Genomic DNA, 69,335 nt, shown 5'->3' on the forward strand with positions numbered 1-69,335 from the left:
TTCTGCGGATCGAGCGAGAGAAAATGTGTAACTCTCTGCCTCGCATAAAAAGGGTCTCGCTAGATCGGTAAACATCTGCGGATCGAACGAGACAAAATTTCCATCCTACTGTCTTCATAAAATAAGTGCTCGCTCGATCCGCAGAATCTTGCAGATCGAGCGAGAGAGTCTTTCCTGAATTTGGCTTGAATTTCCCTTGCTTCAAATCTCCCTTCCTCCGAGGTTCCATCTTAGTCCGCAAAATAAGAGACCTAACCACAAAAACAAGAATCCCATCATGCAAACACAGAAAATGCAATACGAACAAAATGCTAAAATAAAACATGCAACTAATGCAAAACAACAACAAAAATGATACTAACAAATGCAACAAAAACACAACTATCATTAATGTCTATTTACTTATTAAGCTTAACTCAAATAATATACAACTCGAGCTCTTAAGAAATTCACAAGTCCTCAAAATGCTTAGCAACTAACACTAAACCTTTCTAAATAAGATAGCTAAGGTACTAAACAATTCTACCTTGTTAGATCTCGAAATAAGATGTGAATCTGACCCATACTTCCTCAACATCGTTACATGAAACCCATCATGCATCACTTACAACTCTGCGTCAGCTCGAAAGATAAACAATTTACCTATCTCCTCAACAATCGCATAAGGACCAACAAATCGAGTTAATTTCCTTATATACCCAAGTCGATAATACTACGGAACAATGATACCTTCAAGAACAATCTAACATCCAAATTTGAAATTCTAAAGGTCTACACCACCTATTAGCAATGATTTGTTTAATGCTCTTGGACTATGCTTAATCCCTTATCAGTTACTATAACTCGCAACGCTTCTAAGGACTCTTAAAATTATCTTGAGCGAAGACTCTAGTTCGGTTAATCTTCAAGCGGGCAACTGACTCTCATCAACTTAGGATTGATCGACCTATTTCTATAAATAAATCTAATCCAATCCTTGAAGCCAAAACATACCGCGAGTTATTATCCATTTATTGGATTAGATCGCCTCTAAGTACCAAACAATTCTTACATTACGCCTGAATACATATCTCAAATCTCTAGCTCAACTCGACAACAAGTCTTAAGATCCAAAAATTCCCAAACTATTATGTGTTTGAACTGAGTTCATATTTCAAGAGCTTAGTATGCAATTGGGCGCCTCGAAGATTTTGTAACCTGGACGAAAAGGCCTTCTAATTGATCCTCCAGTACTTTAGTATTTTCCAATAACCAAATCTACAGCTTATCCAGAAAACTACCTGAACATCCTATTCATCATTCTATTCCCATAGTTGGTGCAATAGCCTTACCGGTTGACATTCACAAAATCTGAGAATTCAAATGTAAAGTACCCAAAAGTCTCTAGCGACAACTTTATTTCCTAACTCGCAATTGTTCACCCATTCAGCTTTATCAAAATCATGTGTTTACTCTAACGATCCTATTTAGAATTGAATCAACCTATTCATTTAATTTTCTAGCTAGTAGTCTACTCGCTAGAACTAGTTATAACTAGTAGTCGACATTCCTCGGATCACAACAATAACTTAGGATTTTATCTAGTACTAATACTAAATTCCAATAGTCTAAAAATTTACCAAGCGGTTACGAGTCGATTCTCTACACCAGAATAGAAATGATAATTTGAAACTATGATCCACCCAAATAATTCAACATGATGGACCAGGAAATAAAAACAGTCATACAAGTAATGCTGCTTAATATGAAATGAAATATTGCAAGCATTACAAACAAACGAGCTGAATATAAAAATCTAGATAAGTGAAAACAACTCACTCATAAAACTCTAGGGGTGAATGAATAATAATGTCGTCTACGTGAATAATAAATATGAGCCAACAAGATACAAACCTCGTGATCATTCATAATGGTAATGAAATCATGCTCAAACAATCCAAGCACAATTAAGAGCAATCGGTGTGACTTCAGTCGAGAGAAGTCCACACACGTCAATAATCAGGGAAAACAGCAGTCTCAAAGTAAAATCAGATGTCAGTCACACTACATAAGTAGATTACCAAAAAGAAAGGCAAGGTGAATCTTACTCACATCAACATGCGACTCTAGAACCAAAGAAAAATTTCAAGAAGTAATAAACATGAACAAGAGTTTATTAAGAAGTTCAACTAATGCCAAGGTGACAGAATTCAACGCTGATTGATGTCATATGAATCCATAAATGCTCGAAGTAAGTGCAAAGAAATTTTGAATACTCAAAAGTATATGCTGCGACGGATTTGACCACAAAAGAAGGAAAAAGGAAATAACGATCGGAATAGTAGTTCACGAAATTGAAAGACTCATAATAACCAACTCACTAATCCTCGAAATCATATTTGCCCAAATAACAAAAGAAGGACTCAAACTATCCATAATAATATAAAACCAAGTTCGTATCCCAAGTCTTCGCACGAGATCGATTCATAAACTTAACTAACAAAGAAAGCACCTATGTAATTCTAAGCAAACTATTCACTTAGTTACATCCGATTAAAATCCAGTATAAATAAACAACTTACAATAATAGTACACAATTGAAATCCCCTAATATGCAAGTTCAATATTTTCCATCAAGTTCCTATAATCTCATAAAATTATTACCACTACCTAATAACCCAAATAACTTCCACGTACTGTCCAAAAATGGAAGGAATATTGGCACACCAACTCCATTTAACTTGGGACCACATGCTATAAAAATAAATATTTGAATGGTACACTTTAAACTACTAAAACAAATTTTTAAACGAAAATAAACACTAAACTATGCACTTAAAAAAATTAAACATCTAGTTTTAAAAATATTCTAAAAATGGATGACATCAAAATATTTAAAGTATTCATTCAAGTATGACTAACATATTAAATTCTTTAAAAACTTACAGACCTTGAGGCGAGACTTCTCGAGTTTCTTGCAACCGGCAGTAGGCACAACCCAAACCAGAGCCATGCTCTGATACCAACTGAAACGACCCTTACTCATTTTTAACTAATAATTAAATAAAATGCGGATTTAAGAAAATTTTATTAAAAATTTCGGTATGACCTCTTTGTTTATATTACAACCAACCTGTCTCAGACAACAACCAAAATAAAATGAAAGAAATAGACGACTGACGACACCAGAAACTAGGCCGAGACAAGAACGAGACCCAAGAGAGTGGTTCGACATATCAAATATTTACAAGATTAGAAATCTAATATTTTCATGCTCGTAAACAAAGCTATCGAAACAATACATATGCATTTGGCAATTGAGCAAAATAAATGATCCATGACATAGAAATTTGCAATAACTATGCGGAAGGTGAGCATAGGTCGGAGGGATGTGTCGTGCCCGCATCGTAGTCCACTCGATAGTCTTGCCCCTCGATCTCAAGGAAAAGCACCTCACCTGAAAGTAGGAAGAAGTGGGGTGAGTCTAAAAGACCCAACAAGATCATGGGAGGGATAACGAGTACTAAATAACTACAAGCAGACACAGAATTCAAAATAGTGCGTAATAAAATAACTGTTAGTGCCCGTGAACTTAAAAATAATGAACATGTAAAAGATGCGAGTACATGAATATGACAAGTGCAAGACTAAGTCAAATAACTCAATAAATTGCATAACATGGTTCTGAAAATAATCATATAAATAGTGAACTTAGATCCTTGAGTTGTGATCCTGTGGTTTCGATCATGATCATGGCTACAGTGCACTATGCCGCAAGGAAGTCAGGATAACACCCAACCCGATCTTGCCCTATATTTGGTAAGGTAGGTCAAGATGCCTCTCAACCCCACTCATACACGTCATTTCTATATTTGGTAAGGTAGGTCAAGATGCCTCTCATCCCCACACATACACGTCATTTCTATATTTGGTAAGATAGGTCAAGATGCCTCTCAACCCCACACATACACGTCATTTCTATAGTCACAATCAGTTCACCTCGTTCGAAAAGTAATTTTCTATCTTTATTGGATATAGGACTTAGCATGCACAAGTGAAAGAAACGAACTCAAAGAAAATATGTTTACTCAATTTACATGCAAGAGACTCGATGGTGAATGACTGGAATGGTGATTTAGGAACTATACCCAAGGATGAAAGATTTAACCCATAAATTGCACTTACGACAAAATTGAGCGGTTTGCCCACAAAATCTATAACTTGTTCGATTCTTAACCAAAAAGGATTCCGCTTGAAACTACGACTCCATGACTCTTAGAACTAAGTAGGGAAGTCATCCTTGAAATTTGTTTCCTAAGCGAGCATTTTCAAAAGAAATGAGTTCCGGGCAGCAGCCCCTTAGCTTTAACAAAGTTCTGAACCTTAAAGTTTAAAAAATCTAAAACTCTATTCAATCTTAACCGGATTGATTTCCGTTTGGACCAACATATTCTCAACATCCTAGACTAATTCCCAAACCCAAACCCTTGGCCAAAACACGAGTATAGCACTGTTTTACTTGACCTTAACTGGACAGCCCCTTCACCCATAGTAAATTTCTCATTTGAACTTCTCCTACCTCCAAGACACACCTAGAACTTGGCATCTCATGGTCCGACCTATGAACTAGGACCTAGGCCGCCCCTTAGACTCGCACGACACTTGAGACCGACCCTTCACTTCCAAAGTAAATCCTCCAACTCGTAACAGCCCTGTACCAAGCCCAATTCATAGCCCTAAGTAGCCCTGTCCCAAGGCCATTGCTCCAGCTAGTGAAAACCCCTGCCACAGCCCCAAGAACTCGATTCCTACAGCCTCTAACCAACAGCCTTTTTGCCTCGATTAAAAACAGCCAATACGCACAACCCGGGTGCTACCACGTGAACTACATATCACCCGTGGTAGCCCCTAAATCACCACACCATCCAACACCATCCACCACACAGAAATATCGAAACATGACAGCCAAGGAATAAAAATCTAAAATTTTGAAAAGGTGCTAGCATAATCACCAATGCATTCCAAGGCTTTAAAATCACACATACTTCACATTTGAACCAAATCAAATCATCTGATAATCAAAATTCCCATAAAACACTTTTAGCCGAGAGGAAACAAAGGAGCAGGGCACGCATATGCTTTGAAATTCTGAAAATAGGGAGGGTAGCAGCAATAAACAAATTCAACACATAATAATCGTAAAAAGAAATGCAAGAACGATTCCACAATCTTGCCTAGGCAAAACAAGAACAAAAATCGAAAATCCCAAAGAAGAGACGAAGCCGCGGCCGAGAACTAGGCTGAGAATCGAACGGGAAAGAAATGGAGAAACCGAGCTCAATCTTGCATTCTAGCTCACCGTGGATTGATTTTCTGGAGGGAAATCGAAGATTGAAGAGCTCCTGGAGAAATCAAAGAAGCCGAGCTCCAAGAACAGGGAAGGAGTCGGGTTGCTCTGTGTGTGTGTGTGGGAATGGTGTGCGTGCATTTTAGAGAGTTAGTGGGTGTGTGTGTTTTAAAAGCTAGGGTTAGATTTAATTCCAAGTGCAAAAGTGCCACTCAAAATTAATTAAAAGTGCTACTCTCAAAATTGAAACTTAAGGCCATGAATTAAATTGCACTAAAATAAAACACAAGCTAAAAATTCAGAAATTAAAACACAACACTTTAAATATTCTGATGTCATGCCAATGAGTAAAATATTTAAATAACAAGCAGAGCGATTAAAATAATTTAAACATACTAAACTAAAGTTTAAAAACAATTTAAATAAATACACAAGAGAAAATAAAAACCTTTAAAATAATGTGGGCAATTAAAAAGGATTTAAATAAATAAGCTAGACATTTAAAATATTAAAATAATTAACCGCTAAACTTAAGCTATTTAAAATAAATAAGTTGAACACTCGAAAATATTTAAACAAATAAGCTAACCAGTTAAAATCATTTAAAAGAATAAACTAAACAATTAAAAAAATCATTTAAAAGAATAAACTAAATTATTAAAAATTAAAACTAAAATAATTTAAGTATGCAAGCTTAAACCTTTAAAATATTTAGAACAATTTAAATTGCACGATAAAATATAAAATTAAACAATTAAAACATTAATTAAATCATTAGTAAAATAAAATCATTTGAACAAATAATAAAATATTTTAATAGCACATAATCCAGATAAAGAATTTAAATCAACTAAACTTAAAAAATAAAAATCCTGATATTTATTAAATTAATGCACGCGATTTAGTGGATTGGATTTTAGGCGTCACAAAAATACCCTTCGAACGTCAAAAAATGATTTTTAAAAAGGAAAAAAAAGTCTAGGCGCCTAGGCGCCAAAGGCCAATATATGAAAAACTTGAGATAAATTTATGAAATCGGTTTGTGATTTACTATTATAGAAACTGATTATATAATGTAGTCTAATAAATATTATGCGATTAATGATTGATTACGTTGAAAGGTAGATAAAATTTTTTACCTTACCACTAAATTGATATTTTAATTTTATAAGTAATATTTTATTATTGGGCATTATCTTGTGTTTTTAGATTTCTTGTAGTGTTCAGTTCCACTTTGAGATTTTTAATTTGTGATAGAATTTTTATTTCCTTCTAGCAAATTATACTATGAGGAAACAATGATATTTTAGCATAAGAGTAAACTATATCATTTTCAATTGAATGAGCAAGTCTGAATAAATTAGCTTTCGATGTCTAAGTACCGTCATTTTGAGATTTTGGATTTCCAACACGATAGAAGATAATTATAATAGAACGTATTAAGAATGTCATATTTTAGGAGTTGGACTAGGACCCATTCAGTTATTGGAATATAGAATATTTTAAAATATTATTGTAGCGGGCTTGTAAGACTAAAAAAAATAAATAGAAAACTTAGCGTAAAAAAAACGTAAAAAAAACGCAAAAACAGAAAATGAAATAAAATAAAATCAACAATGCCCTTATCATTTCATAAAATTTCATTACTTTCATAAAAAATAGCTTTTGTGAAAAAATAATAACATATATATGTAATAGATATCTAAATCGATTCACGTGAGTCGTTACTTCCGTTCTTGATGTCAAAATTGAAAATATTTTCATAAAATATTTTAAAAATATTAAAAATACCTTAAAAGATCATAAAAATACTCTTCGAACGTGGGAAAATGATTTTTAAAAAGAAAAAAAAAAAGTAAAGGCGCCTAGGCTCTAGGGAGTCCAGGCGCCTAGGCTCTAAACGGGCTTGACGCCTAGGCGCCGAATTAGGCGCCTAGGCGCTAAACGGACTTGGTGCCTAGGCGCTATTGATATGCAAAGCCTAGGCACCAAAATTGACGCCTAGGCGCCATTTTATACGGGGCGCCTAGGCACCAAAATTGGCGCCTATGCGCCAAAATATACCTGGCGTCTAGGCGCTAGTTATGCTTGGCGCCTAGGCGCCGATGCTAGCGCTTAGGCGCTTGTCCTTTTTTAAAAAAAAAAAAAAAAGAAAAACCACTTTTTTGATGTTCAAATTGTTCTTTTATGACGTATTATGGTGTTTTTAATATTTTAATGATATATTATCAAAATATTTTCAATTTTGTTGTCAAAAACCGTTTTTTTTTTTTTTGCCTTTTGACAAGAATTTTCTCTAAAACCATTGTCTTTTGTCATATTTCAATGGAAAATTACAAAGATTTTTAAAAACGATGTCTTTATATGTGTCAAATACAATGGTTTTCAAACTAAGACATCAGTTTTATTTAACCATTGGCTATTTGCGTGTTTTTGGGGTGTTTAAAACCATTTTCGTATTTGCATGTATTTTAGTTCTACGACAACGTTTTTTTCTAACTGATATCTTTTCACCTTATTTTTTTTCCCACGCATAAATACAGTTGATAGAAAACAAAAAATATGATCAATTTCTAAGCCTCAACCTGTCACCTTCTCGCCTACCCACTATACAACTGTTGTTTTTGACTCGTATCTCCTTCATCCAGCGTCAAAAGATCTTGGGTTTAATGTGTAGGAGGTATCAAATTTGAAGAAGAGAAGCCGAATTTTGGCAAAGTTTCATGCGTTCGATCCCATGTACTCATAGGATCGAGCGCAACTTCTGAAGATTCAAGGCAGCAGGCAAGCTATTTTTCATGCGCTCGATCGGACAAACTCACGCAATCGAGTGCGGACGAGGAAATTGAAAACAACATATTCGTGATTTTTATGCGCTCGATCGGACGTACTCATGCGATCGAGCGTACTCATGCGATCGAGCGCGCTAGTATGTTCGGGAAATATTTTGTAATTTTGGAAACTTTGTTATTTTGGACTCTAGTTTTTATTAGGCTTTTAATTCCGTTTTTAGAGAAGATTATCAGACTTGGACACTCTCGAAGGCGGCTAGGTTTTGCTCTTACAATTTTCTCTCAAGTTTTCTTCTTTTCTTTTTAATTTTTCTTGAGTTTTTTATGAATCGTTGTAGCTAAACTTTTATTCTTGGTTGAGGGAGACGAAACCTTGATATAATTTATTCATGAGATTTGATTTTTAGTGGTTAATCTTTATTAAGTATCAATAGTTGATCTGTTTTATTTTATGCTTGTGTGCGAGATTTTAGGACTGGCCATCTTAGGATTTTGTTATACAAACTATAGCTAAATTAGAATTCAAATCCGTAATTGTTTGAATCAACTAATTTGCGAAGCAACTACGTTGATATTTTCTGCTGTTGAATTTATTAAATCGTAGGGTCAACTTTTGACTAGGCTAAATACAACCGCTGGTGTTTGTGTTGTCTAGATTCGTCAGTTTTACTCGTTTGAATGCTACTTTAGATTATATCTAGATCACTGGAATCCGGATTAATTTATTGGTAAGAGTTAATTTAGAATGTTGGTTTATAATTAACTAAAATTAAGGTGAAACAGAAATTTGATTTTCAATGATGAATATTTGATAGGATTAATTATTTTTATGGAATCGATGATTGAATGAATAAATATCAAGGGTGTAGTCGACCGATACCAAGGCTTGTCTATTATTGATTTCTCCAGTTAAAATTTTCATTTTTGCATGCTAGTGATAATATTTCTCTTTAATTGTTTAAAAAATTTAGTAGTTAATTTCCAAACTCAAAAATCATCTTTTAGTTTGTTTAGAACACATTAAATTTACCTTTCCTCGTGGGAACGATCCCTACTCACACTACTACATTTTTGTGGTTATCTGATTGAGTTGGGTAATTTGGGCGTGACGCGACTTAGCGCTACCAAATTTTGGCGCCGTTGCCGGGGAACGGTATTTGATTTATTGTGTTCTATTTCTTTTTGTTTTGCTTTGTTTAATCTCACTCTCTTATCTTTTCTTTGTTTCTAGTTCTCTCTTGTTCATGCTTTCAGGTGATTTTGCTGAAGATGACTTTCTCTATGACCTGGAGATTGAAAGAACTTTGCCAGGCGAAGGAGAGAACTTCTGAGGCAACAACAAGAGGCAGCTGCTCGAGCTGCTTTTCCAGAAGAAGAGATGGCTGCTAATGAGAACCTGAGTTTTAGACAATTGGGCACTCCAGCAAACCACAAGTTGGATTCGGTGTTCAAGGAGTCATAATGGGCGGCAAGAGTTTTAGCCAGTCCAAAATCTCCCAAATGCGCCTCCATGCTGGCATCTAATAAAACGTTGCTGGATTTAACATCCCTGTGAAGTATCTTAGGCACACAATCATGATGTAAATACTCCAATCCCTGTGACAATCCCAAGGCTATTTTTAATCTTACATCCCACTCTAGGATCTTTTTCTTCTTTCCATTCACTGGTTTCTTATGCAACCAGTCCCACACGCTTCCGTTCTCCATGTACTCATAGATCAACAGATTGGCTCCTTCCCCTACATTACTACAATACCCTAACATTCTCACTAGATGCCTATGCTTTATTCTTCCCAGAGTTTTGATTTCTCTCATGAAGCTCTTATCAAACAAAGGATCATCTTTACTTGGAATTCTCTTGATTGCTACTGTTTCTCCTGAAAATAATTCGGCCTTGTAGATGGTTCCAGGCCCACCGGTCCCAACTATGAACTCCTCGCTCAGATTATTTGTGGCCTTCATGAGCTCCACCCATCTGAAATCACGTTTACCAGCAGCATTATCAAATAAGGGTCTCCTTTGTACTTGAGAAGAGCTGGTAGAGTAAGTGAAGTCCAAATCACTGGCTCTTCCCATGACTTCTCGCCTGTGTTTGGAATAAAGTGCTACTCCAAGTAACACAAGAATAACCACAGATATAGTAGAAATTGTTGAAATTATAACCACATATGGCTTGCGTAGGCCAGACTCTCCTTTGCCAGATTTTACGTCTTTGCAATTTGGAAGAGGACCTCCGCATAGATTCAAATTCCCAATGAATGAAGTTGCAGGCCAGTGTGCATATCGCTTATCCAGCCTTCCTTGTAGGTGATTGAAATAAAGGTTCAGTCTTCCTAAGCTGCTCATCTCACTAACTGGAGTAGGGACCTCTCCGTCTAGTTTGTTATGTGATAAATCAAGTGCTTCAAGTTTAAGGAGTGTGCCAATAGAAGACGGGATGGGGCCGCTGAGGTTGTTGTAGCTGAAATCCAGGATGCTTTGCAAATCTTGGAGCTGTCCAATCTCTCCTGGTATCTCTCCACTGAATCTGTTTCGTGAAAGCCGAAGTTCATAAAGCTTCCTCAGTGAACCAATGGAGGGGGGAACTGGACCTGAAAATTGATTGTTGTCAAGATCAAGAACGTTGAGGGACGACAATTTACCAACTTCAGGAGGAAGGGTGCCATGAAGGGAATTTCCATCTAGTGATAGGACCAAAAGGCTAGAACAATTGAACAATTCTTGACGAAGAGATCCCGAAAAATGATTGGCTGAGAGCTTAAGCACACCTAATTGTTGAAGACCACCGATCCAAAATGGGATAGATCCAGAAAGAAAGTTGTGACCAAAATCAAGATAAGTCAATCTCTTGCACAGGGAAACTTGAACGGGTATCTGTCCAGTAAGTAGATTTCCGGAGAGATCTAAGAGTGACAGTTCTCGAATCAAACCCAGGGTCCATGGGATCTTTCCTGTAAATTGGTTTTTCCCTAGCCTTAATCTTTCAAGAAAAGGTGAATTACCAATTTGTTGTGGAATTTCATGATCGAATGCGTTGTTGGTAACGTCAAAAGAAAGAAACGAACGTGATGTACAGAGTGGTGCAATGCTTTCGTAAAACTGACGGTTATTGATTTCTCCAGTTAAAATTTTCATTTTTGCATGCTAGTGATAATATTTCTCTTTAATTGTTTAAAATTTTTAGTAGTTAATTTCCAAACTCAAAAATCATCTTTTAGTTTGTTTAGAACACATTAAATTTACCTTTCCTCGTGGGAACGATCCCTACTCACACTACTACATTTCCGTGGTTATCTGATTGAGTTGGATAATTTGGGCGTGACGCGACTTAGCGCTACCAAATTTTGGCGCCGTTGCCGGGGAATTGTGTTTGATTTATTGTGTTCTATTTCTTTTTGTTTTGCTTTGTTTAATCTCACTCTCTTTTCTTTTCTTTGTTTCTAGTTCTCTCTTGTTCATGCTTTCAGGTGATTTTGCTGAAGAAGACTTTCTCTACGACCCGGAGATTGAAAGAACTTTGCACAGGCGAAGGAGAGAACTTCTGAGGCAACAACAAGAGGCAGCTGCTCGAGCTGCTTTTCCAGAAGAAGAGATGGCTGCTAATGCGAACCTGAGTCTTAGACAATTGGGCACTCCTGATCCCAATCAACAACCTTTATGCATTACTTTTCCTACATTAGAAAATAATACTACTTTTGAGCTTAAATCTGGATTGATTCACTTATTACCTGCTTTTCATGGTCTTGCAGGTGAGGACCCGAATAAACACTTAATGGAATTCCACGTGGTCTGCACAAGTATGAAACCCCATGGAGTGACAGAGGAGCAGATTCAGCTGAGGGTCTTTCCTTTCTCTTTGAAGAGTGCTGTCAAGGATTGGCTATATTAGTTGCTCTCTGGTTCTATCACAACGTGGACGGAGATGAAAAGAATTTTTTTGAAAAAATATTTCCCGGCCTCTAGAGATGCGAACATCCAGAAGGAAATCTATGGAATCAAGCAATACTCAAGAGAATCACGGCATGAATATTGAGAGCGGTTCAAGAAGCTTTGTGCTAGCTGTCTGCAACACCAGATAAATGAAAATCAGTTAATTCAATTATGCTATGAAGGTTTGTTACCTCATGACAGGAGTATGCTAGATGCGGCAAGTGAGGGTGTTTTCAAGGATAAAACACCGGTACAAGCAAAGAACTTAATTGAGAATATGACTGTCAATTCTCAACAATTTGGCACCATCAGGAATGAGCATATACTGAAGAAGAATAACGAGGTAAATGTCTCTTCCCTTGAACAACAATTAATTGAATTGACATCTCTTATGCGTCAGATGGCTGTAGAGAATTGACAAACTGCAAAAGCGTGATAATTTCTTCTTGAATTTTCTGGATTGGTATCTTTATACAACTAAGTCTTGAAAACATTTTATATATGGAAATTTTCATGTAAATTATGAATTAACCTAAGATTTCGACTTAAGATGAAAATTGGTTTGATGAGTGACGAATTATTTCTAGTTTTGGACAAGACCAATATATGGAAAGCTTGAGATAAGTTTATGAAATCGGTTTTTGATTTACAATTATAGAAATTGAATATAGAATGTAGCCAAATAAATATTTTGCGATTAATGATTGATTACGTTGAAAGGTTAATAAAAGTTTTTACCTCACCACTAAATTGATATTTTGTTTTTATAAGTAATATTTTATTTTTGGGCATTATCTTGTGTTTTATGATTTCATGTAGTATTCAGTTCCACTTTGAGATTTTCAAGTAGAGATAGAATTTTGATTTCCTTCTAGAAAACTGTAGTATGAGAAAATAATGATATCTTAGCATAAGTGTAAACTCTACCATTTTAATTGAATGAGCAAGTTTAAATAAATTAGCTTTCGTTGCCAAAGTACCGTCATTTTGATATTTTGGATTTTCAACTACGATAAAAGATAATTATAATAGAACTTATTAAGAATGTCATATTTTAGGAGGTGTACTAGAACCCTTTGGGATATTGGAATATATAATATTTTAAAATATTGTTGAACCGGGCTTGTAAGAGTTAAAAAAAAAAAAAAAAAACTTAGCGTAAAAAATAAGAACGCAAAAAAAAAAAATGAAATAAAATCAACAACTCCCTTATCATTTCATAAAATTTTAATGACTTTCATAAAAAAAAAAATCTTTTGTGAAGGAATAATAACATATATATGTAATAGATAACTAAATCGATCCACGTGAGTTATTACTTTCGTTCTTTATGTCAAAATTGAAAATATTTTGAAAATATAAAAATAGATTAAAAGAACATAAAAATACCCTTCGAATGTCAAAAAATGATTTTTAAAAGGAAAAAAAAAAAACTAGGCGCCTAAGCGCCACAAGAAGCGCTTAGGCGCTAGACAAGCTTAGCGCCTAGGCGCCAAAAGAGGCGCCTAGGCGCTTGTGTGTCCAGGCGCCTAGGCGCTATTCTTGGTTGGCGCCTAGGCGCCCATGCTAGCGCTTAGGCGCTTCTTTTGTTTTTTTTAAACCAATTTTTTGACGCCGAATGGAATTTTAATGTAATATTAAGGTGTTTTTAGTATTTTAAAGATATTTTATCCAAATATTTTCAAGTTTGTTGTTAAAACCCATTGTTTTTTACCCGTTGACAAGAGTTTTCACTAAAACCGTTGTAGTTTGTCCTATTTCAATGAAAAAAGACAACGGTTTTTAAAAAAATTGTTGTCTTTATATGTGTCAAATACAACGGTTTTCAAAATAAGACAACAATTTTAATTAACCATTGGCTATTTGCGTGTTTTTGGGCCGTTTAAAACCATTTTCGTATGTGCATGTATTTTAGTTCTAGGACAACGTTTTTTTCTAACTGATATCTTTTCACCTTAATTTTTTCCCCACTCATAAATACACTTGATAGAAAACAAAAAATATACCCAATGTCTAAGCCTCAATCTGTCACCTTCTCGCCTCCCACTATACAACTGTTGTATTGAAAAGATGACTGGTTGAGGCTTATGCATTGGGTATATATATATATATATATATATATATATACCAATGCAGATATATTTTCTATCAGATTTATATTTATCTTTGATTTGCTTCTTGAATTTTTTGGATTGGTATCTTTATACAACTAAGTCTTGAAAACATTTTATATATGAAAGTGTTCATGTAAGTTATGAATTAACCTAAGATTTCGACTTAAGATGAAAATTGGTTTGATGAGTGACGAATTATTTCTAGTTTTGGACATGACCAGTATATGAAAATCTTGAGATAAGTTTATGAAATCGATTTTTGATTTACTATTATAGAAATTGAATACAGAATATAGCCAAATAAATATTATGCGATTAATGATTGATTACATTGAAAGGTTAATAAAAATTTTTACCTCACCACTAAATTGATATTTTGTTTTTATAAGTAATATTTTATTTTTGGGCATTATCTTGTGTATTATGATTTCATGTAGTATTCAGTTCCACTTTGAGATTTTCAAGTAGTGACAGAATTTTGATTTCCTTCTAGAAAATTATATTGTGAGAAGACAATGATATCTTAGCATAAGAGTGAACTCTACCATTTTCAATTGAATGAACAAGTCTAAATAAATTAGTTTTCGATGCCAAAATACCGTCATTTTGAGATTTTGGATTTTCAACTACGATAAAAGATAATTATAATAGAACATATTAAGAATGTCATATTTAAGGAGGTGTACTAGGACCCTTTGGGTTATTGGAATATAAAATATTTTAAAATATTGTTGAACTGGGTTTGTAAGACTAAAAAAAAAAAGAAATAAAAAACTTAGCGTAAAAAAAAAAGCGTAAAAAATAAGAACACAAAAAAAAAATTTAAAATGAAATAAAATCAACAACTCCCTTATCATTTCATAAATTTTAAGGACTTTCATAAAAAAATAGCTTTTGTGAAGAAATAATAACATATATATGTAATAGATAACTAAACCGATCCACGTGAGTTGTTACTTTCGTTCTTGATGTCAAAATTGAAAATATTTTCATAAAATATTTTAAAAATAAGTATAGCTTAAAATATCATAAAAATACCCTTCGAATGTCAAAAAATAATTTTTAAAAGAAAAAAAAAACTAGGCGCCTAGGCGCCACAGGAAGCGCTTAGGCGCTAGTGTGTCCAGGTGCCTAGGCGCCATCCGAGGCTCCTAGGCGCTATTCCTAGTTTGGCGCCTAGGCGCTAGTCATGCATGGTGCCTAGGCGCCCATGCTCATGCTAGTGCCTAAGTGCTTTTTTTGTTTTTTTTTTAAACCACTTTTTTGACGTCGAATGGAAATTTTATGTAATATTAAGGTGTTTTTAGTATTTTAAAGATATTTTATCGAAATCTTTTCAATTTTTTGTTAAAAACCGTTGTTTTTTATCCGTTGACAATAGTTTTCACTAAAACCGTTGTAGTTTGTCCTATTTCAATGAAAAAGGACAACGGTTTTTAAAAAAACGTTGTCTTTATATGTGTCAAATACAACGGTTTTCAAACTAAGACAACAATTTTAATTAACCATTGGCTATTTGCGTGTTTTTGGGCCGTTTAAAACCATTTTCGTATGTGCATGTATTTTAGTTCTACGACAACGTTTTTTTCTAACTGATATCTTTTCACCTTAATTTTTTCCCCACGCATAAATGCACTTGATAGAAAACAAAAAATATACCCAATGCCTAAGCCTCAACCTGTCACCTTCTCGCCTCCCACTATACAACTGTTGTATTAAAAAGATGATGGATTGAGACTTTTGCATTAGGTATATATATATATATTTTCTATTAGGTTTATATGTATGTGTGTGTAAAAAAAACAACGTAAAAAGACATCAGTTAGGAGAGAAATGTCATATTTATCTTTGATTTGCTTCTTGAATTTTTTGGATTGGTATCTTTATACAACTAAGTCTTAAAAACATTTTATATGTGGAAGTGTTCATGTAAGTTTTGAATTAAACTAAGATTTTGACTTAAGATGAAAATTGGTTTGATGAGTGACGAATTATTTCTAGTTTTGGACAAGACCAATATATGAAAAGCTTGAGATAAATTTATGAAATCGGTTTTTGATTTACTATTATAGAAATTGAATATAGAATGTAGCCAAATAAATATTATGCGATTAATGATTGATTACGTTGAAAGGTTAATAAAAGTATTTACCTCACCACTAAATTGATATTTTGTTTTTATAAGTAATATTTTATTTTTGGGCATTATTTGTGTTTTATGATTTCATGTAGTGTTTAATGTTTAACCAAAGTTGCTATAGAAGTCCATTATAGCCCATTATAAACTCATTTTAAATCTTTAATTTTTCTCATGTGAGATAGGGTATGTGACAATACCAGGCGTTAATGGATATAAAAGTTCCAGAAGATTATTCATCGAACATTAAGAATCTTGTGTCTGAGCTGAAGTTGATTGGCTTAAAATCCCATTATTGTCATGTTCTATGCAGCATTTACTACCAATACTCATACGCGATGCGCTGTCAAAACATGTTATATATGTCATCATAAGATTATGCTTCTTCATTAAAGATATTAGTTGCAAGGTTATAGATGCAACCAAGTTAGATGAGTTGCAGTCTGACTTGGTTATTACGCTCTGCTTATTGGAGTTGTATTTCCCATTCTTTCTTCGTTGTTATGTTACACTTAACAGTCCATCTTGTTTGAGAAGTTCGATTTTGTGGACCTGTTTACTTCCGGTGGATGTATCCGTTCGAAAGATGCATGAAAATGCTTAAGAGTTATGTAGGCAGTCAAAAACATCTCGAATATTGCATTGTTAAGAGATATTCATCGAAATAAGTAATTGAGTTATGTTCTGAATACCTCGACGAACTTGATCATGTTGGGTTCTCTCAATCAAACCGAGATCCCAAATCAAATGTCCAAGGATTCTTAGCATGCAAAACTCCAATTACAGTGCCACAAATTGATACAAGCACTTTTAATTTAGTGAAAATATAATGAAAAAATTTAGCGAATACATAAAAACTCACAATTAGTGTGAATACAAACACTGTTTTAATATATTACAAACAACAATTTAAGACAATAAATTAAACTTGAGGACAATTTGGAGAATACACAATTCAACTTACTATTTTTAATATAGATAAATAAAAATAATTAAAGGATCGGGATTCATAAGCCGGCTCCTCAATAAAAATTTTTAAAAAAATCTAATTTAGGTTCCGGGATTCGCAATCCCAGCTCCTCAACAAAATCCCAAAAAAATTATTGATGGTTTGAGACACACAACCATGACTCCTTTTCATAAAATAAAAAATATTAATAATAATTGAAAGGATATTGTTCAAAACTCGGGCTCCTAAAAAAAAAAAAAGTTTTGAGTGACTTAAAAACCCGACTTCTTTTATAAAATCGAAAAAATCATTGAAGGACCAGGGCTCCTAAATAAAATAAAAAAAATATTATTGAAGGCTCGATTGAAGGACCACGTTCACAATTACGGCTCCTCAATAAAATAAAAATTTCATGGTTTGGTTTGATTTGAAATTTTGCATTACCTACATGATATAATTTGGTTCAAAATTTTATGGAAAACCGAACCAAACTGTAGTTAAACACCATCGATATGAACTCAAAGTATTCAACAAATTTAGATCAAGATACTACTTAGGCATTGATCTACAGAAACATGACACAACTAATCGGACTACAAGTATGTATCCAGACTCTCTTTCTCAGAACGATCCATCATTCTTTCCTTGAATACACGCATCAGGAGATGGCAGGCTTGGCGGGATGATGGTCTTTCAGCAGGTGCTGCTTTTGTGCATTGCAATGCTATTTCCAGCATTTGAAACATGGCTGTTTCTTCATTGGGTAAGAGCGGTTTTAGCAGCGGATCAATTAATTCCTCAGTCGAGGACTCCATACATGACTCCACCCATCTCACAATGTCCATACCTTCTCCAAACCTCCCATCCGTTGGCATTCTTCCTGTTACCAACTCCATGAGCACAACACCAATGCTGTAAACATCACTTTTTTCTGTTGCCTTCATGGAATAAGCATACTCTGCAATTATCATACCACAGTTAATTAAGAAGCTCACTCAATGAAGTGGGAAACAGTTCTCATACCTGGAGCGATGTAGCCATAAGAACCAGCAAACCACAAGTTGGATTCGGTGTTCAAGGAGTCATAATGGTCGGCAAGAGATTTAGCCAGTCCAAAATCTCCCAAATGCGCCTCCATGCTGGCATCTAATAAAACGTTGCTGGATTTAACATCCCTGTGAAGTATCTTAGGCACACAATCATGATGTAAATACTCCAATCCCTGTGACAATCCCAAGGCTATTTTTAATCTTACATCCCACTCTAGGATCTTTTTCTTCTTTCCATTCACTGGTTTCTTATGCAACCAGTCCCACACGCTTCCGTTCTCCATGTACTCATAGATCAACAGATTGGCTCCTTCCCCTACATTACTACAATACCCTAACATTCTCACTAGATGCCTATGCTTTATTCTTCCCAGAGTTTTGATTTCTCTCATGAAGCTCTTATCAAACAAAGGATCATCCTTACTTGGAATTCTCTTGATTGCTACTGTTTCTCCTGAAAATAATTCGGCCTTGTAGATGGTTCCAGACCCACCGGTCCCAACTATGAACTCCTCGCTCAGATTATTTGTGGCCTTCATGAGCTCCACCCATCTGAAATCACGTTTACCAGCAGCATTATCAAATAAGAGTCTCCTTTGTACTTGAGAAGAGCTGGTAGAGTAAGTGAAGTCCAAATCACTGGCTCTTCCCATGACTTCTCGCCTGTGTTTGGAATAAAGTGCTACTCCAAGTAACACAAGAATAACCACAGATATAGTAGAAATTGTTGAAATTATAACCACATATGGCTTGCGTAGGCCAGACTCTCCTTTGCCAGATTTTACGTCTTTGCAATTTGGAAGAGGACCTCCGCATAGATTCAAATTCCCAATGAATGAAGTTGCAGGCCAGTGTGCATATCGCTTATCCAGCCTTCCTTGTAGGTGATTGAAAGAAAGGTTCAGTCTTCCTAAGCTGCTCATCTCACTAACTGGAGTAGGGACCTCTCCGTCTAGTTTGTTATGTGATAAATCAAGTGCTTCAAGTTTAAGGAGTGTGCCAATAGAAGACGGGATGGGGCCGCTGAGGTTATTGTAGCTGAAATCCAGGATGCTTTGCAAATCTTGGAGCTGTCCAATCTCTCCTGGTATCTCTCCACTGAATCTGTTTCGTGAAAGCCGAAGTTCATAAAGCTTCCTCAGTGAACCAATGGAGGGGGGAACTGGACCTGAAAATTGATTGTTGTCAAGATCAAGAACGTTGAGGGACGACAATTTACCAACTTCAGGAGGAAGGGTGCCATGAAGGGAATTTCCATCTAGTGATAGGACCAAAAGGCTAGAACAATTGAACAATTCTTGACGAAGAGATCCCGAAAAATGATTGGCTGAGAGCTTAAGCACACCTAATTGTTGAAGAGCACCGATCCAAAATGGGATAGATCCAGAAAGAAAGTTGTGACCAAAATCAAGATAAGTCAATCTCTTGCACAGGGAAACTTGAACGGGTATCTGTCCAGTAAGTAGATTTCCGGAGAGATCTAAGAGTGACAGTTCTCGAATCAAACCCAGGGTCCATGGGATCTTTCCTGTAAATTGGTTTTTCCCTAGCCTTAATCTTTCAAGAAAAGGTGAATTACCAATTTGTTGTGGAATTTCATGATCGAATGCGTTGTTGGTAACGTCAAAAGAAAGAAACGCACGTGATGTACAGAGTGGTGCAATGCTTCCGTAAAGCTTGTTGTTAGAGAGATTTACCCTGGTCAAGTTACCGAGGTTGGCAAGCTCCTCGGGCAGGTTTCCCTGGAGAGAGTTGTTGTACAACATCAGTTGTTCAAGAGCTTGTAAATTCCCAAAAGTTTCAGGTATGCTACCTGACAACCGGTTATCTGCCAGATCAAGTATAGTTAGTTCATGACAGTAACCAATGCTGGAAGGAATCCCCCCATAGAGATCATTCTGCCGAAGATGAAGGAAATTTAGATGCTTTAGCTTTCCAAAGGTGACGGGAATCTCCCCTGTGAAATGATTTCCGAAGAAGTCAACCATTTGCAAGCTGGAGCAGTTGCCAATCTCGACAGGGATCTCTCCAGATAACATATTTTCGTAGACATAGAGAATCTGAAGACTCCCAAGAATCCCAATGTCTCTGGGAAGATTCCCCTGTAAATTATTCTGGTAAAGGGATAATGTCCGCAGATTGGTTAAGTTGGCTATGGAGGGAGAAATAGAACCAGACAAACTATTATTGTTAAGAATGAGATCAGTCAGTTGAAGCAACTCATAAAGCTCTGATGGAATGAATCCGTCGAGTGTATTATTGGACAAATCAAGTTGCTCAAGCGACCGGCAGTCTCTTATTTCTGCTGGAATCCCGCCGGAAAGTTGATTTTGAGCTAGCATCAAGTGTTCCAAACTGGATGTGTTGTAACATATGCCTTTGGGAATAGGTCCTGTGAGATTGTTGCCAGAGAGCACGAGATAAACCAGCTTTCCCATTGTCCCAAATTCTACTGGGATTTCACCGATGAGACGGTTGCCGGACAAGTCCAGATTCTGAAGGTTAATCAACATTGGCAAGGACTTGGGAATGGTTCCTTGAAGCTGATTGTTGAGAAGATTGAGGTATTTCAGCTGATTCAACTCACCAAGATGAGGAATCTCCCCTGATAGGGTATTACTGGCAAGATTCAGTATCTGGAGGTTAGTGAGAGCACCCAACTCCGAGGGGATGGACCCATTAAGATGATTGAGAGCCGCGGCGAACACAACAAGACTAGTGCAGTTGGAAAGCTCGACGGGAATGTGACCCTCCAGCTGATTTTCTTGCAATATCAAGTTCTGGAGTTGTCCCAGCCTGCCCAGTTCTGGTGGGATGGGACCAGTAAGACTGCATGAGGCCAAACCAAGACCAACCAAAATTTGAAGATTGCCCAAGGAAGGCGGAATTTGGCCAGTGAGGTAATTGTCACCGATTCTGAGGAATCTGAGACTGGATAGAGAGCCAAGTTGAGGAGGAATGGGACCGGAAAGTTGGTTCGAGAAGAGGAGCAAAGATTCCAAAGAAGAGAGGTTGGAGAGAGCAGAAGGGATGGGGCCGGAGAGATAATTAGTGGAAAGATCAAGGTGGAGCAGGTTTGGCAAAAGGGAGAGAGCGGGTGATATGGAGCCACGAAGAGAAGAAGCCGAGAGATTGAGAGATACTACTTGTTGAAGTTGACAAGAAACTCCTCTCCATGCGCAGAAGCCTGCACTGTTAACCTCGGACCACTCCTCCAACGTACCGTACTTGTCGACAAAAGATTTTTTAACCTCCAAAAGAATTTTGACATCGGAATGACCATTGCCGACGAGCACAAGGAATATCAGCATAAGAAGAGGATGATTTTGCATGGCTGGTTGATTGGAAACAGAAGAAATGTGAATGACCATGAACGAGTTAATTGGGTTGTTCAAGGCTCGCAATTACGAGGGAGGATGGGCGGGCGGTGAGCCTAGTAAATGGGCATCAGTAGTAATCAATGCCCACCGATGTTCAGAACCAGTCATAGAGGGAGAGAGAGAGAAAGAAAATCGAAGAATAAATGAGAACGTAACGCAGGTGAACATTTTAAGTATATAAGAAAGAAAGTAGGAGTTGGTATTTTCTTGTAAATCGAATAATAAACGATGAGGACAGAGTGGTTGAAGAAAGAGAGTTGGAAGTTTTGTTGTGTAGAAACCACAGTTCCCTACTTAATCCTTTATTATTATTTTATTATTCTGAAAGTGAGCGGTTGGATTTCTATTTATTCATATTCCTCTCACCTAATTTTCAGATTTTTATTCTTTTGACATCAGTAGCATTGTTACATGTATGACCCAAATCCCCACGAACGCATCCAACCAAACTAACTACCACCTTTCACAAACATTATTATCATACAAGGATGAAATATTAAGTTGCTAAAAAAATAAAAAGAATTTAATATAAATAACCAACGGGATATTCCCATGTCTATTTCTGCTGACAACTCTCGAGACCAACGCAACTCGACAATCATCTCGTGTTTTGTTGATTTGATAATGGATTGAGCTACCAAAAACCCTGTCCTTGAACCTTTTCGGTTTTCCGTATCAGCGAATAGCGGCAAAATAAATATAAATTGTGTCCTTCCAATAACAATTATTTCACTATACACACTAATTATCAACAGCTCCTCTCGTCCAAAATCTACTTGCAACGTACTGGATGTCCTGCTTTATATAATAAATTTTGTATTGTGGCATACCAGATTCTACAGAGTCAATTGGATTGACTATAATTATATTAATCACCAATTTTTTTAATTTATGACCTCATGATTCTTTTTCGATGGCGTTGTACCAAGATTTGGAACATAGGGAATCCTCCACACTAAAAAACATTTCCACAAACAAATTGCAATTATTTGAGGACTTCAAAGTCTTCACCGTTGTCTGTCTTCTTGTTGCCACAAACAAGTTGCAATTGATCCTTGATGCTGATGTTGACAGAGAGCTGTCGTGTTATGTCACATGCCTCATTTTAGCGGCAAAAAAAAAATGATGATTATAGAGCGACAGACATTATATCACCAATTCAAGTGACTGAGTATGAAACCAATTGTTTCATATGTATGTATAGTGCAGAATGGGCAGACCATTGATATTAGAAATTATGGCTGTCATGATAGAATTGATTAAAACCCACCGCCTCGTTCACGGATAAAAAAAAAGTTCGAACAGCCGCCATGTAGAGGTCTCCGTATATTCCTAGTTTACCACACGAACCCAAAAAATTTAAAAAAAAAATGGCTTTCATTCCTGATCACATTGGTATCTACTTCATTCCTGCACCTCTGGGCACAGGGGACGGCACCAAAAGGGCTCCCCATGCAAGAAAGATACCTTGCTAGGTATTTCCCATTGTTTTGTAAAAGCCACATGACTACACTGCAAAAATATTACAACCAATCCATGTAAAAGATTCCTTCATATGACCCAATCCATGCACCCGCACAATGCTCCTGCCAGTAGCATCTGTAATTCTCGCTATCTTTTCTCAAACATATAAACGAGTCAAAAACAATAACTCACGTAAAAAATCTGCTAAGATTTGAAAGAACAGCAGCCACATACCTCTAACTCTTGGCCAGCACACAGCTGAAGGAGTCGAATTCATGAATCTATTCTTGAAAAGCAATTCACCAGACTTGATGTCCCAGAGACGGAGATAGCAGTCCTCTCCACCTGACAATAGCAGACTGTCAGTATCAGTGTCGCACAAATGTTAGCATGCATCGAAACAAAGTTTACTCGACCTGACATGACAACTTTCTCAGATGGGTCAACTCCAAGATCTATCCTGGTATGAGAATTAATATTCCCATCATATGATTGAACTGGCCCCCTCTGCTTCGCACGATGATCATAGAGCTTGATCTATAAACAAGTTGATGTAATTTATGCTGGTGTCAACATACGTGCATACACGAAATCTATGCTGACCATGATCATTATTTTTCTGATGTAACATTTATGGATAGGTGTATCAAATACCTTCAACTATTTACCATAAACTATAGCCAAAACCAAATCATACAACCTAAACAATTATCAACACGGAAAATTATATAAGCACTAAAGCTAGAATAAAAGAACTACCAGAAACAAGAAAAAATTCGATTTCAAAAACACAAGTAAAAATTTTAGGAAAGACCTATTAGATTAAAAATTAAGATACTGATTCCTCTCAAAAACATGGAAGAGCCCTCACTTTCAGTAGACCACTCTCCGAGGTCGTGCATGAGAACGCAAAACAACAATTATTAACTAAAACCATCTTCAAAGCTCTTTAGCCTATTTTATCCCAACAAATTGAGTGAGATTCCTAAGATATGCTACAAAATCCCAAAACCCTTTAAAATTCTTCCAAAAAACTTCAATATTAGAACTCTTTAATAGCACAAAATTTGTCAAGAACTTTATTCCTTTTCCTGTTAACAAAAGTTTCAAGTTTCACAATTGAAGGGCAAAAGAATCCCATATAGATAAAATAGACGGCAGTAACCACAAGATTTGTGATCATCCGGGAAAAAATAGTAACATTCATGTACTTTAGAGCTGCAATACTTCACAATGACGAGACAATTCAAAAAATTTAGAAAACTAACCGATCCATCCATTGAGCTAGCAAAGAAATATTGATCACAAAGCTGAAGCAATTCCAAACTACATTTTGGAAACGAAAAAATGACAGATACAATTGACAAAATCAAGTAATACATACAAAGAAGCATAGAAAATGAGATAGATAGCCAGCTAACCAGCAGACAGATGACTGCATTGATATTGTAGAGGAGCTATGAGCGTTCCGGTTGATCTGCATAAATAGACCAACAATATTCACACTATTCCAATGCTGGCATACACTTTGAAAACTATTAGAAAATAGATTGTAGTTGCATAAAAACTGAATAACTGAATCTGAATATTCTTTTATCAATAAACAATGGCAAGGAACTCCAGCCTTAAGGTACTACTTTTGAATCTGACTAGCATGAAGTACGAATCATGCACGTAGACACCAATTAGATATAATAGAAATTAACAGTGTTCTAAATGGCGGTCGAGGCGGCCGCCTAGGCGTAGGCGGCCCTCGACCGCCCCGCCTTTGTCTAAGGCGGTCTGAGGTCATCCGGCGGGTGAGGCGGGCGAGCAGGCGGTCGAGGCGGTGAATGATTTTAAAATCTCAATCAACTATCAAAATCAAATAATTTTAAAAACCAGTCAAAGTCAATCAATTTTAAAAAACATAGATGTAATAAAAACACCTCTCACTCTCTTTTTTATTTACTTTTGGTTTCAAATGTCATCCTCCATCAGCCTCCTCATGCCTCAAACCGCCTCTAGCCGCCCACCGCAGCTGCCGCCATCAACTACCACCTTAATTATCTTGTTAGTTTGCATTTATATATTTATTTGCACTTTGTTTAGATTGTATTTTAATGTATAAAGCTTCTTTATGCTAAACATTATTTAATCACCGCCTAGGCGGCAGAGGCGGTAGGCGGTCACTGACCGCCCCGCCACCGCCTCCCGCCATTTATAACATTGGAAAATAAAAATTAATTAGGAGTTAAAAAATAATCTCTAAACCTTATTTATATAGGAAACGATAATAAGCATAACATTTAAACAACATGAATTCAAACAAATTAAAATGAAAAAAAATATTTTTTTAAAAATTTATCCATCCAAACCCAATGTATAAAGGAAAATAACTTAAAAAATCAGCGATACAATAGGTTTCATCGATGCTTAAACCACAATTTGCATCAATAGAGCAGCCGTAATGACAATTAATCATCAAACTCAAATTCTTCCAAGCGATAAAAAAATTGTCAAAACGATACAAAAATATAACCGATAAAATTTTTATTCATTTAAATAATATTTAATATTGACTTAGATTTTTAACTTTTTATTTTTTTCTTACCTATCTTTTCTTAGAATTCAAACTATGGATGGCTATTTTTACATTGGAGGGTATCTGCGTAAATAATATAATAATTATTTATAATGGGGTAAATTTTAACAATCATCAAAAATCAAAGATGAGACGAAAAACAGTGCTGAAGGCTGAAGCTAGTACGTATTACCAGGAGATCCTCAAAGCTAAGAATGATGCAAATAACCCATTTGTACCATTCTTTTAAGAAGGCGGTTTCCCAATAATGCTGAATCCATAGAAAACATGGTTTAACAATACTTCAATGTTGTTAATTTAGAGTAGAAACGAGTTCAGGACAAACTATCTACATGTGAATATCACAAACACTAAGAAACTACACAACACTTTGATTAATGGGGGCGGATGTATATATTCTGTTGACGATATCAAATCTTTATCTCTTCTTTGTATTTAAACTTTGTATCTAGATTTTATCTTATCTAGACTTAGGGTAATAGATAAATAAGTAACTCTATAAAGTTTCTACAGTATCGTTCTTTTTTTATGAAAATCAGAAACCTTTTTTGTCTTTCTTCCATGCTGTTTTCATTACTTACGACATGGTATCAGAGCACGAGTTCCACCGTTATGTGTTGGACGACCCATAGTTGGCATCATCAGTCCCATAGTTGACCACCCGTTAATATCTCCACGTTGATATCTCCACGCTCCAGTCGTTTCATTCCTGGGCGTGAGAGGGGTGTGTTGATGTCTTAGTTTGTGTCCCACATCGATTGGCTAAATAACCTGGGAGCCCTTTATATAGACAAGGGCAAACCTCCACTTGAGCTAGCTTTTGACGTGAGTTAACTCCAAGTCAATTTCTAACATGGTTCTGTCCTTGGGGCCTCTTGAAACAAGGTATCATTCACCAAAGTTCCTGTGTTGATACTCCACAACAAAATGGTGTCTGAGCGTATGAACCACCACTTACTTGAAGTTGCACGATCTCTGCTCTTTACCCATAATGTTCGTCGTCATTTTTGGGGAAAGACTGTCCTTACTGCTACTTACCTTATCAATAGGATGCCATCACGCATTCTAGGCTTCAAAACTTGAATACAATCACTTCAAGAAGTTTATCCCACCACCTACCTCCTCTACACCAGCCCTTTGAAAATTTTTTGTTGTTCTGCTTTCGTCCATATCCACCAAAAACACAGAGACAAACTCGAACCTCGGGCGATTAAATGCATTTTCTCAGTTACTCTCCTAACCAAAAAGGGTACAAATGCTACTCTCCGACCACTATGAAATTTTATACCTCTATGGATGTCATTTTTTTCGAGAACGTATCATTTTATCCCAATTCTCCCATTCAGGGGGAGAATGACATGTGTGAATCTCACAATTGGGAAATTCTACGCCCTGCCCTACCACAATTCGAACCCATAAAAGCTGCTGCCCAACCTTCAACTACGTCCAATACACCTCCAGAACCATCTTCACCTACTCCCACCACCACCACTCGTTCTACACAGGTGTATTCCCGAAGAAAACAGCAATCTGCGCGTGATCAGTCTGTCAATGACCCCTTCTTAGAAGCTAAATCCATTGGAAATACTCAAGCTATTGACACTGATAATGATTCTTCTATTGAGCATAATGAAACTGATAATAGGCCAATTGCATTAAGAAAGGGAACTAGATCTTGTACGCAACATCCCATATGTAATTTTGTATCTCTTAAGCATTTGTCACATGTGTATCAAGCTTTTGTGTCCAGGTTAGATCAGGTACAGGTTCCATCAACCATAAAAGAAGCGTTCCAAGACCCGAAGAGGACAGCAGCTGCCTTTGATGAGATACGAGCTCTTGAGAAAAATGACACATGGGTTATAACTGATCTGCCTCCTGCAAAGTGATCAGTCGGATGCAAATGGATCTTCTCAGTTAAAAACAAAGCTGATGGGAGTGTAGACCGATTTAAAGCCCGCTTGGTAGCTAAAGGATGCACACAATCATATGAGATTGATTATCAAGAGACCTTCGCACCAGTGGCTAGACTCAATACTGTCCGAGTTCTCTTGTCAGTTGCAGCAAATTTAGTGTGAAAACCCGGAACTTGGCCTCCAAGTTTTTTCAATTTAGGAATGATCTCCTAAACTTGGAAGAGGTAATCTTTCCTTTTCTTCGAGATTGAACAACTTGGATACAAATAAACTTATTTCAGCAATTAAATCAAGTTGATTTATTGACAGAATTTTTATTCCCTATCAAGCTGATTTTATTTCCGTAATCGGAGCAACAAATCACTCCATTTTCAACCCCATATCTCGTCACCCTCTCTTATATAAAGCCACAAGACCTCTTCAGAAATCTCACACAATTTCTCACCATATTTTCAAACCATCTAGCAATTTAATGTCAAAGTTTTTGTCCACTTCTTCTCTACTTTCACGTGGGAGGAGTGTAAAGTTCTGAAAAGGTCAGCCTCTTTGGTCTCCAAGAATTCGAGATAGTGGCATAGGGATTGGAGGAGAGTTGCTTCAAAAATCAAGTAGCAAATTGGAGTCAAAAGGTGAGTCAATTTTGTCTCAAGTTTCAAGAAAGCAATCTGACAATTGGACCCAAAGATTTATTAATATTTTTCTCCATTACACGTGAGAATTGTTTAGGAAATTGAAAGAAGTATTGCTCAACAATTTGGTCAAGTATTCTACCAAATTTTTCGAGGAAGCCACTCTAAATTTTCGGTCAAGCTTCACCTGATATTTGCACAAATAATTTCGGTAAGTGGGCTTATGTTTTAAAATATTACGTATGCTTTAAAATTTCGATCGTTCATGATAATCTTTGGAATCTTGTTATGTAATGATTATTCTTGATTAAACTTTGTTAAAGGTATGTTTTGACACTGTTATGACTCAAATTCAGAGTGGAAAGGAAATTTCCGCACCATGTTATGTTATGGCCCTGATGCGGTAGGTAATAATAACCGTTCTATGACCTCACCCCTTAGAGGGATTACATATAGGGGACTGATCAGTTAGCTACGATTAATGAGAAGAATTTCAGTCTGGTCAAAGTCATGTTATGCTATGTCATGTCAAGTATGTTATGATGATGTTCATGCTATGTTTTGTTGAGACATGATATGAAATGTTTATGCTTTGAATTATGCTATGAGTTTTTGAAATAAATATATATATATGTATATATTTTGGTATGATCGATCGGCCCCCACTTGCTGAGTGTTTCCCAAAACACTCACCCCGTTACTTTCCCCCCTAGATAGGAATGAAGATCAAGTCGAAGAAATCGAGAACAATAAATGTTTTGGAGATGGTGATAAAGAAAGTTTTTTGAGATTTTATAGTTATTATTCTGATTTTTAAGATGTAAGAAGCTTCCGCAATTTTATTCCATTTTTGGGAATTCTGAGTTGTACAGAATATTTATCATGGATTTTATATATAAAATATACTGGTTTTAGTTAAATTCTGTACGAAGAGCCTGGTTGTTTTCGAATGATATTTGAAAGCAAGGGCGATGTCACTCGGACCCGGAAGCGGGGCGTGACATAAAAGCCTGGCCTTTATATCAACTTGATGTCAAGAAAGTCTTTCTCAATGGGAATCTCGAGGAAGAAATTAATATAGATATCCCTCATGGCTTTGAAACTGAGAGCACAACCAACAAAGTATGCCGATTAAAAAAAAGTCTCTGTATGGCCTAAAACAGTCACCCCGAGCCTGGTTCCATCGGTTCACTAATGTTCTAAAAGTAGATGGCTATACTCAGTGTCAAACAGATCATACCTTGTTTGTCAAACACTCAGAGGAAGGTAAGATCACAGTTCTCATTGTCTATGTTGATGATATTATCCTAACAGGAAACCATGAAAAGTAGATAATGAATGTCAAAGCATTACTTTCGAGGGGATTTGAAATGAAAGATCTCGGGAATTTCAGATACTTTCTGGGGATGAAAGTGGCCAGATCATCAGTTGGGATGCAATATCACAAAGAAAGTATGTCTTGGATATCCTAAAGGAGATGGGGATGTTAGCGAGCAAACCAGTAGACACACCCATGGATGCAAACATAAAACTTGGATTGAGGAAAGATTGTCCACTAGTTGACAAAGGGAGGTATCAAAGGCTAGTTGGAAAATTGATTTACCTCTCTCACACTCGACCTGACATTGGATTTGCTGTAAGTATCATCAGTCGATTCATGAATAACCCAACAGAAGATCACATGGAAGAAGTGTATCGAGTCCTGAGATACCTGAAAAGAAACCCAAGAAAAGGACTTTTCTTCACAAAAACCTCAGTAAGAAACATCACGGTTGAAACAAGAGTTGAATGAAATATTCTTGCTTAATTAATTATGAAACAGTGTACAGAATATATACACACTCGACCATATACAGAGGCACCTAATTAGGAAAATCCTAAACAAGAAAATCTCTAATTGATACAACAAAATCCTACTGATTCTACTTTCCAATAATGATAAGCCAACTAAGGAATATTATAATTAGAATATATTTTTATATCTACAAAAATCTTCAACACTCCCCCTCAAGCTTAGGAATAAATATTTTCCATTCCAAGCTTGATAAGTATGCTTTCATGACTCGGCTTAGTGAGACCTTTCGTGAGGATGTCTGCTTCTTGTTCAAGCGTAGATATGTAACATAAAGTGATTCCTCCTTCCTCAATTTCATTCTTGATGAAACTGCGATCTATTCTTACATGTTTCATTCTATCATGTTGAACTGGATTCTTCACAATGCTAATGGCAGATTTGCTGTCACTATGCAACTTGATAGGTTTCAGAATAGGGATTTGCAAGTCTTGCATGAGTCTTTCAAGCCATATGACTTCACATACTCCTTTAGCAATAGCCCGAAACTCTGCTTCAGCACTACTCCTTGCCACAACTGTCTGTTTTTTACTCCTCCATGTGACCAAGTTGCCCCACAGCTTGGTGCAATATCCTGAAGTCGATTTGCAATCTTCACTTCCAGCCCAATCAGCATCAACATATCCTTCAATACTTCTGTTCTCATTCTTTTTGAACATTAGACCTCTTCCAGGAGTTCCCTTCAAGTATCTCAAAATATGATTTACAGCCTCTAGATGTCTTTGAGTAGGTGAATGCATGTATTGGCTCACGACACTCACAGCATATGTAATGTCAGGTCGTGTAAGAGACAAATAAATCAGCCTACCAACCAATCGTTGGTATCTTCCTTTTTCCACATGAGGTTCATCATCTTTGATCTTGCTCTTCCAATTTCTTTCAAGCGGGGTTCCTACTGGTTTGCACCCCAATTTCCCGGTTTCTTCCAGTAGCTCAATGATGTATTTCCTCTGAGAAATGAAGATGCCTTCTTTACTTCTAGCAACTTCCATGCCTAGGAAGTACTTCAAGGCTCCTAAATCTTTAATCTGAAATTCTTCCTTTAATTTCTACTTAAGCTTCTGAATTTCAACGACATCATCTCCTGTGATTATGATATCATCGACATACACAATTAAAATTGCTGTTTTGTCATCTTCACCTTTCTTGATGAAGACAGTGTGTTCAGCCTTGCCTTGAATATACCCTAGTCGCATGAGGGTTGAGCTGAACTTAGTAAACCATGCACGTGGAGATTGTTTCAAACCGAATAGTGATTTCTTTAATCGACACACTTTGCCCAGTTCTTGTTTCAACTCAAATCCTGGTGGAATCTTCATATACACTTCTTCATCAAGATTTCCATTCAAGAAAGCATTCTTCACGTCTAGTTGGTGTAGTTCCCAATCTAGATTAGCTGCTAAAGACAATAGGACTCGAATAGAATTGAGTTTTGCCACCGGAGCAAATGTTTCTTCGTAATCAATCCCATATGTTTGTGTAAAGCCTTGAGCCACTAAACGAGCCTTATACCTTTCTATTTCTCCATCTGTCTTGTATTTCACCGTAAAAACCCATTTACTTCCCACCACTTTCTTATCCTTTGGTAAGTCGACCACTTCCCAAGTTCCGCTATCAAGTAATGCTCTCATTTCTTCTTGCACAGCATCCTTCCACTTTGGATCCTTTAAAGCCTCATAAATATCTCTTGGAATTTTAACACCATCAAGCTTTGCTGTAAAAGCTTTAAAAGTAGGCGACAACTTTGAGCAAGATATAAAGTTTGAGATAGGATGTTTAGTGCATGTTCTTACCCCATTTCGATGTGCAATCGGTAGCTCCAAGTCATTGTTCATAACAGGATCCGATCCTCTTTGGTTCAATGATTGGTTTTGCTGAGGAGCTTTTGGCCTTCGACTATAGGTATGAAGTGGTTCCAGAAATCGTAATTCTCCCCTTGGATCGTGCTGTGGACTTGGATTCGAATGGGCAAGTGGTGTAAAGACATGGTCATTTGCAGGTTCGACATCATGTGTTATGGGAAGTGAGAGATTTTGTGAGATAGGAAGTGACACAGTGGGATCCCAATGACCGTCTTCTTCAAGATTCTCCCCTTGGAGACGAGAATAGGGATAGAACATTATATTTTCAAAAAAGGTCACGTCACACGTAACAAAATATTTTTTCAGAAGAGGCGAGTAGCATTTGTACCCTTTTTGGGTAGGAGAATAGCCCACAAAGACACACTTAAACGCCCGAGGGTCGAGTTTGTTGCGGTTGGGTTGTTTGTTGTGGACATATACTGTGCATCCAAACACCTTTGGGAACAAGGAATTAAATATGTTGACATGTGGGAAGTGATCAACTAGAGTACTCAATGATGTTCTGAATTGAAGGGTCTTGGAGGGTAAGCGATTAATTAAATATGTTGAAGTAAGAATTGCCTCCCCCTAATAAGAATTTGGAACACAACTTGTGAACATTAAAGACCGGGCTACTTCTAACAAATGACGGTTCTTTCTCTCGGCAACCTCATTTTGTTGAGGTGTGTCGACACAAGAACTTTGATGATGTATTCCATGATCCCCCAAATATTTACAGAATTCACGTGAAAAATATTCCCGCCCATTATCAGTTCGGAGGGTGTGGATGGTGGACTGAAATATATTTAGGACAAGTTTATGAAATTGTGTGAACCAATGAAATGCCTCAGATTTATCTTTCATCAAGTACACCCAACAAACTCTGGTATGGTCATCAATGAATGTTATGAACCATTGAGTTTTAGTCAAATTAATAGTATGAGAAGGACCCCAGACATCACTGTGAATTAACTGGAAAGGTCTTGAGGGTTTGTATGTGTGAGGTGGATGACTTACTCGTGACTGTTTTGCAAGGACACAATTCTCACACTGAAACAAAGTTTTTTCTTTATTGATAAAGAGATTTGGATACAAAATCTGCATGTAATAAAAACTAGGATGTCCTAACGCTTGTGCCATAACAAAACATCAGAACTAGAAACAGCTGACAAACCAGGAGATCCTCAAAGCTAAGAATGATGTAAATAACCCATTTGTACCATTCTTTTAAGAAGGCGGTTTCCGAATAATGCTGAATCCATAGAAAACATGGTTTAACAATACTTCAATGTTGTTAATTTAGAGTAGAAACGAGTTCAGGACAAACTATCTACATGTGAATATCACAAACACTAAGAAACTACACAACACTTTGATTAATGGGGGCGGATGTATATATTCTGTTGACGATATCAAATCTTTATCTCTTCTTTGTATTTAAACTTTGTATCTAGATTTTATCTTATCTAGACTTAGGGTAATAGATAAATAAGTAACTCTATAAAGTTTCTACAGTATCGTTCTTTTTTTATGAAAATCAGAAACCTTTTTTGTCTTTCTTCCATGCTGTTTTCATTACTTACGACATGGTATCAGAGCACGGGTTCCACCGTTATGTGTTGGACGACCCATAGTTGATCTCATCAGTCCCATAGTTGGCCACCCGTTAATATCTCCACGTTGATATCTCCACGCTCCAGTCGTTTCATTCCTGGGCGTGAGAGGGGTGTGTTGGTGTCTTAGTTTGTGTCCCACATCGATTGGCTAAATAACCTGGGAGCCCTTTATATAGACAAGGGCAAACCTCCACTTGAGCTAGTTTTTGACGTGAGTTAACTCCAAGTCAATTTCTAACATGGTTCTGTCCTTGGGGCTTATCTCTTGAAACAAGGTATCATTCACCAAAGTTCCCCTGTTGATACTCCACAACAAAATGGTGTCTAAGCGTATGAACCACCACTTACTTGAAGTTGCACGATCTCTACTGTTTACCCATAATGTTCCTCGTCATTTTTGGGGAAAGGCTGTCCTTACTGCTACTTACCTTATCAATAGGATGCCATCACGCATTCTAGGCTTCAAAACTTGAATACAATCACTTCAAGAAGTTTATCCCACCACCCACCTCCTCTACACCATCCTTTTGAAAATTTTTTGTTGTTCTGCTTTCGTCCATATCCACCAAAAACACAGAGACAAACTCGAACCTCGGGCGATTAAATGCATTTTCTCAGTTACTCTCCTAACCAAAAAGGGTACAAATGCTACTCTCCGACCACTATGAAATTTTATACCTCTATGGATGTCATTTTTTTCGAGAACGTATCATTTTATCCCAATTCTCCCATTCAGGGGGAGAATGACATGTGTGAATCTCACAATTGGGAAACTCTACGCCCTGCCCTACCACAATTCGAACCCATAAAAGCTGCTGCCCAACCTTCAACTACGTCCAATACACCTCCAGAACCATCTTCACCTACTCCCACCACCACCACTCGTTCTACACAGGTGTATTCCCAAAGAAAACAGCAATCTGCGCGTGATCAGTCTGTCAACGACCCCTTCTTAGAAGCTAAATCCATTGGAAATACTCAAGCTATTGACACTGATAATGATTCTTCTATTGAGCATAATGAAACTGATAATAGGCCAATTGCATTAAGAAAGGGAACTAGATCTTGTACGCAACATCCCATATGTAATTTTGTATCTCTTAAGCATTTGTCACATGTGTATCAAGCTTTTGTGTCCAGGTTAGATCAGGTACAGGTTCCATCAACCATAAAAGAAGCGTTCCAAGACCCGAAGAGGACAGCAGCTGCCTTTGATGAGATACGAGCTCTTGAGAAAAATGACACATGGGTTATAACTGATCTGCCTCCTGCAAAGTGATCAGTCGGATGCAAATGGATCTTCTCAGTTAAAAACAAAGCTGATGGGAGTGTAGACCGATTTAAAGCCCGCTTGGTAGCTAAAGGATGCACACAATCATATGAGATTGATTATCAAGAGACCTTCGCACCAGTGGCTAGACTCAATACTGTCCGAGTTCTCTTGTCAGTTGCAGCAAATTTAGTGTGAAAACCCGGAACTTGGCCTCCAAGTTTTTTCAATTTAGGAATGATCTCCTAAACTTGGAAGAGGTAATCTTTCCTTTTCTTCGAGATTGAACAACTTGGATACAAATAAACTTATTTCAGCAATTAAATCAAGTTGATTTATTGACAGAATTTTTATTCCCTATCAAGCTGATTTTATTTCCGTAATCGGAGCAACAAATCACTCCATTTTCAACCCCATATCTCGTCACCCTCTCTTATATAAAGCCACAAGACCTCTTCAGAAATCTCACACAATTTCTCACCATATTTTCAAACCATCTAGCAATTTAATGTCAAAGTTTTTGTCCACTTCTTCTCTACTTTCACGTGGGAGGAGTGTAAAGTTCTGAAAAGGTCAGCCTCTTTGGTCTCCAAGAATTCGAGATAGTGGCATAGGGATTGGAGGAGAGTTGCTTCAAAAATCAAGTAGCAAATTGGAGTCAAAAGGTGAGTCAATTTTGTCTCAAGTTTCAAGAAAGCAATCTGACAATTGGACCCAAAGATTTATTAATATTTTTCTCCATTACACGTGAGAATTGTTTAGGAAATTGAAAGAAGTATTGCTCAACAATTTGGTCAAGTATTCTACCAAATTTTTCGAGGAAGCCACTCTAAATTTTCGGTCAAGCTTCACCTGATATTTGCACAAATAATTTCGGTAAGTGGGCTTATGTTTTAAAATATTACGTATGCTTTAAAATTTCGATCGTTCATGATAATCTTTGGAATCTTGTTATGTAATGATTATTCTTGATTAAACTTTGTTAAAGGTATGTTTTGACACTGTTATGACTCAAATTCAGAGTGGAAAGGAAATTTCCGCACCATGTTATGTTATGGCCCTGATGCGGTAGGTAATAATAACCGTTCTATGACCTCACCCCTTAGAGGGATTACATATAGGGGACTGATCAGTTAGCTACGATTAATGAGAAGAATTTCAGTCTGGTCAAAGTCATGTTATGCTATGTCATGTCAAGTATGTTATGATGATGTTCATGCTATGTTTTGTTGAGACATGATATGAAATGTTTATGCTTTGAATTATGCTATGAGTTTTTGAAATAAATATATATATATGTATATATTTTGGTATGATCGATCGGCCCCCACTTGCTGAGTGTTTCCCAAAACACTCACCCCGTTACTTTCCCCCCTAGATAGGAATGAAGATCAAGTCGAAGAAATCGAGAACAATAAATGTTTTGGAGATGGTGATAAAGAAAGTTTTTTGAGATTTTATAGTTATTATTCTGATTTTTAAGATGTAAGAAGCTTCCGCAATTTTATTCCATTTTTGGGAATTCTGAGTTGTACAGAATATTTATCATGGATTTTATATATAAAATATACTGGTTTTAGTTAAATTCTGTACGAAGAGTCTGGTTGTTTTCGAATGATATTTGAAAGCAAGGGCGGTGTCACTCTTTCCCGGGAGCGGGGCGATATCAACTTGATGTCAAGAAAGTCTTTCTCAATGGGAATCTCGAGGAAGAAATTAATATAGATATCCCTCATGGCTTAGAAACTGAGAGCACAACCAACAAAGTATGCCGATTAAAAAAAAGTCTCTGTATGGCCTAAAACAGTCACCCCGAGCCTGGTTCCATCGGTTCATTAATGTTCTAAAAGTAGATGGCTATACTCAGTGTCAAACAGATCATACCTTGTTTGTCAAACACTCAGAGGAAGGTAAGATCACAGTTCTCATTGTCTATGTTGATGATATTATCCTAACAGGAAACCATGAAAAGTAGATAATGAATGTCAAAGCATTACTTTCGAGGGGATTTGAAATGAAAGATCTCGGGAATTTCAGATACTTTCTGGGGATGGAAGTGGCCAGATCATCAGTTGGGATGCAATATCACAAAGAAAGTATGTCTTGGATATCCTAAAGGAGATGGGGATGTTAGCGAGCAAACCAGTAGACACACCCATGGATGCAAACATAAAACTTGGATTGAGGAAAGATTGTCCACTAGTTGACAAAGGGAGGTATCAAAGGCTAGTTGGAAAATTGATTTACCTCTCTCACACTCGACCTGACATTGGATTTGCTGTAAGTATCATCAGTCGATTCATGAATAACCCAACAGAAGATCACATGGAAGCAGTGTATCGAGTCCTGAGATACCTGAAAAGAAACCCAAGAAAAGGACTTTTCTTCACAAAAACCTCAGTAAGAAACATCAAGGTTTATTGCGATGCAGATTGGGCAGGCTCACAAACAGACAGACGTTTTACATCAGGCTATTGTACTTTTGTATGGGGAAACCTTGTAACTTGAAGTAGCAAGAAGCAGTCAGTCGTAGCACGTAGCAGTGCAGAATCAGAATATCGAGCATTATCCCAAGGAATATGTGAAGGCATGTGGCTTAGATAACTGCTCAGTGAATTGAGACTCGAAAACAGTAATCCATTGAAAGTGATGTGTGATAATCAGGCAGCGATCAGCATATCAAAAAATCCTGTCCACCATGATCGGACTAAGCATATTGAAGTGGACCGTCATTTTATCAGTGAGAAGATTGAGAATGGAATCATTGATCTCAGCTACATCCTACTCAGTTACAAGTGGCAGACATCCTAACTAAAGCTCTTCATCGACCGATTTTTGAAGATTTGAACTCCAAGCTAGGCATGGTCGACATACCGCCCAGCTTGAGGGGGAGTGTTGAAGATGTCAAATCTTTATCTCTTCTTTGTATTTAAACTTGTATCTAGATCTTATCTTATCTAGACTTAGGGTAATAGATAAATAAGTAACTCTATAAAGTTTCTACAGTATCGTTCCTTTTTTATGAATATCAGAAACCTTTTTTGGCTTTCTTCCATGTTGTTTTCATCACTTACGACATATTCAAATTAGCAAGATGTTATATTTCACAAATATGCAGTTCATACATTAAAAAACTCCAAATTATGCTATACATGAACAAGGTAAAGATGTCATATTTTCAAATATGTGGTTCATGCATTGACAAACTCCAAAATATGCCATACATAAGGTTGAAGCACCGTGATCTGGTTTCATTAATTCTTATTTTGATGCACATGCCATAAATATTCTGAGGAAGTACCCTTACTTGTTTCTGGCGAGTATCAACAGTCACAATTGCTCCATTTCTCAGCCCACAAAGAAAGAAGTTCCCCTACAGAAAGGTAGGAAATCAATAAAAAATAAATGCTCAGTTTCATGTAACATATCGTATCTAACTAAAAAAAATACACAGGAGGTCAGGTAAACATGGGAATCTATTCATTTCACTTCCATAAACTACTGGAATCTGATGAGGCCAATTATAGAAAAGATCTAGACCATGATGCCATACAGTAGCTATTGTGACTTAAGTGTACGAACGTGAAGGACTTCTTAGGTTTGTGATTTTCCCTTTTAAAATCGCAGTGTTAGAGCATACAAAGTTCCAGAAGAGCAGTATAAGAATCAATGAATGTGCAGTCTCTCTAGAAGCTCTACGAGAATTTAGTCATGTTCATGTTCCGTGAGTGAGAAACTTTTCCAAAAATAGTTGAGCATGTGCGTGTCTGCATCTTCTCCTTTCTATCATTATATTATCCTCTCTGATCACCGCCGATGAGTGCTCTCCCTCCTTCAAATTCCGGGCAGCTTGCTTCCAACAGCATGAACGAAATAATTGATCGGGGAACTCATTTGCCTTCACCCGAGGAAGACAGTTGCAAGCTGATTCTGGTTGGACTTCAGCAAACTCTTGACATCGAGGTTTGTCAACAAACTGCATTATAGGAAACTATTACGACACTTTGGAGGTTCAAAGGTTTAAAATCAATTTTTTAGCAAATATTCATTTTCTTTTTGCCTTCCCTGATGTTGGGGAAATTGATCGAATATTTAATATGGAGTTGTGGCATTTCAAAAGAGCTTTACTTCTCCTAAAAAGATTTGAAAGATCTTTTGCGGGAGATGTGAGCTCTTTTTTCTACTACTCAGATGTGGTTCAGGTCTCTCGCCTTCCACTTAAAGTCTTGAAGGAATGATTTCAGACATCGGATACTTTATTGGTTATATTATTGGGAAGTGTCTAGAGGTGAAAGTTAATGACCAGCGATAATGCTTCAGGCAATTCACCTCGACATCCCTTTTTTACAATCACCCACCTCTTCTCAAACACAACAAATGGTTGACCAAGCAGCATCCTCTAGTTCGGGAACATCTATTATATCTGTCGGATCCCTTGTCTCCGATCCTAGACAATCTCTGGATTTGGTTGGCCAGAAGAGAGGTCTTCAACACGTGAATTGCGGGAAGTCCAAAGCTTCGCATTGGGAGAAACGGCATTGTTTATTCAACTCCACAAACAAACAACGCTCAATAATTCAAATATCCAGCCTATGTTGGACGCAGATACCACGACTATGATTGAAACTCGTGCTATTCGATCTGTGGAGATTCCTACGAAACCTCGCCAGACCCAATGAGTCTGTTATGTTGGAACACTGGTGGCTGGGGGTTCCCCGAGCAGTGAATCGACACCGGGTAGCTATCTGTGAGTCGTCCTCTTGTTTGGTGTGGAAATTTGCATACTGATTTTTAGGAATTAACTTGATTTTTTTTTCCTAGAATAAATAGATATGAATAATATATCATTGATTTGTTCTTATTTATTTAGTTTCGGATTTTTAGGCATTGATTTTGTTTATTTCTTGTTATTTATATATATAAGTTTCATTCAGAAAATATAGAATAAATTTATATTCTACATATTCTACATTCGCGTTTTCTTTTATGGCGTTAAAGATGTTCTAAACCTCCAAAGGACCCAATGACCAAGTATGGCATGAACTCGGACAAACAAATCTTGTCCGATGCCCAGCTCACCAACTAGGGTGTATTCGATGGTTCTTCTCTTCCCATTATTGGTCACAAGTTGAATGGGAAAAACTATCTTTAATGGTCTCAGTCCATCGTAATATACATTTATGGAAAAGGTAACGATAATCTGTCTCACAAAAGAAATTACTCCTCCAAAGGCCGATGATCCAAATTCAAAACCTGGAAGATCGAAAATAATATGGTCATGTCTTAGTTGATCGATTTCATGAAAAATGAAATAGGGGAGAATTTCTCCCTCTATGGCACATCACACGAGATCTGGGAAGTAACAAAAGAGTTCTACTCCAGCAAGGAAAAGACATCTGAAATTTTTGAGATTGAAATTAATCTCCATGACCTTCACCAAGGAGACCTATCTATCACTCAATACTACAATATTCTCACTCGTTATTGGCGACGTCTAGATGTAAGAAAATAAAAGGTACTGTCTAGATGATGCTAAGAAATTCAGAGGCATTGTAAAAAGAAAAAGGATTTTTAAGATTCTTATGGGTCTTACTAAGAACCTTGATGAGGTTCGGGGCAGAATATTGGGAACAAAGCCAATGCTGAACATCCGAGCAGTGTTTTCTAAAGTTCACTAGGAAGAAAGCAGGCTGAAAATTATGCTTGGCGAACCCACTGCTGTCCGTGAAAATTCTGCTCTAGCCACCCGAGGAACCAAACCCATCAATAGCGACTATCTTCAAAGGAAAGGAAAGCCATGGTGTGACTATTGCAAAAAGACAGGGCATACCAGAGATACTTGCTGGAAATTCATGGGAAACCTTCAGATTGGCAACTTAATAAACCTACACGTTGGCAGCCTAATAAATCTGTGTCAGACAAAAAGAACAGAGGAAATCATGCCTCAATTGATGAAGGATGCTCTTTAACAGAATGCAACTACTCAGCAAAGAACAACTAGAATTGCTACAGAAAATGTTCTCCAAACAGAATCCTTCTCCAAGTACGCTTTCTCTGTAACATCGGGAAAAACAAGGCCACAAATATAATCCATGCAACAACAAAAAAAATTTACAGTGAAAATAGCTGATGTATCTCTTTCTAAAGTCGCTGGAACAAGTTCTGTTATTTGTCTCAAAGAACATAACACTATCATCAGTCCTCCATGTCCCAAACCTGGATTGTAATCTTTCATCAATCAGCAAAATTACTGCAAAGCATAACTGTGTTGCTAAATTTTCTTTGAACTTGCGTGAATTTCAGGATTTGGACTCGGGGAGGACGATTGGCAGTCCTAAGATGTGCTCGGGACTTTTCTTCAGAAGTGAAGAACCCCCTGTAAATCAATCCCACAATGCAGTATGTGTTAGTTCAACAAACCTGCCGAATAGGTCTTGCTTCTTGTGAAGAAAATAAAGATGGTACAATCATGCTATGGCACTATAGTCTAGGTCACCCAATCTCTTGTATCTCCAAAAATTATTTCCATCTTTGTTCAGAAATAAAGATCCAAAAATGTTTCAATGTGAAGTCAGTCGATATTCTAAGCATGTTCGTAGTTCTTATCCCAATTTACCCTACAAGGCTACCTATCCTTTTTCAATCATCCACAGTGATGTATGGGGGCCATCTAGAATAAAAAATGTGACTGGAACTAGATGGTTTGTATCATTTATAGATGATCACACTAGAATTGCTTGGGTGTTCCTCGTGAAACAAACTCCATGAATGTGTCATTTTTTTCGAGAAACAGCCCTACTACAACAGCTTTGGAGCATTGATAACTTGAACTTTTAAGATCCTCTGAACCTCATACCAAATACAGCAGAGTCATCACAACCAGAACAGAGTCACATTCCCCTTCTTTCCATCGAAACTGACTTATCTCAGTCAAATTCAAGTCAAAATTTAATTTGTGATTCCCAATCAGAAAATCAATTTGCAACACAACCTACACCACCTAGTGAGCTTCAAGTCTACTCCAGGAGAAAGAGAGATGAAGAAGGAAAAGAACCCAAGCTATCGAATCAAGCCCATGAATCCAATCCTGCTCCATCCAAGCTAGAATTGCTCAACATCTACAATCTAGATTGAGGGGCTTGTGAAAATCTGCATACTAATTTTTAGGAATTAACTTGATTTATTTCCTTGAATAAAAAGATATGAATAATAACTCATTGATTTGTTCTTATTTATTTACTTACTTTCGGATTTGTGGGCATATATTTTGTTTATTTCTTGCTTATTATACTTGGTACATTTCATTCAGAAAATATAGAATAAAGTTTCTATTCTACATATTCCATTTCACGTTTTCTTTCATTTGGTTTTCTTACCAGAAATCAAGCTTTGGGGCACTCGTGTCTTTATGTGTAAACATAAATTGGGTTTCCAAAATGGTTTTGTGGTAGACATTACAGGGAGAAATAAGGGACCTATCCTAATATGGAAATCGGAATGCAGACAAAGGTCAGCGACAACACTCTTGGACCTTATTGAGGCGACTACAATCTTTTCCTCTTCATCGTGAATTGGTTCTAAGGATTTTAACAACAATTTTTGTATTTCCGAGAATTGCACGAACATGATACACCTAACTCTTCATTGGATTTATTTAGAGAGACGCTGGATTTTGTAAACTTAGGGATTTTGGATTTGTTGGACCAAGATTTACTTGACATAGTGTTCTAAATGGCGGCCAAGGTGGCTGCCTAGACGGAAGGCGGCCATCGACCGTCCCGCCTTTGCCTTAGGCGGTGTTGTAAGCGGTCAAAGTTTGGGCGAGGCGGTCGAGGCGGGTCTGAAGGCGGGGGAGGTGGCGGTCAAGAGAGTCAAAGTCAACCGATTTTTTTTTCTTTTGTAGACTAGTCAACCAATTTTGATAAACCATAATTATTTATACCTACGCTTTCTATTCAAAGTCAAAACATAAAATGAGCCAACTTATAAGTGTCTCTCCTCTTCCTCCTTACACTGCCACCAGCCATCATCGCCTCCAGCCCACAATGTTTGCTTTTGTACACTATATTTATAATAAAAACTTGTTCTAATTTGTCAATTTTTACAGTTTTATTTATATGTATTTATTTGCAATTTATATAAATTATATTGTAGTGTAATAAGGATGGAAATTTCTGGGTAAAAATGTAGTTCTAATGAGCAGACAATGGGGGATGCAACAGGTGCTCCCTAATGTCTAATACATCTTGAGGAAGTGCAGTTATTGAAACTCACAGACATATTAAGCTGTAAGGATAATACATCACTTTTACAACGAAACACCCATGATGATGCTCCAGTTTCCATATTCAATAGTGCTGCTCCCCTGTTGGTTCCTACATCAACAAAAAGATTGATAATCATAAGACACAATAACTTGCTTCAATGCGATAATTTTGATTTGTTTTATGAATATATCATAAATAAATAATTTCTAAGAAAATATAACAAAAACTTGAAATGTTTTGGTAAATGACTCTTCTGCCGACTCCTGATGCACTCAGCAAAGACAACTGAAAAGGTATAGACTCTGTCGAAAATTCAGGTTTCATAAACATGGAAACTTTGTCAAAAACATGTCTGCCTTTCAATTTTATAGGCACAGCGAAAGACCAAGACCAAAAACCAGCCATATGTCGAATAATATAACCAAGGAACTTACCAATCACAGCACGCACTCCTTCAGGATCACAGTCGATTGTCCATAGAGTCTGTTTAAATGCAGCAAGCTCATAAAACCCATTCCTGGCTATGGGAACACCTACGTCAAAATCAAGTGGTTTACTCAAGTCTAGAAGATAGACAGACCCGGGCACCCTGTCAGATCCCAGAGTTGTTATCCTGTTTCTTAAGTTAAAGTTTGACAAACATAATTAACGAAGGTTTTTCCAAATATCCAAATTACCAATATCTTGAAACAGAAACTAAGACTGTATGCGAGTACCATTCAAACTCCACAAGAGGAAATATTTACCGGATTAGTGTAAATAAACGTTCAATGAAAACAACACAAAACAAAGCATTTTTGAGAATCCAATGTTACATAATTGAGGCATTAGATATTTCACAGTTAAGAACTATCATACAACTGATGATAAGCATAATAAAATTTCCAAATGGATACACAAGATGTTTTGACATGGTATCTTCAGAAGGTACAGAACACTTCATCGATGCCTTTATGCACGATATATCAGATGGCACATGTGTCACAGCTGCATGAGAACTCCCAATCTGTCTTAACAGATTTTGGTGTCTTGCAAATTGATCGAGATTGAGAGGCCATACACAATGTGTCTTGTATATCTGTGTTGAATCAATTTCTTGGCCAGCCTTTCCAACTTGAAACAAACTGAAAATCTCACACCAGAGCTTCAGACTTAAAATAGTGAGAGAAACAAAAATAACACAGAAACATAAAGGTGCAAAAGATATTGGGGATGGAGAGCCAGCAATTAAAATAAATAAATAAATAACTAACTAACCACATGAGCTTCCAGCTTCCTCCTACATCCCAATACACATGGTCAACTAGTGAATTTTTTTCTCTTATAGACTCGGTAGGCATATTTATTTACAACATAAATGCGTGGAACTAGCAAAATGAATCTGCTGCATGTAGTTTTGTGTATAATGATGGATAGACATGGATTTTTTATCTTGTACGGTGACACAAAATTCTTTTGATCCAATATATGAAGAAACAAATGCTAAATCATTTGGGAGAAAAAGCCTAGCCACCTGAATGCTTAAAAACAAAGTCTGAAAAGAAAAGGAAGCAGACAAATGCATCCACAGTTGCACACATTTGGCGCATGATGTGAAGGCATAAACAACAGTGAATGAATATTTGACCAACAAAGACAAAATCTGGGAAGAGAACAGTCTCCTAAGAGAACACCATGGGAATCATGATGCTCCACCACTGTAAATAAATATTCAACCAACTAAAGTCATTACAGTATCCTAAACAAATACCCTTGAATGACGATGTTTTTCCCTTTGGCACTAACACTACAAAAAAATCGAAATGAGGCTGGAAAATTCAAACTTACCAAAGTAAGCCATTTACACCGCCACTTAGCAATATATCCCTCTTCATCAGGCCACACGGCAAGGTTACATCAACAACCGCGTGCTCCAATGCTATATTTCCCATCTTATTTGTCCCTTTATAAGTCCATATCTGCGTGTTTAAATTTGTATGAAAGAGCTTTCCTTTTTCATTGGACAACATTTCAGTTTAGGTAATGGAAGAAATAAAATAAGACACTTCTAGATATTGCAGCATCTCTAAGGACAGGATGCTCTATTGGTACTAATCAAATTGTTAAGATATGGATTTGTTGGAAAGAATATCAAGACAGATATTATGGATTAGATTGATTGCAATCCCTAAATTGCGGAGATTTTATTGTGGCTGTAATTTATTCTTAATTGGGATAGTTTCCTTATCTTTAAGGCTAGTATACTTGTAAACTGGTGTATGTTCATCGATCAAAGTGTGAAATATAATTTTCTCTATTACTTCATATGGATGCACCACGTACTTGGCACAGGGCCTGATTCGAAAAACCCAAAGTTTGCCTCATGGGATGAAACAAACTCCTTGGCGATGTCGTGGTTGTGGAACTTGATTATTCCAGAAAAAAGTGATACGTACATGTTCCTTGGTACATGCCAAGGAAATCTGGTATGCCATCAAGCTAACATATTCAAAGGTTCATAATGCAGCCTAGATTTATGAGATTCGCACCAAAATCTCGGTCACTAAGCAAGGGACCCGTACCATCACTAAATATTACAATCTACTACATGGCGTATGGCAAGAGTTGATCACTATCAATGTATCGAGATGAAGTACAGTTCAGATGCTACTGTTCTCAAGAGATTCGTTGAAAAAGAACTCATTTATGATTTCCTTCCAGGGCTTAATATTGAGTTTGATGTTGTGAGGATACAGATCATGGGTTATGAAGATTTACCATCCTTACATGAAGGCATCTCCATAATTCGTATTGAATAAGGAAGGAGAAGTGTTATGCTTGAAGATCATGCCTCAAATGGATCAGCCGATTCAGCCCTGGTAACAAAATCAGTCAATCAACAGCAGACAATAGGCATGCAGTATTGTCGAAACCTTTCCTTCAAGCAATCAAAGGATTCTCTTTGGTGCACTTACTGCAGGTGGACAAAGCCATACCAAGACGACTTGTTGGAAATTGCATGGGACACCCAAATCTGAACAAGAATCTTTTCAGCAAGTATAAGAAAGACAAAGGACAAGCCCATATGTACTCCCTTCCCTGTAAAAATCTTTTCTATTCTTTGGTAGCCCACACCTAAACCACTGATAACACCTGAAAAGTCCTGACGATTTGTGTTTTCTGGTTGGTGAGTAGGGGAGAGGGATGCATGAGAGGGAATACTTGCACCGACATGTAAATCGAGTTATCTTTTACTTATGTGAATGGATTCTACTTGAACTGCATGTCACTGGAAATAACATGGCAAACACACACATTCACGTACAATCTAGAGATGTAGTGTAAATATCAATGGGCGTGCGACAACTTGAGTTGTGTTTTAATCTTTGAGGAGTGTGTCAGAAAATTCGCTCTGGCATGAATATTAGCCATGAAATCATCCATGAATTGGTTTTCACTTTTGAGTTTTGTTTTGTAACCTATTTTGCTCGAGGGCGAGCAAAAGGTTAGTGTGGGAAGGTTGATAGGTGTCGATTTAGCGTGTTTAACTATGTCATTTTGAGTTCATTCTTGCATGATTTTATTGTTGAGAGTCCATAGTTTAATAAGTTTGTGCATATGGGTCACTACTCACTTGAATTGGTTGTTTTACCAAAATAAAATAAAATAAAAATAAAAATACAAGGCGTCCCTGCACGGAAGTGGCACGGACCCTGCACGGATGCTACACGGATGTGGCACGGACCTTGGGCACTTTCGCGGAAAATTTTGGCCGAGACAGAAACTTGTGCGCTCCAAATTGCATTTTTGCGCGCCCCAGCGTGACACGGTAAGGAAAAATCGTCCAAAACATCAAGGATTGATGGGCTTCCGGATTCATATAAAAGAAAAATAAAAACCTAACTTTTAGATGCAGAGCAGGGAGAACGGCCGACCATGAAGAGAGAAAAGGAACGTAGATCGTGAAGAATGACGAGACATGAAGAACACAAGAAGGAACAACAACCCAAAGAAGCGATTCTCTTCTTTTCTACTTAGATTACTTTTGCTTGTTGGAATTTAGGGGATCCTAGCCCAAAAATATGTTTTGATTTCTCTTTGAAGATTGCATTTGATTTTTAAGCATTTTTATTATGTTATGTTATTGGGTTAATTGCATCTTTGAAGGATGAAGTACATTTGAGATTTTTGAAGGACATGCTGTTATCATTTTGTGACATGTCGGGTTTAAAAATCAATCTACAAAAGAGTGCTTTGTTGAGCATTAACTATGAGGCAGAAGTGGAAGAGGAGATGGCAAATGAGTTTGGATGCGGGTTGGAGTCTTGGCCCATTCAATACATAAGGGTTCCCTTGGGAGGAAATCCAGTCAAAGTCTCCTTTTGGGAACCGGTGATGTTTAAATTGACAAAAGAACTAGCAAGTTGGAAGAAAGCTTTCCTATCGAGAGGAGTGAGACTTACTTTGATCTCGGCAGTTATGAACGTCATACCATTGTATTACTTGTCGCTATTCAGAATCCCTCGAGGGGAAGCCGAGTCTATGGAGAAGCTAATGAGGGATTTTTTGTGGGATGGGCCGGACGGAGACAAACACAACCACTTGATAGCCTGGGATAAGATTACCATCCCGAAAAACAGGGGTGGTTTGGGAATTGGAAATATTTGCTTGAGAAATAAAGCTTTGCTGGGAAAATGGTGGTGGCGTTTTTCAAAGGAGGGGAACACGCTGTGCAAGAGAATCGTAGTCAGCAAATACGGCATGCAAGAAAACGGTTGGGACGAGGGGTTGGCAAGGAATAAAACCTTTCGGAGTCCTTGGAAGTTCATCTCTAGGATTTATCCGGCTTTTATTCAATCTTTGAGGTTAGTGGGTTAGGGGGGAGATAGAATTAGATTTTGGGAGGACTGTTGGGTGGGGCAATCCGCTTTTAAAATCCTTTTTCCTTTGCTTTTTCAAATTTCTAGATCTCATAATAAGCCAATATCGCATTTTATTTCTTTACTCCCAGTCTTTCCGTCCAGTTCATTTTCTTGGGATTTCCACTTCCGTCGTGATCTTAGGGATGAGGAAATGAGTGACTTAATCAGTTTACTGGATATCTTGGGCAGGGTTAGTATTTCGGAGGGAGGAGAGGACGTTAGGTATTGGAAGTGGGATGCTTCAGGAAAGTTTTCAGTGAAATCCTTCTTTGATTCTTTCTTTCCGGAAGCTTTGTTCCCAAAATTTCATCTTTTTCGAACAATCTGGAAAGTTGCCGATTCCTTCTAAGGTAAAGGTATTCTCATGGACAGCAGTGTTGGGTAGGCTGCCGACTTGCGATTTGATCCAAAAGAGGTTTCTGAATTGTCTATTAAATCCTAATTGGTGTGTGCTGTGCAAAAAAGGGGGATAGAGTCTAGATCATTTGCTGGTGCATTGTCCATTCACGAGCTCCTTATGGTGGTTAGTGCTAAAGGATCTGGGATTGTTTTGGGTGACACCAAAGACCACGAAGGATTTGTTCGCAGCAAATTTGGGGTGTTCATTGGGCAAAAAAGGGAAAACTATGGGAAATTACAATACATTGCGTTTGTTGGAACGCATGGTTGGAAAGAAATCAGAGGATTTTTGAAGACGTAGAAGACTCGATTGAAGAGATTTGGGATAAGATCAAATTGAGAGTAGCAGTGTTGTTACATAGTTTAAATGAGTTCCAAGCTTTTGCGATTTCAGATTTGTATAGGGGCTGGAATCTGGTTTTGAGTTAGCATAATCTTCAAACTATACTCCTAGAGCAAATTGTGGACCTCTAGTCCACAAATGTATTTAACTCTTTTAACTTATTAATTAATAACATTATTTATGTTTCTGATTAAAAAAAAAGAATTGAAATTCAATCATTAAAGAAGATTAAGTGGTCCTAACAATCGTTTATTTATTCTCTGAACTTAATTTATGTATATTGCTTTTGTTTCATCCTTTTATTTTAGTTTTTTATTAATTTATTCTCCCTCGTTTTAATTAACTAAAGAATTATACTTGAGGTAAATTTGTCTTACATCAATCTCTGTGGGACGATACTCGTACTTAGTACACTATATTATTACTTGACTCATGCACTTGCGATTTATTCGAGCTTGATTGATAGATATATTTACGTTGATTTCTGGGGTAAGAAAAGCTCGGTCATCGTGTACTCCACCTCCTCGTGTTGGCTCTCTTCCTTCACTGTAACACGTATTCTAGATTCTACTATGATATGGCCAGTGAACTTCTCGTGCTCCATCTCTTTAGTCCCCATATTTTCATAGACAGCTCCTTCGATGATTCATGTTGGGCAGAGGTTGCGTCATGGGACTCATGATAGGCACGTTGCTGGCTAGATTCCTTGAATAAATCTGGCAGCAGCTGCTCCACAAGAGAAGTTACGTAGTCAAGCCTTTTGTGGACGGAATCCATGGATGCTTGGAGCGATGAAACTGTAGCTTCAAACTGGTAGTGGCCATGGCAGGTTGGACCAATTGTTAGGATGCTGATTCTTTGGCCACAAAGTCACAGTAATCTAACAGGTATTGATCCAATGAACACAACAAAGAAGCTTAAAATATATATGATATTAGCTTTGTGACTCCTAGGCCCTTCTTTAGGTTTGGACTCAATATATTAAAGCCCATGACTTGATCTGCGAGCTCCTATGTGTGTCTTCATCGGCTATTCTTCCACTCATAAATGGTACAAATGTCACCAGCCTCCCACAAAAAATATTGTCTCAACTGGGGTCACATTCAATTAATCAACATCCTACTTTCCCAATCAAGAGGAGAATTCAAGATATGCCTTTATTTGAATTTCCTAGTCTACCTAACACTGTCAATATGTCATCAGCACCTACTGAAAATCCAAACCCTAAAGAAACAATAAAGAAACAAGGAACTCAAGGTACTATGCAGCCACTACAAGTTTATTCCAAGAGGCCTAAACTTAACACTTTACACAAGGACGTTCAATCTTCTCCCACCCGGACTAATCATTAATCCTATTAAGGAAGCTATTGTAACATCAACCATCCCCAAGAAACCAAACCATCTCATTAGTGCCAAATGATAGTAATTTACCAATTGCACTTATGAAGGAAGTTAAAGTTTGTACCAAACATCCATCGCATATTTTTCTATCCTACCAGAATTTATCACAAAGCCATAGAGCCTTCCTCACCAATCTTCACTCCAATCCCATCCCTAGAAATTGAACTAAAGCATTAGGAAACGAGAAGTGGGAGAATGCCATGAAAGTGGAAATAGAGACGTTGGAACGACACAAAACTTGGGATTTGGTTGAGATGCCTAAAGGGGTGAAAATGGTTGGATGTAAATGGGTTTTCAAGGTTAAATACAAATCAGATGGTTCAACGGAAAGATACAAGGCACGATTAGTTGTGAAAGTATATATTCAAACCTATGACCTATGTAGCATGGGTACTAAAAAAAAAAAAAAAAATTGGAGTATCGGATATGGGTACGACACGGGTACGGGTACGGGTACGACACGCGAATACGCGTGTCGGATACGGTCAAACCCGTGTCGTTGACCTTTTTCAAGTTTGACCGGTTGGATACGGTCTGGGTACGGCTTGGGTACGGCTCGGACACGTTTTTCGGGTACGTTTGGACTAAATCGCATATAATTAAAAGTTTTAAGGGTTCAATTGAAAAATAATAAATTTATGAGAACTTCTTAATAAATATATTAATTTGAATTGGGCTTAAAAAGCCCTAACTCATCCATTCTTTCTTCGTTACTTCTGGCTCCCCCATTCTTTTTGCTTCTCATCGTCGACCATCACCAACACCACTCCTTGAAGCTTTCCGCCGCACGTCGCCGCACCCTATATATATATAATTTTGATCCCCTGCACTCTAGGGTGCAGGAAAACTGTGTGCGATCACTAAAACCTGGTGGTGGGTTTTAGTGGTGCAAAAAAAAAAAACCCACTAAAACCCACTACCTGGTTTTAGTGGTCGCACTAAAATTTCCTGCACCCTAGGGTGCAGGGGATCGGATCTGTATGTATATATATATATATATATATATATATATATATATATATTTTAATCTTAGTCGTATCCTACCCGTATCGTGTCTTATATTTTTAAAATTTCCTGTATCGCCGTATCCGTATCGTATCTGATCCGATGCCGTACCCGTATCCATGCAACATAGCCTATGACATTGACTGCATGGGAACTTTTGCCCCATGTCAAAAATGAATATGGTTCGGGTTTTGTTGTCATTGGTGGTCATCCCATCTTTGGATGGAACTTGCAATAGTATGACTATTTTATTCTAGAGTTTGGTAGGCTTTCTTTTTATTATCTTCTCTTAAAATTTAAAATAGGGCTTCAAAGGCGAGCCCAGGCGCACGTTTGGGGTCGCCTGGTGGCGAGAGGCGCTCACCTTTAACAACTATGGTCTACACAAATGTGGACTATGCATTTTCTCTAGCTGATATAAGAAGATCAACCTCCGGGTTGTTGGACATTTTTGGGAGGCAATCTCGCAATCTTGTGACGTGGAGTAAAAAGCAAGATGTTGTAGCAAGGTCAAGTGCAGAATCCGAATTTAGATCAACGGCGCTCCGGATATGTGAGCTTTTTTTGTTAAAAATAATCTTGGATGTTTTGCGGGTCAAGTGGAAAGGTCTTATGAGATTATATTGTGATAAAAAGTCGACAATTGGCATTGCACATAACCATGTACAACATGACCGAACCAAACACATTGAAGTAGACAGACATTTTATAAATGAGAAGTTGGACAACAAACTAATTTGCACACCGTTGATCTAATGTAAAGATCAATTGGCAAACATTCTTACAAAAGGACAACGGAGTAACACATTCCAACAAATGGTTAACAAGCTAGGAATGGAAGACATTTGTTCACCTGTATGAGGGGGAGTGTTAAGATATTGATTTGTTGAGAAGAATAGATTTTTTGGATTACATTGATTGTAATAAATAAATTGCATGGATTTTATTGTAGTTGTTATTTATTCTTAATTAGGATGATTTCCTTATTTATCTTTAAGGCTAATATACTTGTATATAAACTGGTGTAAGTTCAATGATCAACGCGTTAAATATAATTTTCTCTGTTACTTCACATAAATGCTTCTGTCAGACAGCAGCAAGTGATTATGTATTGTTGTTTTTAGAAAATTGTGAAACTCACAACCGAGGTGCAACTGCAAAGAGAATTTATAGATCATAGCAGCATGGCACATGCATGATATAAATATATATGTAAAATATGTTTTGTTTATATATATTAAATTTTTTTATTACTTTTTAAAATATAAATTTTTAGTACTTGATTTAAACTTTTCTACATCTAAAATGATGGTTAGATCATAGTTATTAAAGGCGCGCGTGTAGCTGCGCTTAGGTAACCCCTTGTAAAAGGTGTGCGACTTCAAGCACCCTTTGCAAAGAGAGAGTCTCACTCAAGGCATGCTTTCCTCGCCTCTTGAATTTGGCAGCCTTCTCTTTATTTTTTGGTCGGTAAGTGATGGGGTATTTTACTTCTATTTTTTTCAATTCTAGCAATATACTCGTTCTTTTCCCAATTTAAAAATATATCTATCATCCTCTAACACCTGCTCTTTGCCAATAAAAATGTTGAATTCTGATTTTGTTCATTTACATTATTGATTATTATTAAATAGTTCGTAAATACAATTTTGTCCATACTATATTTAGTTAAAATTTGCTTTTATATATCTGAATTCCAAAAATTTATGCCAGTTGCGCTTTACTTCAACAAAGTGTGTGCCTCGCCTTGCACCTTTTAGGCTCCAGAGCACCCTTGCGATTTAGTGACTTATAGGCTAAATAAATTTAAAAGTACTTATTGTATGTGTAGAAGTTCAGAGAAGTGCAAAATTTTGGACACAAGTACAACTGTACAAGTATGTAAATGCTACTAACAATTTAAAAAAACAAAAACAAAAACAAATTGATACAAATTTAAATATGGTTGAGACATTCTAATAATGGGCAGATACACAAAACTTGGTGCCAAAAGAATACGTTCAAAATATAGCTATTGATCTATACACGAGAATAAAAATTCCCCGTTAATTATAAAGTTATTCCTTAAAGATGAAAATCAAATTGTTGGCAATTAGGGCAAGCATTTACCTCTATTAATAAGGTCTTACAATGCATATGATCTTTTTACTCTCATGTACGCATTGATAGTCATTTCTAGGTATTTTTTCCACATTGACTAAATTTTGGGCACCCATCCATCATTAGAATGTCATGAACTCCTGCAACTTATTAGTTAGTTTCGAATCCCTCTGGATTTTAGCAACAGTTAGTGGCATTTACATACTTGGGGCTTGCCAATATTTTTCTGTCAAATTTATCATAATTCCTATCAGCCTTATATTTAAACAAACTTCCACTAATTGAGTTAATAAAGTTGGAATCCGATAAGTGTGAAACATAACAGCTTCTAGAGTGATCACCATATTAAACACCACGAATTAACAGGTGACAAAATATTTCTGCAAAGGATTTCTGGAAATATGAATAATATGCAACACAAACTGTTTGAAATGCAAAATTTTTGCTCAATTTAACTTGTGTTGGGATATCAGGGAAATTACCATAAATATGAGGTAACATCGCAACGAAACATCAGAAGTGCATAATCAACAATTGAACAAGATGGACACAAATATCTATAGTGGTTCACCTACTTGGGCTAGGTCCACTCAAGAACACCCAAGCAGATCAATTCTTTAGTAAACAATTAATGTTATTCCTTCTAAGAATTAACCATCTTTAAGAAAATCTCTTTCTAAATCCTCTTTTTCATTTATAAAATTGTGTTTAAAGAAGAAAGAATTTTGTGTTTTGGTGTGAACTTGGAATGAAGAATGGGTGGGGTATTTATAAGTGAAATATAGGAAAGAAAACAAAATTAACTAAATCATTGCTTACTGTAGGTAAAGACAGAAAGGGCACCCAGATCGCCACTGCCGAAAGCTACAGCCTACAGGTGTCCAAGGATTGTAAAGTATTCCAGACAGAGAATCAGAGTGATCAGAAATAGGAGGCAAAACAGTTGTGCGCGATTTGAGGCCAGAGCATAACCATCCAACAGTGGTGCGGTAGGCGAGGAGCCGAGCATCGGGTCTCGGAAAACATCTCACGTAATGTGGGCAGTGGCTTCGAGGCAAGAACAAGCCCACGCACTTCATCAAATTTGTTATTAAGGCCCACTAAAAATTGAAAGATGCGTTTCTAACCAATAACAGCCCGATAGTTTTTCCCATCATCAATGCACTTCTATGCATGAACAAATCGATTTGCTGCCATAATCTGTTAAGTGTTGAGAAATAGTCGGTGACAGATCCATCGCCATGTTTCAATCCGTGGAGGCGACTCTCGATCTCGAACAGTTTCGCATCATTCTCTTTACACGAATAAGTGTCTCGAGTTGCGACTCAAATGTCCTTGTCCATGGAATAAATCAGAAAATTCTCTTCAATCTCCATTGTCATAGAGTTGATCAGCTAGGCCATCACCATATTATTTCCGATCGCCATGAGTTGAAGGACTTGTCATCCTTGTCTGCAGAGCGAGCCACGAAGGAGAGAAAATCATCTTTACCCTAGCCGCAAATAAATATCATAACCAATAGGGACCATTGGAGATGATTACACCAATTGAGTTTATGATTTGTGATGGGGATAGAAGTATTGTCGGACAGGATGGTGGAAGGCGGAGGGGCCTCCTGCGCCGAGGCCATACCGTATTTAGTTATGGACCGATTACGGGATCTTATACCATGTAGTTAAAGATAGAAAAATACAGGTTGAGAAGAACTGATTTAGTAGGGTTGAAAATAAACTTATTTATAGACTTATATATCCCTAGTTCAATAGAACAAGGGCTCCTAGTTTACTTGTACAAGGACTATTATCCTACAAGATACCTAATCAAAAAAGAATATTGATCTATCCTATCTATCTGGATATTTGAGCTTCAACACTTATATAATCATCCTCTGTCCTACCAATTTTTTAATAACACAACACATGTATTTATTATTCGAAAATGATGTGCTTTGAATTCAAAATTGGCTTTATTACTTACCAATTTGTTCCAGATAGAGATAAATTATAATACTAGTTAGTGAACAGTGATAAAGAGATGGAGAGACAGGGGGAATCTTACGAGAGGTTGTGAGGCATGCCACTTTTGATATTCTGCTTGAAAGCTTAACTTCCCTCTGCTATAATATATTGCATTGCCACATAGCTCACGCACCCGAAGCAGCTCGTTGTTTCTCATTCTTATGTGTTCATATATATTGTCAGCCTGAAATTTAGATGTCAAATAGTAACAAAGTTTGCTTCTTCATCATTTCAGCCTGGATGGTATACATCAAACTGTAGTTGTCTAGTGAAACACGTCTTAGGTTTGTTAGCAAATGTTGTGTGCAAACATTTTAAGATTCCTAATACACCATGCTTAAATACATATATCAATATTTTGTAAAGCTGGCTTGGAAATATGTGCCCTTCCGGGAATTTGCCACTTCACTTATGCATTTCATAAGGGAAAATAAATTTCAAAAAAGTTATTAATAAATGGTAACTCAACGGTAGGCGTCACAGCAGTGGCGGACCTACATGGTCCCGAAAAGGTACGACCGCCCCCCTGAAATTTTAAAAAAAATGTAGTACTATATATATAATATCTCTTCTAAAAGCAAATTTAATTGTGAGACCGCCTCCTTGAAATTTTTTTTAAAAATAACAAGTACTATGTATATAACATATCTATAAAATATTAATTTAATTATACATTGATTAAGATGATTTTTAATGAATAAGATAAGAATACATTTATTTTAGGCTATAATAAATTGGGCATTATGCTTTGTAATTTGTATTGTCCCATATTTTTTATAAAAAAAGAACGAAAAGCCTTTTGGCTTTAATGTGATAAAAGAAAATTGTTTCAGTTTGCTTAGTTTTATCCATCTGATTTCTCTATTATGTAGTTAATACATCATAAAACTGATTTGATAACTTTATTTTTTACATGCGAAATGACAATTAGTTCTCTAAAGTTGTTGGAATTAGCGAGCTTGCTTATAAAAGAATGATTTAATCAAATAAACATCAATTATATATATCTTTTGATATATATAGATTTAATTTTAAATTTAGCATTATTAATATCCGTTATAACACTAGAGATCATAAAAAAAAAATCAATTAATTCATAATAGGTTGGTAGATGATATATTGTTAAATGATTGTTTGATATCATATATTGAGCGAAACACGGTTGATAATATTCAAATTATGAAATCTCGATATGTGTTAGAAAAAACATATGATACATGACATTTATATACGTTATGTTGTATTAATTTTTTAAATTTGTTGAATTCACCCCTGATTGAAAATCTTGGGTACCCTACTGCGTCACAGCATGAGCAACACGAACAATAATACAAATGAAAAATAGTCATAAAGCATATTAGGGAGGAACCTGTTTAGACTCAGAGAATCGTGGCACGGAAGGAGGCTTCGAAGAAGAACCCGGAATGGGGCCCTTATAAGGGAAGTATCGATTCTTTACTACATCATAGTAAAATCCCGGAAGTTCTGCCAAAAATCAAACCACCCGTTAATACCAGCTACTATCATAAAAATTGCAAGTTCAAACGATAAGAGACGGAGAGAAAGAGAGAACCTTTAGGCATGATTGAGGCTATAATTTTTACACTATGATCGTTGAATAACAGCTAATCAGCGGAGGCTTGTCAGATTGATCAGTTCAAGCAGATAAGAAAGGTTTGGGTTAATGGTATCTGATACGCGACGGAGACGGCGACAGCAGCAACGCCGAGGGAGGAGAGAGCGGCGGTAGGCCGATGGTTTACAGTGAAGGATTGCTCTTCCAGCTGCTTTCACAATTGGCGTTAGCACTCCGTTCATTTTATATATTGGGTTGAGAGATACCCAAAACTCTTAAGCCCATTGGGTTCGCAGAAGTTGACCCAGCCCAATAACAATGGCATCGAAACTTCCCGTTACCGTGCACAGGCGATGAGGCGAAGATGTAAAAGATTTTGAATTACTCGTGACTTATTCGACAACTTAATTAATAATCCACTCACACGAAATTAACGTATATAAATAATTTATTATATATATTCAAATGTGAGTAAATATTTAATTACTTTTAAATTTTGAATAAATAAATTAGAAAATTGATAATTATAGTTTTCTCGAACGAAAGAGTATGTATTTTTATCTATCTATTAAAATAATAAAGATAAAAACTGAAAAAAAATTGATATATTATTAATATTATATAGTATATAATATTACATTGAATTACTTGCTAAACATATATAACTTTTGGGGGAATTTTCTTCATAAGGTTATTTACCATTAGTTAAAATGATATTTTTTATGGCTAGTTAAAATGATTTTTCAGTAGGACTATTCGTGTTATTACAGTGTATAATAATCTAATTAATTATTATTGAATACAAAAATTATTTTATCTGGGGAATGTAATTGAGTTTGTTAATTTATATATATCTTATTATTATATTATTAAAAGAGAGCATCGTTTATTAACCGAATTAAAATTGATTTGCTGGAGTCAAACACGTAATATCTTAAATTTCTCGCAAAAGGCCAAAAAATGATGAAGAAAAAAGAACAAAATCTTTATCTCTATTACAATTCTCCCCCCCCCCCCCCCCTAAATTGAATTTCGTCCTCGAAATTAAAGTGCTTACTCGAATAACTCCGGTTAGCGAGTCCTCATGTCTGCCTCGGTCTCCCAAGTGGCTTCCTCCTCGGAATGATTCTGCCACTGGACTTTGACCATCGGTATGACCCGCGTCCTCAATCTCCGCTCATCTCTGGCGAAGATACGAACAGGACTCTCCTCAAATTCAAGATCTGGTGCTAACTGAAAGAGTAGGTGCCCGGTGAGCCAACTTGTGGCTAAGGGCTTTGATGACTCTTTGTATAAACAATCTTTTGTTTAATATAATTTACACTTTTATTAATGGCAATGACTTTATCTTTCTTCATATTGTTATATTGTGATATACTATTGTTGTTTTGATAAAGACCTTGAATATGCTATAGTGTATGTAAGATGTGGTAGAACATGGAGATGTCTATCATGAAACACATCTTATAGTCACTGTGTATTCTAAACTGTTCCTAGTCGATTGAGCCGTCCGATAATAAGGATAAGGATCGCTCGAGTTTGAGACTAGCATTTGCGATGCAGAGTATCACGTTTCATTGGTAAGGAACATAGAGATGTTCGAAGCATGCAAATGGATATTCATACGATGAATGATCGAACTACCCTATCCGGACTTTCCAAGTGGTTATCACTTATCGAGTGGATAAAGTCCGCGGTTTTGGTTGTACACCATTAGTCCTTACTACTTGAAACATCATTGAGACTCTATATGCTAGTACTGTGCTTTGACTCGTTTACCGACTCTATTGGGGTCATCAGGTGTCGGGATTGGGTACAGTTACAACACATATAGGAGTCGATGCTTTGTTGTCAAGGATTCACCACATACTTGCGAGTGTGGATATCCTATGCGATCTGAGGAGATATTAGTGTGACGAATCTCTGGCCATAGTACATGATGTGTTTTAAGAAATGGTTTCTTAGTAACACATGCGATGTCACTATTTGATCTTCAAGATGTATTGCATAGTTATCGAATCTCGAACGACTCTCGATTTACCAATGGTTGTTGATTCGATCGGGATATATGGGTGAAGGGACCGTACTGTACGCTAATCAAAATATATTGGTTCTTGCAGGCACTATCAGTGATACCTAGGGAATCATGGGGCGATGTTGCTAGACTCTCTTACCATGATTCGATGAGCAAGTCGGAAATTGTTGTTCTGAGTCACAAGGAGTTGTGAGCCCACGGCTAGCTGTATCCCTGAACCATTGAGGGTCACACAGAGTAATGGATTTTTAATCCCCGTTGAGATAGTTAAATTTAAAGAGTTAAATTTAATGAACAAAGAAGTTGGACTTCTTAATTAAGAGTAGAGGAGTAAGATTTCCTAAAATGACATACGGATGGGCATTTTTGGAAATCACTGAATTCGGATTCAAAAAAATTTATCTTGACTTTAAAAGGTGCAGAAATGGTTTCTGTGCACATTGGTGAAATCGGTTTATCAATCGGAGTCATGATGAATTTTATATTAATTTCTGAACATGCGGGCTTTGCTTGTCGGGCTTGAACTTATGACTAATGGGCCCTAAGCTGTTAGCGGCCTACATTATAAATAAGTTATTGCAGTACAGAAATTACAAACAACAGGTCACAAATTTTCGAAAAACCCTAATTATTTTTCTCTGAAGTGGCCGCCCCCTTTTCCCTTCTGCTCGGTAAAATCCAGTCTGTGAATTTTGAATTACAGTCTGGTTTAACGGATCAAATTAGTTAATTCTCTTCGTAGAAACTTCTGATAGATTTTCTAGTGCAATCTATCAGAGGGATTAATTATCCGTTCGTGGACCTGATTGAAGAATAGTTCGTCCATCAGTTCCAGGGATATACAACAAGAGCAGAGCAATCTGTTGGTGTCCATAATCTCGATTCGAGATTGGAGGTAAAAATTTATAATTGTTATTTAATTTTTACACACACAATTTAATCGTAAAAGTTTTGATACCCATTATGGAATCGTTCCATATAAAATTTTTAAACTTCCGCTGCACCGGGTATCAATTCTGATTGATCTGATCGCCGCGTTCTCCAACAGTGGTATCAGAGACAGGTTGCTCAGATCAAGCGATTAAATTAATCGATTGTACAAAAAATTTTTAAGCCTCGGTTTTTGAAACAAAATAAATATTTTTTAAAATTAAAAAAAAAATTTTTTTTTTTCCGGGCAAAACCCGGGCAGCGCCAGGGCAGCGATCGTCGCTGCCCGGCCCGAGCCCTTTGGGGCGCGGGCAGCCCGGGAGTGTCCCGGGCGGCCCGCGGAAAAATTAATTTTTTAATTTTAAATTAAATTTTAATATGTTAAAATTCTATTTTTGGTCCGATCGAAAATTGTTTTTGATTGGTCCACGAGGCGTCGGATTGAATTGTTCGAGTCCGAAAATTTTAAAATTGATTTTTGGATAAATTTGAATTTTTGGAAAATTTAAATATTTTATCCGTTAAATTGAATTTTGAAATTAATTATTTTTGGTACAATTGATGATAAGATATGATCTTATGGATATATTGAGTAAAATATGATTTTATGTATAAAATTGGATTTTATAGATAAAATATGATTTTATTTGATAAAAAGATAAAATATGATTTTGTATGTAAAATAAGATTTTATATATGGAATATGATTTTATCCTTTTAAATTTAAATTGTCATTGCATGTTATCCAATAAATTAATTTTGAATTAAATGTTATTGGATAAGGATGATCGATTGTCATGACCAATTTTGTAGGTGTATGTTAGGAATTTACATTTGTTTTTATTGTTGTTGGATTTATTAATGGGCCTGGTTTATGGCCCAATATGAATTGTCATATGTAATAAAAGTGGGCTTGGTTTATGCCCCGTTCCCACCCCTTAAAAATGTATCCCCTACTTGTCATTGTTATTTATTGTAAATACATTAGATTTAGTGGGAGATGAAGATTTGAAGACGGAGGTGGGCCCAGCAGACAATAAAGACAGAAGAAATGTAAATTGGAAGCTCAATGTAATAGGATTGCATTGCATACTGCATATTACCTAGGATTGGACTAAGACTCGTGATTGGCAACCACGGGTCGATTAGAAATGGAATCGATCATCCTATATAATATGTGATATTATTGTTGTATGCATGTTTTAGACAAAATTGTGTGAATCCGACAAGCATACAAAATTTTAAAAAATGATGAGACAAATTTTCAAAATTAAAATCCCTCATTTTAAATATGATTTAAAATTGATATCAAGATAAATAAAGGAAATTTAAATTTGTTTAAATGTTCCTACCTTCCATCAACGATCAATGTATGAGATGCTACCCGCGGATACGGTCCGGCTCATATTATTGGGGGGCCCGTTCGTCGGAAAGCTGTACATTGGATCGACATATGTTGTAAGTTGGGTGGAACTCCCATGGGATCGGCTCATATTATTTGGGGATCCACATGGCGATCGTCCATCACAACTTAATATTGATGGGTCATCTTGACATGTCACAATAAACGGCGTCATATTATTGGGCCCTTATTGGACATGAGGTAAAAACGTGGAGGTTGCTTTGGAAGAAATTGGGCTCTACCTTTTGAAAATTATGGTTGGCTGATATTATTCGGGACCATAGTTTGTCAATTGGACTCCATGTTCCCACTAAGGAAAACAGTTTCCCATTTTCACTAGAGGGTAGTGAAATCGTTAAAATAGTGGGAGTGAGATTCATAAAATAAATTTCGCCTATTTTATGTCTTAGTAAATTCATTAAACAATCATCGATTATTGTCTGTTTCAACTCAATATTTCATTACAATGAATTCGTAATCCACATGTTCTCGAACAAAACAAACTTTCTGGCGCAACTATACGGAATGGTTCCATAAAGTTAAGAATGTCCTGAGTTCGGAAAATATTTTCTAAGTGTTAGAAAAGGCTTCTCCGAAAATAGCCCCGGCTGATGTAACTGTCGAAAGGTTGGCCGAACTAGAGAAATGGTTGGACCATGATCTCAAGGCCAAATGTTACATACAAAATTGGACAAGTCTAAACAAGTTTGTCATCACTGCAAGAAACCCGGTCATTGGAAACGTAACTACAAGGAATACCTCGAACAGTTGCGAACTGCAAAGGGTATGTTTTACATTGAAATAAATGTTTTACTTCTTGGGTATTGGATACCAGATGTAGATCTCACATTTGCAATGAGTTGCAAATGATGACAAGAAGTAATAAGCTTAAGAAGGGTGAGACCCAGCTAAGACTCGGAAATGGTGCTAGAGTTGAAGCCCAAGCTATAGGAGACATTTATTTAGTTTTGCAGAACGATTTTAAGTTATTTTGAGAGATATTTTATTTGTGTCAGATTTGATTAAAAACATTATTTATGTTTCTATGCTTGATAGAGATGGTTATTCTTGCAATTTTGTAAATGGGATTTGCAATATTTACAAGAATGAATGTTTGATTGGAAATGGACAACTTGAAAACGATCTATATAACTTAAAATTAAAAGACGTTCCAATAAATTATGTTGATAAACCGGCGACAACAAACAAAAGGAAAATCGATAGCCAAAACCCGGCAAACCTTTGGCATGCTAGGCTAGGTCATATTTCCTCAAGGAGGATGAACAAGCTAGTGGGAGAGGGCATGTTTGATATGTCTGATATTAACTCTCTACCTACTTGTGAATCCTGCCTAAAAGGAAAAATGACTAAATCTCCTTTTAAGGGGAAACCTGAGCGTAGTCAAAATCTGTTGGAATTGATCCATACAGATGTTTGTGGTCCATTTAGAGTTGGTACTCAATATGGCCACACCTACTTCATTACCTTTACTGATGATTATTCTAGGTATGGGTATTTATATTTAATGAAATATAAGTCTGAAGCATTTGAAAAGTTCAAAGAATTCAAGGCTGAAGTAGAAAACAAGCTAGGTAAAAGTATTAAAGCACTTAGATCGGATCGAGGTGGAGAATACTTAAGTACCGAGTTTTTTGGACTATCTGAAAGAGAATGGGATTCTCTCTCAGTGGACTCCTCCTATGACACCACAGCTGAATGGTGTATCGGAGCGTCGTAATCGAACTTTGTTGGACATGGTTCGATCCATGATGAGCTTCACTGAGCTTCCACCTTCGTTTTGGGGCTATGCGCTTGAAACGGCGGTATTGTTGTTGAACAACGTCCACACTAAAGCAGTGGACAAAACACCATACGAGTTATGGAATGGCAAAGTTCCTAAGTATTCTTACTTGAGGATTTGGGGATGTCCTGCTTACGTGAAGCAGACAGTGGGAGATAAGTTGGATAGTCGATCCACCTTATGTTATTTTGTAGGGTATCCGAAGAATTCAATCGGATATTATTTCTATTATCCTGCTGAAACAAAGGTGTTTGTTTCAAGGAATGCCACCTTCTTGGAGAAGGAGTTCTTATTGGATAAGAAAGGCGAGATGATGGAACTCGAAGAAATTCGAGAAGAACCCGAAATACAAAATAACGATCCTACACCTCAGGAACCATTGATAGACACGCCTGTACCTAGAAGATCCGAGAGGACTTCTAGACCTCCTATTCGATATGGTCTTCTTCTTGAAGGGGATCAAGATGAACCCGATATTGGATGTGATCCAAGAAACTTCAAGGAAGCAATTTCTGATGCGGATTCAAATTTATGGCTTGAAGCTATGCAGTCGAAAATAGATTCGATGCATACAAACCAAGTTTGGTCTTTAGTAGATCCTCCCGATGGAATTGTTCCAATAGGGTGTAAATGGATCTACAAGAGAAAGCTTGGGCCTGATGGTAAGGTATTGACCTACAAGGCGCGATTGGTGGCGAAAGGTTATACTCAAAGACAAGGAGTTCACTATGATGAAACCTTTTCACCATTTGCAATGTTCAAGTCCATAAGAATCCTTATTGCCATAGCTGCTTGGTATGACTATGAGATATGGCAAATGGATGTGAAGACTGCTTTTCTTAATGGAGACATTAAGGAAGAAATCTATATGAAGCAGCCTGAGGGGTACACATCCATGGGAAGCGAGCATAAGGTATGCAAGCTTCAGAGATCAATTTATGGTCTAAAACAAGCATCAAGAAGTTGGAACCAGAAATTTGATGAAACAATAAAGGATTTTGGTTTCATCAAGAACCCGAAGGAACCATGCGTGTACAAGAAAGTAGTTAAGGATGCTGTGACATTCTTAGTACTTTATGTTGATGACATCCTACTCATTGGGAATGACGTAGGGATGTTGCAGTCAACAAAGATATGGTTATCAGGTAGATTCTCGATGAAGGATTTGGGTGAGGCATCCTATATTCTAGGGATACAGATCTATAGAGATAGATCTAAGAGAATGATAGGACTCACTCAATCAACCTACATCGACACCATATTGAAACGGTTTTCAATGGATGGGTCCAAGAGAGGACATCTACCCATGTGTCATTGAGTTTCTCTATCCAAGTCTATGTGTCCCAAGACGGATGAAGAGATAGAGAAAATGACACATGTACCATATGCGTCAGCCATAGGTAGTATCATGTATGGGATGATATCTACCAGACCGGATGTAGCATTTGCTCTGAGTGTCACGAGCAGATATCAAGCTAATCCCGGTCAAATGAATTGAAAAGCCGTGAAGGACATTCTTAAGTACTTACGAAGGACTAAGAATATGTTCATGGTATATGGAGGAAGAGAACTAAAATTGGAAGGCTATACCGACTCTAGCTTCCAAAGTGACGTGGATGACTCGAAGTCAACCTCTGGATTTGTGTTCATGCTCAATGGCGGTGCTGTCTCTTGGAAGAGTTCCAAGCAGGACACCACAACGGATTCCACCACTGAGGCAGAATACATTGCAGCATCAGCTGCTGCTAAAGAGGCCGTTTGGATGAGGAATTTCGTCCAAGAGTTGGGCGTCATTCCTGAAGTTGTTGGTCCAGTCCCGGTGTACTGTGACAACACGGGTGCCGTTGCTCAGGCAAAGGAACCAAGGTCTCATCAAAGATCCAAACACGTATTGAGGAAATACCACATCATCCGGGAGATTGTGGAAAGAGGAGACATCACTGTCGAAAGAGTGGCCTCTGCAGACAATATCGCTGATCCACTTACTAAGCCCTTGCCAGGACCATTATTTGACAAACATCGCGAAGCAATGGGTCTACGTAGTATGACTAGTTGGCTTTAGGGCAAGTGGGAGATTGAAAGAGTAGGTGCCCGGTGAGCCAACTTGTGGCTAAGGGCTTTGATGACTCTTTGTATAAACAATCTTTTGTTTAATATAATTTACGCTTTTATTAATGGCAATGACTTTATCTTTCTTCATATTGTTATATTGTGATATACTATTGTTGTTTTGATAAAGACCTTGAATATGCTATAGTGTATGTAAGATGTGGTAGAACATGGAGATGTCTATCATGAAACACATCTTATAGTCACTGTGTATTCTAAACTGTTCCTAGTCGATTGAGCCGTCCGATAATAAGGATAAGGATCGCTCGAGTTTGAGACTAGCATTTGCGATGCAGAGTACCACGTTTCATTGGTAAGGAACATAGAGATGTTCAAAGCATGCAAATGGATATTCATACGATGAATGATCGAACTACCCTATCCGGACTTTCCAAGTGGTTATCACTTATCGAGTGGATAAAGTCCGCGGTTTTGGTTGTACACCATTAGTCCTTACTACTTGAAACATCATTGAGACTCTATATGCTAGTACTGTGCTTTGACTCGTTTATCGACTCTATTGGGGTCATCAGGTGTCGGGATTGGGTACAGTTACAACACATATAGGAGTCGATGCTTTTTTGTCAAGGATTCACCACATACTTGCGAGTGTGGATATCCTATGCGATCTGAGGAGATATTAGTGTGACAAATCTCTGGCCAGAGTACATGATGTGTTTTAAGAAATGGTTTCTTAGTAACACATGCGATGTCACTATTTGATCTTCAAGATGTATTGCATAGTTATCGAATCTCGAACGACTCTCGATTTACCAATGGTTGTTGATTCGATCGGGATATATGGATGAAGGGACCGTACTGTACGCTAACCAAAATCTATTGGTTCTTGCAGGCACTATCAGTGATACCTAGGGAATCATGGGGCGATGTTGCTAGACGCTCTTACCATGATTCGATGGGCAAGTCGGAAATTGTTGTTCTGAGTCACAAGGAGTTGTGAGCCCACGGCTAGCTGTATCCCTGAACCATTGAGGGTCACACAGAGTAATGATTTTTAATCCCCGTTGAGATAGTTAAATTTAAAGAGTTAAATTTAATGAACAAAGAAGTTGAACTTCTTAATTAAGAGTAGATGAGTAAGATTTCCTAAAATGACATAGGGATGGGCATTTTTGGAAATCACTGAATTCGGATTCAGAAAAATTTATCTTGACTTTAAAAGGTGCAGAAATGGTTTCTGTGCACATTGGTGAAATCGGTTTATCAATCGGAGTCATGATAAATTTTATATTAATTTCTGAACATGCGGGCTTTGCTTGTCGGGCTTGAACTTATGACTAATGGGCCCTAAGCTGTTAGCGGCCTACATTATAAATAAGTTATTGCATTACAGAAATTACACACAATAGGTCACAAATTTTCAAAAAACCCTAATTATTTTTCTCTGAAGTGGCCGCCCCCTTTTCCCTTCTGCTCGGTAAAATCCAGTCTGTGAATTTTGAATTACAGTCTGGTTTAACGGATCAAATTCGTTAATTCTCTTCGTAGAAACTTCTGATAGATTTTCTAGTGCAATCTATCAGAGGGATTAATTATCCGTTCGTGGACCTGATTGAAGAACAGTTCGTCCATCAGTTCCAGGGATATACAACAAGAGCAGAGCAATCTGTTGGTGTCCATAATCTCGATTCGAGATTGGAGGTAAAAATTTATAATTGTTATTTAATTTTTACACACACAATTTAATCGTAAAAGTTTTGATACCCATTATGGAATCGTTCCATATAAAATTTTTAAACTTCCGTTGCACCGGGTATCAATTCTGATTGATCTGATCGCCGCGTTCTCCAACACTAACTGCAAAGGCTCGTAATCCAACACATGCATCGGATTAGAGATGTATCTCCGAAGCATGGATACATGGAAAACGTTGTGCACTGCTGCAAGCCCTGGCGGTAGTGCTAAACGGTATGCGAAAGTGCCAACTCTCTCCAAGATCTCAAATGGCCCAATATATCTCGGATTCAACTTGCCTCTGCGACCAAATCTCATCACCCCTTTCATAGGTGATACTTTCAAAAACACATGATCACCTACTACAAACCCAAGATCTCGTTGTCGAGTATCAGCATAACTCTTCTGACGACTCTGAGCTGTCCTCATACGATCCCGTATCTGTGTCACAATATCGGCAGTCTGCTGTACAATCTCGGGACCAAGTAAAATCCTCTCGCCAACCTCATCCCAATGCACTGGCGATCTACATCTCCTCTCGTAGAGAGCGGCATAAGGAGCCATACCTATAGACGACTGAAAACTGTTGTTATAGGTAAACTCCACTAATGGCAGTCTAGTCTCCCAAGAGCCCTGAAAATCAATGACACAAGCTCTCAGTAGATCCTCAAGAATCTGGATCACCCTCTCCGACTGACCATCTGTCTGGGAATGGAACGCTGTACTGAATAATAGCCGAGTCCCCAAAGCTATGTGCAAACTCTTCCAGAATGCAGACGTAAATCTCGGATCTCTGTCCGATACTATCGACACTGGTATGTCATGAAGTCTAACAATCTCCTTGATGTAAAGCTCTGCATACTGCGTCAATGAGTAAGTAGTCCTCACCGGAAAGAAATGAGCTGACTTGGTGAGTCTATCCACGATCACCCAAATAGCTGTACATCCTCTAGTACTCCTCGGAAGGCCAACTACAAAGTCCATCGTGATGTTCTCCCACTTCCACTCCGGAATGGGTAGAAGCTTAAGTAACCCTGCAGGACGCTGATGCTCTGCATTGACCTACTGACAAGTCAAGCACTCTGATACAAATCGGCCAATATCTCTCTTCATGCCGGGCCACCAATACAATGACTGCAAATCTCTATATATCTTCGTACTTCCGGGGTGAATGGAATACGGAGATGTATGAGCCTCTGTCAAGATCTCAATCCTCAACTGATCAATGTTCGGTACCCACATACGACCACGGTACTGAACGATACCATCAACAACTGTATAGAGAAGCCCGCCCTTGGCTTCATCTCTCTGCCTCAATCACTGCAACTCCTCATCTGCAGGCTGTCCAACTCTGATACGATTCCGAAGATTTGGCTGTACCACTAACACTACCAAACTCGGTGCCTAACCGCTCGAGTACAACTCCAGCTCGAATCTCTGAATCTCCTCCTAAAGTGGCAACTGAACTGTCACACAAGATACCACTGAAGTCTTCCGAATCAACGCATCAGCCACTACATTAGCCTTACCCGGATGGTAGCTAATGTCACAGTCATAATCCTTAACTAATTCCAACCATCGGCGCTGTCTCATGTTCAACTCCTTCTGTGTGAAGAAGTACTTGAGACTCTTGTGGTCTGTGAAAATCTTGCACTTCTCACCATACAGATAGTGCCTCCAGATTTTCAAAGCAAAAACCACTGCTGCTAGCTCCAAGTCATGCGTCGGATAGTTCTGCTCATGAATCTTCAACTATCTCGACGCATAGGCAATGACTCGGTCACTCTGCATCAATACGGCGCCCAACCCAAGATTAGACGCATCTGTGTAAACCACTAACTCCTCGTGTGGAATAGGCATCGCCAACACTGGCGCAGATGTGAGTGCTTCCTTAAGTCGATCGAAGCTCCTCTGACAGTCTGAACTCCATACAAACTTCGCATTTTCTTGGTCAAGGAAGTTAATGGTACTGCAATAGAAGAAAAGCCCTTGATGAACTTCCGGTAGTAGCCTGCTAAACCCAAGAAACTGCGAATCTCTGAAGCATTCTTCGGAATTCCCCAATCCTGCACTGCCTGCACCTTCGTCTGATCAACGGCTATCCCATTTCTTGAAACTACATGGCCAAGAAACGCCACCTGCTCTAGCCAAAACTCGCATTTACTGAATTTCGCATACAGTCGATGCTCCCTCAAAGTCTGCAATGCTGTCTGCAAGTGCTGTCTATGCTCCTCAATGCTCCTCGAGTAGATCAAGATATCATCAATAAAGACTATGATAAACTGATCTAAGTACAGCTGAAATACGCGGTTCATGAGATCCATGAAGACCGCTGGAGCATTGGTCAATCCAAACGGCATTACTAAGAACTCGTAATGCCCATAGCGTGTCCGGAAAGCAGTCTTGGTCACATCTGCATCTCTGATCCTCAACTGATGATAGCCAGATTGCAGATCGATCTTAGAGAACATCGAAGCTCCCTGTAACTGATCAAACAAATCC

At 37.3% G+C, this 69,335-nt stretch overlaps 2 protein-coding genes across 8 annotated transcripts; both read right to left on the reverse strand.

Moving 5' to 3' along the window:
* Positions 1-17,584: 17,584 nt before the first annotated feature.
* On the reverse strand, positions 17,585-22,596 carry LOC140872708 (uncharacterized). 2 transcript variants are annotated; one of them, XM_073275574.1, is made up of 2 exons: positions 18,272-22,288; positions 17,585-18,206 (listed from the first exon to the last, which is right to left on the reverse strand). In XM_073275574.1, exons 1-2 carry the CDS (start codon positions 21,666-21,668, stop codon positions 17,842-17,844), a joined length of 3,762 nt encoding a protein of 1,253 aa, XP_073131675.1. In that variant the 5' UTR covers positions 21,669-22,288; the 3' UTR covers positions 17,585-17,841. The 2 variants fall into 2 exon arrangements, with proteins under 2 accessions (XP_073131675.1, XP_073131676.1); XM_073275575.1 differs by having other exon boundaries at positions 18,034-18,186; positions 18,272-22,596.
* Positions 22,597-22,925: 329 nt separating this feature from the next.
* LOC140872709 (uncharacterized) lies at positions 22,926-57,081 on the reverse strand. 6 transcript variants are annotated; one of them, XM_073275577.1, is made up of 14 exons: positions 56,859-57,081; positions 56,655-56,770; positions 55,326-55,469; positions 44,944-45,074; positions 44,013-44,240; positions 43,551-43,729; positions 43,124-43,224; positions 38,157-38,222; positions 29,874-29,981; positions 24,563-24,618; positions 24,410-24,467; positions 23,558-23,678; positions 23,376-23,486; positions 22,931-23,189 (listed from the first exon to the last, which is right to left on the reverse strand). In XM_073275577.1, exons 1-14 carry the CDS (start codon positions 56,866-56,868, stop codon positions 23,185-23,187), a joined length of 1,434 nt encoding a protein of 477 aa, XP_073131678.1. In that variant the 5' UTR covers positions 56,869-57,081; the 3' UTR covers positions 22,931-23,184. The 6 variants fall into 6 exon arrangements, with proteins under 6 accessions (XP_073131682.1, XP_073131680.1, XP_073131681.1 ...); XM_073275576.1 differs by having other exon boundaries at positions 22,931-23,292; XM_073275581.1 differs by lacking the exons at positions 55,326-55,469; positions 56,655-56,770; positions 56,859-57,081 and adding exons at positions 54,087-54,138; positions 54,240-54,674 and having other exon boundaries at positions 22,926-23,292.
* Between the last annotated feature and the right edge of the window lie 12,254 nt (positions 57,082-69,335).

This window comes from Henckelia pumila, unplaced genomic scaffold (assembly GCF_033568475.1).
Source record: "Henckelia pumila isolate YLH828 unplaced genomic scaffold, ASM3356847v2 CTG_472, whole genome shotgun sequence".
Lineage (NCBI taxonomy): Eukaryota > Viridiplantae > Streptophyta > Magnoliopsida > Lamiales > Gesneriaceae > Henckelia > Henckelia pumila.

Excerpts from the sequence above, each read along its gene's own strand:
- LOC140872709 (XM_073275576.1), bottom strand. Across the intron at positions 23,487-23,557 it reads TGAGAAAGTTGTCATGTCAG|GTGGAGAGGACTGCTATCTC; the intron begins GTCGAGTAAACT and ends TGCTATTGTCAG. Across the intron at positions 23,293-23,375 it reads GTGCTGGCCAAGAGTTAGAG|ATAGCGAGAATTACAGATGC; the intron begins GTATGTGGCTGC and ends GTTTGAGAAAAG.
- LOC140872708 (XM_073275574.1), bottom strand. The coding sequence starts at position 21,668 with ATGGTCATTCACATTTCTTCTGTTTCCAATCAACCAGCCATGCAAAAT. Across the intron at positions 18,207-18,271 it reads TTATGGCTACATCGCTCCAG|AGTATGCTTATTCCATGAAG; the intron begins GTATGAGAACTG and ends TGATAATTGCAG.